The 72,089-nt window shown below is 35.8% G+C and overlaps 2 protein-coding genes across 3 annotated transcripts in view; one reads left to right on the plus strand and one right to left on the minus strand.

Moving 5' to 3' along the window:
• The first annotated feature begins 35,642 nt into the window (after nucleotides 1-35,642).
• Nucleotides 35,643-59,915, plus strand: LOC136232918 (mediator of RNA polymerase II transcription subunit 13). Of its 2 annotated transcripts, none has more exons than XM_066022398.1 (23): nucleotides 35,643-35,844; nucleotides 36,320-36,415; nucleotides 37,039-37,112; nucleotides 37,305-37,444; nucleotides 37,574-37,660; nucleotides 37,879-37,966; nucleotides 38,057-38,137; nucleotides 40,287-40,361; nucleotides 40,455-40,534; nucleotides 45,578-45,656; nucleotides 45,790-46,122; nucleotides 46,473-46,532; nucleotides 49,078-49,324; nucleotides 50,829-51,095; nucleotides 51,802-53,154; nucleotides 53,298-53,553; nucleotides 53,621-53,744; nucleotides 53,989-54,076; nucleotides 54,204-54,282; nucleotides 55,221-55,516; nucleotides 56,294-57,362; nucleotides 57,672-58,040; nucleotides 58,923-59,915. In XM_066022398.1, the coding sequence occupies exons 2-23, from the start codon at nucleotides 36,392-36,394 to the stop codon at nucleotides 59,531-59,533; spliced, it is 5,880 nt and encodes a 1,959-aa protein (XP_065878470.1). In that variant the 5' UTR covers nucleotides 35,643-35,844; nucleotides 36,320-36,391; the 3' UTR covers nucleotides 59,534-59,915. The 2 variants fall into 2 exon arrangements, with proteins under 2 accessions (XP_065878470.1, XP_065878471.1); XM_066022399.1 differs by having other exon boundaries at nucleotides 45,793-46,122.
• Nucleotides 59,916-72,017: 12,102 nt separating this feature from the next.
• The window catches only part of LOC136231824 (arabinogalactan protein 13), a 545-nt gene continuing 473 nt past the window's right edge, over nucleotides 72,018-72,089 (minus strand). Inside the window, exon 1 of the mRNA XM_066020794.1 lies at nucleotides 72,018-72,089. This exon is cut by the window's right edge and continues 473 nt beyond it. The gene's annotated coding sequence lies outside the window, so the exon portion shown is untranslated.

Here is a 72,089-nt window from a genome sequence, read left to right on the forward strand (position 1 = left end):
AGGATTATAGACATTATATGAAACCCTTACGTTTCTAATAAAAATCCGTATTTGACTACTATGAATCAAAGCTTTGAGTCGTTATTAAGAAAAAAAAAACTTCATACAGTGAAGCAGTTCCAGACTTTGAGCTCTAGCTCCGCCACTGTGTATATATGTATCAGAATTATACTTATTTTTCCAAGAATATGAAAGGAAATTACAACATATATTATTGCAAATAAGAAATGGATATTGGGACGATTTAAATAGCAAAATTATGAAATCAAAATGATCAATCCATGGAATCAAAAACTTGGAGCATACAACCCTAATTCATCGATGATCTTCTTCATTATTTCTTCTTGTCCTTTTGAATCCCTAAATGTTGTTGTGAAGGGATAGGGATGGTAACAAGTAGGGTACCCGCGGGTAATGTCATTCCCAAACTTTTACCTTTTTATTTTTTAATTACCCGTATCCGTCCCATTATCCTAACGGGTATATTTTTTTGCATCTCATACCCGTCCCATTTAATTCGCGGGTACCCGCGGGTACCCTTATCCACAAACTATAAATTTAATAAATCATCTATCTAAAAATTGAACAAATTGAACCTTAATTAATAAGAATAAAGTAGCTTAGTGGTATCAATCAATTATTGAAAAATAAAAGGTTGGGGTTCAAATCTCACGTCTTACATCTAAAAAATAATGATATTTATTAATAAAAAAAATTTATGACAGGTAACGGGTACCAGGTACCCTAGAGAGTATTCCCATACCTGTCCCCTAACGGGTAATGGTTTTGATCTCATACCCGTCCGATACCCTTTTATACAGGATACAGATAGTCCTATCAGGGTTGAGTAGTGCCGGGTACCCGCGGATACACTACCCATTGCCATCCCTATGAAGGGATAGATAGAGTTTGCATTTGTGGCCATGCACCTGTAACCCAATACTTCTCCTTTTACCAAAAATTCAATTACATCCTCGTGTCCAAATACTCCTTCTATTTTGGCCTCTAAATACTTGAGTAAATTACATCAAAAGTACCTGAATTATACTCCAATTCACATTTTGTCTCAAAAATATACTCCAAATATGAATAATCGGACAATTTAATAATTTTGACCGGTAATAACCAGTGAATTCGAATTTGATGATAATTTAACCGTTTGGAAGAGTTTGACTATTTTATTTGACAATTTTTAATGGAAAATTTAAAAAATTTACTCTCTCTCCTTTGCATATGTCCCTTTCTTTGTGTCTCTCTTGTCTCTCTTCTCAAATCTGTTTCTCTCTCTTTCTTCTCTTTCTTATTCTCACTCCTCAAATCTGATTTGAGAAGAATCCCAGGACCAAAATGTTGTCTTCTTTATCATCCTGTCTCTCTCGACTCACTTTTTTCATCATTTTCGTTGCCTGGGTTACTTCTTTCGCAATGAGCCTCTCTCAATTTTCGGTTTTCAGTCTTCAGGTCAATGATTTGGTGGTTTCGCTTTTCGCTGTGATGATTTAATGTTGGTTTAGAACGAGCGGTCAATGATTTGGTCTTTCTTACTTCCCTTACAATGGCTTCTTTCATATATCCAGATTTATTTTAAAACTTTTAGGGATAAAGTTTGTTTCTAAATGATCTTGTGGAGGATGATTATCCTTTGCCCCTTCTCCTTTTTCGAGTGCTTTCATGGAATTGGATCTGGAAATTAAAGCTCCCTTCAAAAGTTATTCAATCTGTTTGGTGTATAATTTGGGATTCTCAACAATGGGTTCAATGGATGAAGAACTGGTATTGGTAATTATCGAGAGAAGCTTAAATTATGCAAGGAACCTTTGGGATTTCAATATAGGAAGGGCAAACTGGGTGTTTATTGTAAAATTAAGAAAGATGAATGGACTAGATATTGACAATGGTTATCATTTTTGGTGAGTTGTAGGAGGAAGAGAATGGATGTGTCTTGCTGTTAGGATCTCGACGGTGGTGAGTGGTGGTAGCGAGAATTAGGATATGGGAAACAAAAAGATTATATGATATTATTTAGGCTTAAAGCACTTTTTGGCCCCTGACCTATCCAAAATTTGTGCATTTGGCCTCTAACCTATTATTTGGTCATATTTGGCCCCTAACCTATCAAATTAGATAAAATCCAACCCATATTGAATGAAAAATTAACTGTGTTGGAAAATTAACGGCAGTAACCAATACAAAAATGACACATGACACATAAATAAAATTAATTTTCACTCTATCGGAACACTATAAAAGTGTTTAGGATTTTTTTTACTGTGTAAAAATAGTTAATATTGTCATCTCTAGTTGAAAATTAATTTTATTTATATGTCATGTGTCGTTTTTGTATTGGTGACTGCTGTTAATTTTCTAACAAAGTTAATTTTCCATTCAATATGGGTTGAATTTTATCTAATTTGATAGGTCATGGGCTAAATGTGACCAAATAATAGATCAGGGGCCAAATGCACAAATTTTGGATAGATCAGAGGTCAAAAAGTGCTTTAAGCCTATTATTTATTCTAGTTAAAAGGGCATTATTGTATTTTTTTTTTATGTTAGTTAATTGTATAATGGGTCCCAATCTTTTATTAAAAATGGTCAAACTTGCGTTGACCGGTTAGTGACCTGCAAAACATACTAAATTGTTCGGTCATCATTACTTGAAGTATATTTTTGAGACAAAATGTAATCCAGGTACCAAAGTGTGAATTGGGGTATAATTCAGGTACCTTTGACGTAATTTACTCCAATAAGATTTATTTTTGTTAATATTTTTTTATGTTTTTTTTTAATCAAGAGACTGGTTTAAATGGGTTTTCATGGGGAATACATTTGTATCCTTATGAAAACACCCTTTATAAGCTATCAGAAGAAAAAGTATTCAACTCATTATACTCTGGTTGGTATAACGATTCAGAGAAGTAAATTTCATCAATAGTATATAACATTTGTCTCATTTCACACTTTGGTGTAAAACCTTCAATTTGTCTCACTAATATGTACGAACTTACAGGTGACCCTCATTTTGGTGTACAATAGGTAAAAATGACCGATCAACGTGCCACATCAGTAGTTTGACTGATCAAAATATCAAAATTTGACCACCTAATATAATATTACTTTTATACCCTCTTCCTCCTCCTTCCCCCCTTTCCCATTCTCTCTCTAACTCCTCTCTCTCCTATACTCCCTTCTTTAACTGCCACTCCCACCCCTCTTTCTCAGTCTAAGAACTTACCATTTGGCTATGTTAATTTCACTTCTTCTTTTCCCCATTTCAAATTTCTTTAATTACTTCTTCTCCTGAAGAACATTTTTCAATTATTACTTGAAAATTAGGCCATGCCCATCGCTGAATCCAAGCTGTGTCTGGACGAATCTGAAATCATCATCATTTTCATTCCCTTGGATGATTCCTGGAAACTCTACATACAATACAATTCAGGTTACTTTCTTTATGGCTAAAAAGGTTTCAGCTTTACTCTATTAATTGGTTCTCAATTCTATGCACAAATTCCAAGAAGCCCTTATGAAAACGTAAAAAAAAAGTGAGGATTCAAGTAGACTTGACGATTATCGTGTTTGAGTCGTGTTCGTGTCGTGTCATTTCGGGTTCGTGTCAAAAAGAGTAAATCCAAACCCAACCCAAAAACTTTCGTATCAAAGGCGTGTTAACCTGTTCGGGTTAGTGTCGATTTCGTGTCGTGTTTTTGGGTTACATGTAATTTTGTTATGCATATATATTAATAATAACTCTTAAAAATATAAGAAGATATGGTACTGTTTTTAAACATCTTATATCATTTTTAGATTAGTATGTTAACACTAATTATCGAAAAGTTCGATAATATCATGTTAGAGGGTCATGTAATGTGTTTATAACAATTTAGGAAATTCAAATCAATATTTGCAATTAATAATTATAATTTTATTATCTTTATTAATAAAGTGACATAAAAAATACGAGAGAATATAACAATAATTTTTAATATCTGTGTCATTTCGTGTCGTTTTCGGGTTCACATATCAATACTAACCCAATCCAAAAATTTGCGTATCAGTTTCGTGTCAACCCAAAAATGACCCATTACCTATTAAGCTCAACACTAACACTAAAAATCTGTGCCGTGTTCGTGTCGTGTAATCGGGTCGTGTGTCATTTTGCCACCTCTAGATTCAAGCGATTGAAGATACTCCAAATGGTAATCAGTTGAAACATAATGGATTGATGTGTAATTAGTGAATTTGATGTTGAATTAATAAATATTCCCACCTCGTAAATTACGTCAAAGGTACCTGAATTATACCCCAATTCACACTTTGGTACCTGGATTACATTTTGTCTCAAAAATATACTTCAAGTAATGATGACCGGACAATTTAGTATGTTTTGCAGGTCACTAACCGGTCAACACAAGTTTGACCATTTTTAATAAAAGATTGGGATCCATTATACAATTAACTAACATAAAAAATACAATAATGCCCTTTTAACTAGAATAAATAATATCATATAATCTTTTTGTTTCCCAGATCCTAATTCTCGCTACCACCACTCACCACCGTCGAGATCCTAACAGCAAGACACATCCATTCTCTTCCTCCTCCAACTCACCAAAAATGATAACCATTGTCAATATCTAGTCCATTCATCTTTCTTAATTTTACAGTAAACACCCAGTTTGCCCTTCCTATATTGAAATCCCAAAGGTTCCTTGCATAATTTAAGCTTCTCTCGATAATTACCAATACCAGTTCTTCATCCATTGAACCCATTGTTGAGAATCCCAAATTATACACCAAACAGATTGAATAACTTTTGAAGGGAGCTTTAATTTCCAGATCCAATTCCATGAAAGCACTCGAAAAAGGAGAAGGGGCAAAGGATAATCATCCTCCACAAGATCATTTAGAAACAAACTTTATCCCTAAAAGTTTTAAAATAAATCTGGATATATGAAAGAAGCCATTGTAAGGGAAGTAAGAAAGACCAAATCATTGACCGCTCGTTCTAAACCAACATTAAATCATCACAGCGAAAAGCGAAACCACCAAATCATTGACCTGAAGACTGAAAACCGAAAACTGAGAGAGGCTCATTGCGAAAGAAGTAACCCAGGCAACGAAAATGATGAAAAAAGTGAGTTGAGAGAGAGGATGATAAAGAAGACAACATTTTGGTCCTGGGATTCTTCTCAAATCAGATTTGAGGAGTGAGAATAAGAAAGAGAAGAAAGAGAGAGACACAGATTTGAGAAGAGAGACAAGAGAGACACAAAGAAAGGGACATATTCAAAGGAGAGAGAGTAAATTTTTTAAATTTTCCATTAAAAATTGTTAAATAAAATAGTCAAACTCTTCCAAACGGTTAAATTATCATCAAATTCGAATTCACTGGTTATTACCGGTTAAAATTATTAAATTGTCCGGTTATTCATATTTGGAGTATATTTTTGAGACAAAATGTAATTCAGGTACCAAAGTGTGAATTGGAGTATAATTCAGGTACTTTTGATGTAATTTACTCAATCTTATTGTTTGGGCTATTTTCAAACATAGACTATGTGGTTTAAAAGTTGGCAAACAGGTATCTTGAGGTTGATTCTGTTAGCAAACACATTCCAAATTGACTAACGATTTTAAAAAAGTCAAAAGTTAAAGGGAAAAGAGTTAATTTTGTCCTTATATTTATTTATTTTGTAGATTAATCCCCTTACTATCTAATTATAGTAAACAAACACCAAAATAAAAAATAAAAATCAAATACATCATCTTCTCCATCTCTCTTTAATTTCTTATTCTTCTTCTTTATCTCTCTTCTCTGTTATCCTCTTTGTTAATTTCTCTCTAAAAACAATTGAATTAAAGTATCCAAATTATCCCAAATTAAAATATCTTTTTTAGATAAACCAAATTAAAAATATGGAAAGAACATTTTAGATATCATTTGGCCGTTACTTCCACTGGTTCAACGTCCATTATCTCTCTCCAGCCTATAGAGAAGTGCAGGAAGCGATGAATATTATTAATGATGAAGAACCCTTTAAATATACACAGATAACCACTAAACAGATTGTGGAGATAATTAAGGGATTTCCCTAATATCTCTCAACAGTTATGACTAAGCCAAATATTGACTGAGTATAAGGTAATTACAATTAATTATTTACTAATATTCCCCCGCAAGTTGAACGACTTGTAAAGGAGTTGTAACTTAGAAAGTAGATAATCGAACCGTGAGCGTGGTAGTGGTTTCGTAAGGACATCAGCCAACTGATCAGCAGTGGAGATATAGGAGACACGAAATGTGCCTTGTTGAACTTGCTCCCTTACGAAATGATAGGCGAGTGCAATATGCTTCATTCTTGAGTGAAAAACAGGATTTGCACTAAGGCTTATGGCACCAAGGTTGTCACAGTATATAACAGGTTGTTGTTGAATTTTATGACCAAGTTCATCAAAAAGTGAGAGTATCCACAACAATTCAGCAGCTGTATCGGCAAGTGCTTTATACTCGGCTTCAGTTGAAGACTTTGCTACCAACCGCTGCTTACGGGAACTCCACGAGATAGGTGTGCCACCAAGATAGAAAAGATACCCAATTGTGGATAGATAATTATCCTTATCACCTCCATGATCCGAATCAGAAAACGCATAGAAGACCAGTGGTGATGTTTTGGAGATGATAATGCCATGGAACCTTGTGCCAGCTGGGTAGCATAACAAGTGTTTGAGTGCGAACCAGTGTTCGATTGTAGGTTTTTGCATAAATTGGGAGAGTTTATTAGTGGCAAAAGCAATGTCTGGCCTTGTCAAATTCAGGTATTGAAGGCTGCCAACCATAGTGCGGTATTCAGTGGGAGAAGGTAATAAGGTGCCTCCATCTTGTAGCAGTGGAGTAGATGCAGATAGAGGGGTGGAGGTGGGTTTGGTGTCATTCATGCCAGCTTTGTTTAAGAGATCATTCGCATATTTATGTTGGGATAGGAATATTCCATCTTTGGTAGGCAGAACTTCGACTCCCAAAAAAATAATTAAGGGCACCTAGATCTTTTAATGAGAACTTCATTGCTAGCTGCGTAATCAACTTGCTCAAGGCATCTGACGATGTTCCTGTTATTATTATATCATCAACATAGACTAGCAAGTAAAGTGTGGTTAGTCCATGATGATAGATAAAAAGTGAAGCATCAACAACTGAATTTTTGAAGCCTAGAGACAATAAGAAACTCCGGAGTTCATTGTACCACGCCATTGGGGCCTGCTTTAGACCATATATTGCTTTACGGAGTCGGAAAACATGATCCGAATGAGATTTGTCAACAAAACCAGATGGTTGGACCATAAAGACTTCTTCATTTAAAGCAAGGTTGTAAAAAACGCTAGGGAGTAGTCGGGCGGACATGGCCCTCGAGGATTAATCGGGGATTAGTCGGAGACTAATCGGGGATTAATCGGATTTGTATTTTTGTATTTTTTATTTATTAATCAATAAATTATTATATAAATTCAATTAAAATATGTATTATACTATCTAAATATAATAATATAAAATTATTTAATATAGAAAAACACGTAAATTTATAACATATATCTTTAAAATTATGCAAACATCAATATTTCAACAACAATATCATTGAAATAACTTAAAAGTGAATTATAATAAAGCAAAAAAATTAATTCACAATTAAAAATGCTTTTATTCATTGTCGCTTAGGCGTTACCCAGGCGGTGTCGAGGCGGTCTAGGCGGAGCCTAAGCGGCTAAAAATCGCCTAGAGGGACTAATCATAGAAAATCGGGACATATTCTCGATTTCGAGCGCCTAGGCGGGGCCTAGACGGTCCAGACAGCCTTCGTTTCGAACAGTGATTTAAAGTACCTTGAAGAAAGGCATTGTTTATGTCAAATTGGCGAAGCGACCACCCTCGATGAATTGCAAGAGTCAAAATTACACGAACTATCATTGGTTTAACAACAGGACTGAAAGTCTCATTGTAATCCCACCCAGGACGTTGATGAAATCCTTTGGCAACCAAACGAGCCTTGTAGCGTTCAATATTCCCATTAGGGTGGTGTTTGATACGCCATACCCATCTGCAGCCAACTAGATTTTGATCCGAGGATGGTGGAACAAGATCCCAAGTATGGTTGGCCTGTAGTGCATCAAATTCTTGTTGCATTGTGAAGCGCCAATCCGGGTCATAAAGAGCTTGGGTAATGGTTGTGGGTTCGGTTGGTGTTTGGGCGTGTAGATGGAGATTCATTTTGGTGAGAGGTGTTGTTATGGGATCTTGTGATAACACCCGTGGGAATTGGGGGTTTGAGACGTGGTCGGGTTCTTTGTGTAGGAGGGGTTGAGATTGGTGAGGTCTGTGTTCGAGGTTGAGATGTTGAGGTAGTTGGATATGATGGTGATATAGTGGGAGATACAATGGGATGAGGGTTGGAGATCGGGTGGTTTGTGTGGGGTGAAGTATGTGTTGTATGGGGTTGTCGAGTTGGTAGGTCTAGTTGTTGAAAAATAGGCACAGTGAGGGTAGTTCGTGATGATGACATAGGCGATGTAATCTCCGGACGTATTTCCAGTTTGGAAAAAGGAAATTCTGTTTCAACAAAGCGAACATGGCGAGAGACATAAACTCTTCCTGTTTGAGTATCAAGGCATTGATATGCATATTGATCAGCAGCATAACCTACAAAAACACACATGGTAAACTTTGGAGAAAGCTTATGATTAGTATACGGTTTAAGCTAAGGAAAGCACAAACATCCAAAACTCTTAAGTCGATAATAGTTGGGTTTTTGGTTAAGAAGTTTAGAGTAGGGGGATTCATAGGCAAGGATTGGTGTGGGGAGACAATTTATGAGGTATGTTGCTATTGTCATAGCAAATGGCCAATATTTAAGGGGAATTTTGGAGTGGTGCATTAAGGATAGTCCGGTTTCGACAATGTGTCTATTTCGGCGTTCAGAAATCCTATTGTGTTCGGGTGTATGAGGTGGTGTTGTGTAGTGGGTAATGCCATTGTCAATAAGGTATTTACGTAGGCTAATGTATTCACCTCCGTTATCGGTGTAGAGAATTTTTATGATTTTGGAGAAAAAAATTTCAGTAAGATTCTTAAATTTAGGAAAAATAAATTGCACATCAGATTTTCTTTTCATAGGATAAAGCCAAATATAGCGAATAAAGTGATCAATAAACATGCAATAATATTTAAGACCATCAGTAGATATGACAGGCGAAGTCCATAAATCAGAGAAAATTATTTCCAAAGGATAAGTCGAAACAAGAGTTGATTCATGAAAGGGAAGTTTGTGACTTTTGCTTATTTGACAAGAATAACAATCTGATTGCTGAAATTTTAAATGGCCTAAAGAGAAATTTTTCTGAATAAACTTAAAAATTGAGGAGGATGGATGACCCAATTTGTGGTGCCAACTACTGGATTTTTCAACATGTAGATGATTGACAGATGGAGATGCAGTAGGCCACACATAAACACCATTGCGACATGGCCCTTTAAGTTTCATTTGACCGGTTCGGAGATCCTTCATAACAAAACAGTCCGGGAAAAAGGTTAGGGCAGTGTTTGTTTGAGCTGTGAGTTTAGATACTGACAAAATATTTTGTTTCATGGTAGGCACAAATAAAACATCAGACAACGACATATTATCAAACTTAAGAGTGCCAGAGTGAGAGATGTGCAAACCTGAACCGTCGCCCATGAAAAGCGAGTCTAGACCCGTGTATGGATGATAGAGGGCAAGATTATTTAAATCCGTGGTGACGTGATGTGTTGCACCGCTATCAACAAGATAGGCCGAATCGGAAGGACCTGTATTCATCGTGTTTACTTGTGGATGAAAACTGGGCTGTCTAACCGGAGGTGACAGCAATGGAATGTCGGATGCTGCTGTTTGAAAATTGGACATTGGGGCATGAGATGACCAGGAGTTTTGCACTGTTGGCACTTGCCCAAATAAGGCTGCGGAGTAGAACCACGCTGGTACGGACGGTTGGACGGACACAAAGGGGCATTAGGAGGAATAACTCGAGCCCTTGGTCTTGTGTTTTAGGATTGTGCCATGAGTGCAGTTGCAGGACCTGTTGCGAGGCGATGGTAAGATTTGAGTGTTAGTTCATGATGAATAAGCTTTTCATGAAGCTCATCAAAGACGATAGGATTATCCCTTGCATTCACGCCATCAATAACGGTCTGGAAAGAATCATCGAGCCCACGAAGAACATGATCTGTAACATCCTCAGCAGGGATAGAATGACCAATGGAGGCAAGAAGGTCTATAATAACCTTGATGGAGTTCATGTATTCAGTAATTGAAAAATTGCCTTTTGTTGTTGATCGAAGGCGGTCCTTTAATTGTTTGACATGACCACGAGTGGCACGGGCAAATGTTTTGCATAAGACAGACCATAAGTCAGTAGAGGTTATGGTTTGAGTGACTAAAGAAGCCACGAAATCTGATAGAGTGGGGAGGACAGCACCATAAACAAGGCGATCATGGCGTTTCCATGTGAGAAAAGCCGGATTTGTTCGTGTGACTGGTGGTGTGGCTGTGTTCGTAATGGTTGGTGGAGGAGAGGGATGAGAGCCATCAACAAATTTGAAAAGATCCAGCCCCTCGAGAATTGCTTCAACCTGAAGTTTCCAATTGATGTAATTGGAAGGTGTTAATTTGACAACGTTGCTGAGATTGACGAAAGAAAAGGGTTTTGATGCGTCATGAGGGTTAGGGATTTGGAAAGAGCCATCGTCGGCCATGGTTAGGGTTGGGAACGACGTCCCTGTGGAGAAGATGAAGAAAAAGAAGAAGGATCAGAAATGGCTAACTGATACCATATAGAGAAGTGCAGGAAGCGATGAATATTATTAATGATGAAGAACCCTTTAAATATACACAGATAAACACTAAACAGATTGTGGAGATAATTAAGGGATTTCCCTAATATCTCTCAACAGTTATGACTAAGCCAAATATTGACTGAGTATAAGGTAATTACAATTAATTATTTACTAATACAACCAACCGCCTTCCAAAATGTATGACATATCTCAGTCGTAATTTGAGTTCTTATCTTTCAAACTCTTCATTCCATGGCATCAATTAGATTATACATTTCTTTAGATTCAAAGAAATCCAAATTCTATAAAAAAAAAAACCACTTCAATTCCCCGCTCATACCTCGCCTTTTCCCAGTTCTCGTTTTCTTCCTTCAACTGGATCTTGCACAATCACTACTTCGACTAAATTCAGTCTTGTTAAATAAATTCAAACACGAGAGAGGAGAGAGATAAAGAAGAAGAAAAAACAAGAAATTAAATAGATCAAGAAGATGGTGTATTTGATTTTTATTTTTTATTTTCGTGTTTGTTTGTGATAATTAGATAATAAAAGGGTTAATTTATAACATAGATAAATATAAGGACAAAATTAATTCTTTTCCCTTTGACTTTTGACTTTTTGCAACATTGTTAGTCAATTTGGACTGTGTTTGCTAACAGAATCAATCTCAAGGTACCTGTTTGCCAACTTTTAAACCACATAGTCTATGTTTGAAAATTACTTAAACCACAAAGTTTATTTTTGTACTTTACCAAAGCACTTGGAATAAAAGTGCAGGTAAATTAAATCTAACTAAACTGTGTTTATAATTCCAACTAGAACACTATTTACAGGAGAACAAGAGTAACTCCTATTTACAATAACTTAAATAAAACATTCTTACTTTAATTACATTTATTGCACATGACTACACATAACCCATTTATAACTTTCAAGATTTTATTGGCATCTAATGCTTTCTTCAGTTGCAACATTGATTAATTACTTCATAACATTCAATTTTTAACCTACAAATTCAAATTCAATTAATAAGCATTCAAATAACTAATATATTGACAATTGAATTAAAAAAAGTTAAAGAAAGTTGAAATACAAAGCTAAATGCAATCATAACAAATTAAAAACCATAAAATTAATTCAAATAAATATAATATAAACAATAAAATAAAACTAATTGAAACTTTATCTGATGAATAATTAAATTAACAACTTAAAATCTATTTAATTAAAACTAAAAAAAAAGACAGAAATTAAAGTAAATTAAGCTAATCTCCGCAGCATTCATTTTGGATAGGGGTGCTCTTTACCTCGGCATTCCCAATTCATCCACTTCTTCAGCAATCTCCGCAACATTCATTTTGGCTCTCAAGTGTCGACAATCTGGAATGTTGCCGTTATCACTTGCATCTGGTTAATCTGGCATTGTCGGAATGAAGCAATCTTTAAAGATGTTTCTCCTTCTATTCAACACTCGAAGATCAAACTATTTCGAATGATTCGCGAGTCCTTTGCCTCTTCTAAAGGTTTTTGCTCTTCGCGGAGAGATGCTGTTATCTTATCCCGTCTTCTAGCTCCTCCTAGGCCGCCTCCTGCTCCCAACATTATTCCGGTCCACTGGCTTAAACCTCCTCCGGGCTGGGTTAAAGTAAATGTGGACAACTCTGCTTTTGGCACTCCTGGCGAGAATGGAGCGGGTGGTATTTTTCGCAACTATCGAGGTTTTCCCAAAGGTTGTTTTTCTTTTTATATCCCTCCTTCTTTTGCTTATATGGCTGAATTAAGAGCCGCTATTTTCGCAATTGAACTTGCTTGGGAGAAAAATTGGCATCAGCTTTGGGTTGAGTCGGACTCAATGTACGTTGTTAATCTACTTAGACATCATTCCATGGATGTTCCTTGGAGTATTCGACAAGAATGGTTGCACTGTCTCAATATTTGCTCTAGGATGAACATTCTCTTTTCTCACATCTTTAGGGAAGGAAATAGAGTTACTGATGCTTTGGCAAAATTTGGAGTCTCTTCTTCAATGATCAATTGGTGGCCTTCCGCTCCTGCTTTTTGCCACGGGTTTATCAATGATGACATTTGTAGTATTTCACATTTGCGTTTCTCTTAATTTTCTCTAAACTTTTCTCCTCCCCTCTTCTTTTGTTTGTTCTCCTTCCTCTCTTCTTGTTCAAACATTTATTTTTCCTTTTATTAATATATTGCGGGTTTGACAGTTCTTGGGCCATGGGTGTTCACCCCGCCCTAGTTCTGTCTCGTCCCAATTTCTATCAAAAAAAATACTAGAAAAACACAAAACTGCAATAAACTATATATTAAAACTAAAATGGACATCTAACTTCAAAACTAATAAAAATGGATTAAATTAATCCAAAAGACTCTAAAACGGTATATAAAGATAGGGATAAAGCACCCCTATCATCCTTCTCTCTCTATCTCTCAATATCTTCTTCCTCAATCTGTTGTAGCCACCTCAGTGCATCTTCACCTTCAAACTGTCGACCTCTCGTCTTTCACTACTTATTATTTTATGCCCATTCACCAACATATTAATAGGAAAGAAGAGGAAGAATCAATAGAATGTAAAAGGAGGTTTTGAGGAGCGGTGTTGTTGGAAGAGAAAGCAAGGTCTCTAATTTTATTATGGTATTGAAAGGAGGTAGAGGGGTTGGTATCAGAGTTGATATACTAGTCAGTTTCAAGCATGGATTTGAACGTAGTAGAAAAAGAGGGATTTAATACCCAAATCTTCCTCTTTAGTGTCATTTTTGTCATTATCTCTTCTGGTCCAAGAAGAAACAACATGTTCATATTCTTGTGTTTGAGCTTGAGATTGTGTACAATGGTAGTTTTTCAACTTTACTTAATTTTTTATTTTCATGTTTGAGCTTCAAATGGTGTAACAGTGGTGGGTTTTCAAGTTTCCATAATTTTTATTTCTTGTTTGATTATTGTAGCTCTCAAGTTGGATAAAAATGGTGAAGAAATGTGTTAGAGAGAGAGGGAGGTAGAGGGACATGTGGACGAATGAGAGGATATCCGTGGAATCTAGGGAAAATATTGAACTGGTGGATTTACCTTTGACTATCCTATAAATATGATATAACACCACAATCAAGGTACATACACACATCTATTGCAATTCTATCTAAATTTCTTAAGTACTCTATCATAATCTCCTCTAACTTTAGCATCAGAGTGGGGTCCCCAATCACTAGACTTGCACTGATAATCTTTATATCTTATCTCAAGCACGAAAAATTCATCTCAAACAACGAAATAATACCTCACATATTTTCCCATATCGGTACTTTTTAACATAATTTTTATTTATTTATGATTTATAATATTCATATCAAATTAGTAAAACAAAATATTAATAAATAAGTTTAACTTAAAAATTAAAAAGATAAAAATATTTAGCACCCGTACTTATCCAAAAAAAAAAATCAACTCCCATTGTACTTTGAAAAACTTATATTTGCCTTTCAACTTGCTTAAAGTGACTCATTGACTCTTTGAAAGGTACCTCTTAGCTTATGAACTTTTTTAAAGACATTTATTGGCCCCTAAACTTGCTTAAGGTGTATACATTTCAACTTTTCCAAAATCTTTCCTTACTCTGTCACATGGATTTAAGAGGGTTACTATACCACTTTAAACAAGTCCACGGGGTAAATAGGACATTTTGAAAATATAGGGGAGCAATTTACATTTTTGGACAAGTACATGAGGGATGTATTAGGCCTAATATATATATATATATATATATATATATATATCGTGAAATAATATCAAACACAAAGATATTTAAGTATCTGTATGAATTATCCAGTTGTAAGTAATTTACATCAAGTGGATAAATATAGATTCGAGTTTATCTAATTAAGTAATTAAGATAAATAGGAATCCTATATGACTAAGAGTTATAATTAATAAGGATAAATAATTACAAGGTCCCTATATTTTTACTTAACACATAAATAGGTTCATCATGTTATTATATAGCCCTTAAGTTTTAATTTAATTAACTCTTTAGCCCCTTCATTGGTTTTTGTATATGAAAGTACAAAATTTCCCATAGTCATAAAAAACTTATATATTATATTCAAATTGAATCGAAATAGTTTTAATGAAATTTATATCGTATATATACACAAAAATTTATAGTAGAAAAATATTATTAATTAGTCATTTCAGAAAAAAAAAAACAAGCATTACTAGTATTGTTTTTTTTAGTAGATATATATTTGGGTATATTTTAGGGTATATATTTAGAGTAGATATATATTTGGGTATACAAATATTTGGAATGCAATAAATCCCAAAATGAACAAGACAAAGGGAATGTGAAATATACTGTTACGGATGCATGGAATAGGAGGCGTGAAAAAATTGAGTTAAAACAAAATTAACAATAGGAAAAGAAAAAAAAAATCTAGTAGAAAAGGGAAAGAACCAAAGCTGTTAGAATGAAAATCTTAAAATGAATAAGTCAAAAGAATGTGAAATATATTAGTTCTAGATGCATGGAATGAGAAGCTTGAATTAAAACAAAATTCATAATACAAGAAGAAACAAAATAAATCTAGTAAAAAAGGGAAAGAAAGAAATATTTTAAATGAAATAAATCACAAAATTAACAAATCAAAAGAATGTGAAATATATTGCTATGGATGCATGGAATTGGAATGGTGGAATTGGTTGTAAATTTAAATCTTCTTAAATTGATCTGCGATAAATTGAAATATTGAAAAAAAACTATATAACCCCCCTCCCCCCAAACAACAAATACATTTCCATTTAGTGAGGTCGTTGTAATGGTCGTACTTGTGTTAGCGGTATTCAATACTCTTAAGATGGCGGAAGAGTGTGTTAGCAAAACGATACAAATAATAGTTCCATCATTGGAATCGATGTCGGTGAAATCACCAATAATTATAGTTGCATGTGTTCCTATAATCGTGTATTTTGTAATTACAAAATTAATGTATTTTCTTCATTTGTACTATAATTTCATTGTAAGAGTAGTCCAACAAATTTTACATATAGATCGCTAGATCGATTATATAACAATGTTTTATTTATCATATAATCGATCTAGCGATCTATATGTAAAATTTGTTGGACTACTCTTACAATGAAATTATAGTACAAATGAAGAAAATACATTAATTCTGTAATTACAAAATACACGATTATAGGAACACATGCAACTATAATTATTGGTGATTTCACCGACATCGATTCCAATGCTGGAACTATTATTTGTATTGTTTTGCTAACACACTCTTCCGCCATCTTAAGAGTATTGAATACCGCTAACACAGTACGACCATTACAACGATCTCACTGAATGGAAATGTATTTGTTGTTTAGGGGGAGGGGGAGGGGGAGGGGGGTTATATAGTTTTTTTCAATATTTCAATTTATCGCAGATCAATTTAAGAAAATTTAAATTTATAACTGTTGAAACACCTTTCCACAGGATTTTGATTTGACAAAATTATTTAAGTACAATTAAATATTCTATAACACACTAAGTTTAAATGCTTTGATTTATTGTTACTAATGTGTGTGTTCAATGTTGAGTTTATAATTGTTACAAGACATAAAGATCATAAGGCCCAAACCCTATATGAAAGTCAAAGCCCAAGTCAAACAAGGCCAAGATCACTCAGCCCGCGTATTACAAAACGCTGCCGTTGAGTATTGAAACGCATCTCAGCAATGAAGGATCCAGAAGATCCACGTAGACAACTTCGGTAAGAAGCTGCTGAGCTGTCTCGACAAAACGTACAAGACAGCCGCTGACCACAAAGCAACTTCCAGACCAAGTATTTCCTTTTTTGGTAAAGAACATAAGACGTAGAAAGCTGTCTGTTTGACATTACCAGATTTGGAGGAACATACTGCCACACTGACCGAAGAACAGAAGATGCTAGAATCTGATTAGCTAAGAGAACTGCTGAACAGACTGAGTGAAAACGACATGAAGCCGTTTCCCTCCAACGGTTATTTCGAAATTCGAAATAACCAGAAGCTCTCACAGCTCTCTATAAATAGAGCATTCAGAATCCTTATTCCATACAGAACTTTGAGCAAAAGCCGTTACGCTGACCAAAAGTATACAAAAGTTCTGCATCCAAAAGCAAAGCAAATCTTACACGACAATTTTCACATCTGTGTAAAAGTCTAGAGTGATTGATCCTCAATCATCTAAGGTGTTCTAGCAATTGTTGTTTAGGACAAATCTTAATCATTTCTAGAATTAGAAAGGAGAAGCTGAGTACTCGGTTTTAGTACTTAGTGAATTAGAGTAGAAGTGAGTAAAGGTATAGAGGAAGGTACTCTTGTTATACTCAGCTTCTGATTTGTAAAGGGTTTTTGAGTCTCTACCTTTAAAGAGCTCAGTAGTGAATTGGAAATCTCGGAACGTGTTCCGGGGACAGGACGTAGGCTTAGAAGAAGCCGAACCTGGATAACTCCGCTGAGTGAAGTATTTCTGACCTTTAACTCCTTAATACATTGCTTGCTTAAAACAAACTAAAACTGACCAAGTAAAAGAGGTCAAGCTGAGTTGTGCGCTGCAAACGACTTAGTTCAGGAATAGACTCTAAGTGCTATTTCCTGACTTAAGCAACGAAACTGACCTAATCACCAGTTGACTAAGCCAGTGTCTTGTTGATTGCTCAGCGCCGCTGTCATATACTTTCTTCTTAAGAAAAAGAAGTTTGCCCTAATTATTCAAAAAGGGTAAAATAGTTCCTAACCCCCCCTTGGAACTATCTTTGCAACCTTACAAGGGACCAACAAGTGGTATCAGAGCTTAAAAGCTCAGTACTAAAGGTTTAACAACCTTGAGCTGATCCATACCATGGGTGAAAACAGCACTCGGTTTCTCCCTGGAAACCAGACAACTCAGATATTACCTGAGGGGCTGTCCATTACTAGGCCTCCCCCATTCTTCGGGTCAAACTATACCTTTTGGAAGAATAGGATGAAGAACTTCATTCAAGCTACAAACATGAGTGCCTGGCTATCTATAGTCCAAGGCCCGTTTGTACCTGTGAAAGTTGTTGCTGGCCAGTCAGTTGTTAAAGCTGAGGTTGAATGGACAGAGGATGATCTCAAAAAGCTACAAAATCATGCTTCGGCTATAAATATGCTTCACTGTGCGCTGGATGCTGCAGAATACAACAAAATATCAGGTTGTAAGTCAGCACAAGAGATCTGGAAGAAGCTGGAGGTCACCTACGAAGGAACCAACAAGGTGAAGGAGTCCAAGGTCAACCAGCAGATGAGATTGTATGAGCTGTTCGAAATGAACAATGATGAGGGGATTTCTGAAATGAATGCAAGATTCACCTACATCATAAATGAGCTCAAAAGACTTGGAAAAATCTTCACTGAGGAATAACAAGTCAAGCAGATACTCAGAAGTCTTCCTAAAGACTGGCAAGCCAAGAAGACAGCCGTTAAAGAAGCTCAGGATTTAACCACCTACAAATATGATGAACTCATCGGCTCACTGCTGACTCATGAGATATCTATGAAGAATTTCGAGGTGAAGGAAAAATCCGAAGACAAGAAGCAGAAGTCACTTGTCATGAAAGCTGATTCAACTGATGATGGCTCAACTGACGATGAGGATATGGCAATGTTTACAAGAAAAATGAAGAGACTGTTCAAAAGAAATGACAAATACTCCAAGAAGCCTTATAGAAAATTTGATAAATATAAGGCTGACTCAAGTGACAGCAAATTCAAGAAGGACAGCTCAAAGCCCATTACATGCTTTGAGTGCCATCAAACCGGCCACATCAAGTCAAGCTGCCCAACGCTGAGGAAAGACAAAAAGAATGGCAAGAAGGCAATGGTGGCAACATGGAGTGACAGTGATGATTCTTCGTCAACTGAAGCTGAGGCCACATAGTCAGCGAAGATATGCTTCATGGCTGACGAACTTGCTGAGCCATGCATTTCTGAGCATGCTGACCAATCTGATGAGTCAGATAATGAAGAGCAATCTAATGAGGTAATCTCACTCTCTCAACTCAGAAATAAAATGGGTAATGCCCTGAGTGATCTCTATACACTTGTCAAAAAGTGTAACAAGAAGATTAAAGCACTCAGCCGGCGCTGTGATGAAGTAGAAGAGGTCAAACTGAGTGACCTCAGATACCTTCTTCAGGACAACTCAGTTTTGCATGAAAATATGAAAACCATTCATGAGTCTGTCTCTGAAGTCCAGTCAGTTTCAAAGAAACTGAGGAAGGATGTCACAACCATTCAGAACCAATTAAAGGTTCCAAACAAAAACAATTTTCCTCTGAGAACTCAGTATCAAGGTACTCAGTACCAAGGTACTCAGCAGAGACGAAATCCCCAGCGAAGAGTCCAGTGTGACTTTTGTGGGAAGTTAGGACACACCACTAAGGTGTGCTGGCACGCTCAGTACTGGGGTGCTGACAAGTCAGTAAAGAATCCTAAACAGAAGGTCAGTTGTGACTTCTGTGGAAAAAGTGGCCATACTATCAATATATGTCGCCACAAAATAAAATATGATGCTTTACCTGTTGAACCTAACAAGTCGGGACCCAAAAAGAATTGGGTACCTAAAGGAAACTGATCACAATGCAGGTAAGCCTGAGATGTGCCGAGAAGTAAAAAATGTGGTATATTGACAGCGCATGCTCACGGCATATGACGGGTGATGAAACTCAGTTCATCACGTTTGAACGTAAACGAGGAGGAAGCGTAAGTTTTGGAGACAACAGAAAGGGTAAGATAGTAGGATCAGGCACCGTTGGAGGTAATCCCACTATTGAATCTGTCTCCCTAGTCAGCGGACTCAAATATAACTTACTCAGCGTAGCTCAGCTATGTGATAATAGGAGAAAAGTTATATTTGATGATACTGGATGTAAAATATATGAGGGAAAAACAAATGAGTTAATTTTAACTGCCCCTCGGATAGACAATGTCTTCATGCTGAACCTAGAAAAGAAGTTTTCAAAAACTGTATGCTTAGTCACAAAGGAAGAAAATTCCTGGCTATGGCACAAGAGACTTGGTCATGTAAGCATGGACCTCCTGGCCAAATTAGCAAGAAAGCAATTGGTTGAGGGACTGCCTGAACTTAAATTTCAAAAAGATCAACTATGCCACGCTTGCCAAGCTGGAAAACAAACCAAACAATCTTTTCATAGTAAAAACATTGTCTCAACTAAACGTCCGTTAGAGTTGCTACACTTTGATCTCTTTGGTCCAGTCCAGCCGCTGAGTCTGGGTGGAAGAAGATTTTCTTTGGTCATTGTAGATGACTTCTCTCGGTATACGTGGGTTATCTTACTGACCAGCAAGGATGAGACCTTTGAGACATTTTCAAATTTGGTTAGAAAAATTGAAAATGAAAAAGACCTAAAATTAGCTCATATCCGTAGTGATAACGATGGAGAATTTAAAAACCAAAAGTTTGTTGAATTCTGTGAAGCCAGCGGCATTGACCATAATTTTTCTGCTCCTAGAACACCTCAGCAAAATGGGGTTGTAGAAAGGAAGAACAGAACTCTGGTTGAAAGAGTCAGGACAATGCTGGATGAGCATAGGCTTCCAAAGTATTTTTGGGGAGAAGCTGTTAACACAGCATGCTATATTCTCAATAGGGCTCTAGTTAGACCTATACTTAAGAAAACCCCTTATGAACTTTGGAAAGGACGAAAGCCCAACATTGGATACTTTCGTGCCTTTGGCTGTAGATGTTTCATTTTAAATACCAAAGATAGCTTAGCCAAATTTGATTCAAAAGCTGATGAGGCTATCTTTCTAGGCTACTCAACAAACAGCAAAGCATACAGAGTTTTTAATAAGAGAACCCAAGTATTAGAAGAGTCTATACATGTGCAATTCGATGAAACTGACCCTACAGGAAGATACCAGCCGCTGACAGAAGATGAACCAAACTCAGCACCTGCTGATCAAGAACCAGCTACTGAGTCCTTTACAAAGCGGCTAACCAAGAGTAAGAGTGAACCTAAGATTGCTTTCGCTGACCAATCTACTTTTGCAGAGAATGTTGAAACACGAATAGAACAAGACACAAATCTACCCAAGGAGATAAGAGTCCCAAGAGGGCATTCGGAAAATGCAATTCTTGACTCAGCTGGAAATACCCTGATGACAAGGAATCTACTCAGGAAGTATCTCGGCAATGTAGCCTTTGTCTCAGTTCAGGAGCCGAAGAACTTTGCTGAAGCTGAGCATGACGAATTCTGGATGAATGCCATACAAGAGGAACTCGACCAATTCAGAAGGAATAATGTATGGGAGCTAGTGCCACATCCAAGAAGCCAGAAGACCATTGGAACTAGATGGGTCTTCAGGAACAAGCTGGATGAACAAGGAAACGTAGTCAGAAACAAAGCACGGCTTGTAGCTCAGGGCTACAGTCAGCAAGAAGGTATTGACTATGGTGAGACCTTTGCCCCAGTGGCAAGGCTAGAAGCAATTAGGATTTTATGTGCATATGCATCTTATATGAATTTTAAATTGTTTCAAATGGATGTTAAGAGTGCATTTCTTAATGGAGTAATAAACGAGGAGGTCTATGTTAATCAGCCTCCAGGGTTTGAGGATCCTAAGTTCCCAAACCACGTTTATAAACTCAAAAAGGCTCTGTATGGCCTCAAGCAAGCACCACGTGCTTGGTATGAGAGGCTGACCAACTTCTTACTGACTAGAAACTATGTCAGGGGTCAAGCTGATACAACCTTATTCATTAAGAGAAAGGGTAAAGATACCCTGCTGGCTCAAATATATGTAGATGACATTATATTTGGTGCTACTAATGAATCTATGTGCAAGGAATTTGGTAAGCAAATACAGACTGAGTTCGAGATGTCAATGATGGGAGAACTCAACTTCTTCCTTGGACTTCAAATTAAACAAGGAAAGAATGGCATATTCATCAGTCAAGCTAAATATGCCAAGGAGATATTGAAGAAATATGAACTAGAACATTGTAAGCCAATATCCACTCCTATGGGCACTGACACTGTCCTCTGCGCTGACGAAAATGGTAAGTCAGTAGACAGCAAGTTGTACCGAGGTATGATTGGCTCTCTACTTTACTTAACAGCAAGTAGGCCGGACATTCAGTTCTCAGTATGTTATTGTGCTAGATATCAGGCTAACCCTAAGGAATCCCATTACATTGCTGTAAAAAGGATCCTTAGATATTTGCAAAGCTCAGTAAATGCAGGCTTGTGGTATCCAAATACTCATGACTTTACACTCATCGGATACACTGACGCTGACTATGGACGAGACAAGCTGGAAAGAAAAAGCACCTCTGGAGGATGCCATTTCCTAGGAAGCTGTCTTGTATCTTGGTTCAGCAAGAAGCAGGCGTCAGTAGCCCTGTCCACCACTAAAGCTGAGTACATTGCTGCTGGAAGCTGTGTTGCTCAAGTCCTATGGATTAAGCAACAGCTTGAAGACTATGGTGTACAAACAAAGACAATTGAAGTTAAATGCGACAACAAAAGCGCAATTGACCTCTCAAAGAACCCAATCCAGCACAGCAGGATGAAGCATGTCAGCATAAGACATCACTTCATCAGAGATCATGTACTCAAGGAAGAAATCAAGCTGACCTATGTGCCAACAGATGAGCAGCTCGCTGATATCTTTACAAAGCCTATAGCACGAGAGCAATTCAGCATACTAAGAGAAGCCATTGGTATGTTTAATCCACTGTCTTAAATTCCTAAGTAAAAATGTGATATAATGCATGCTGAATGAATGTTAACATGCTGAGTGTTTTAAAGAATATCTGTCAAAATCACATGCACAGTAACTAATGCACACTGAGTAAGTTATCTCAGACCGAGTAACTAATTACTCCCACTATCCGTTGCACAAAACTGACTACTCAGAATATGAAACGTTTGTACCAACAAATGCTGAGTAAAGGTAATCATTAGCATTCAATGCAAACGCACGTGTAATGACACCTGTACAACGCATGCGCCGAATATGTCATAAAGTATCATAAATGTCAGGGTTTCTGCCGATTGGACAACCCAAGGGCAAAACCGACCTAAATTCAAACGGAAACCTTAATTAAAAATCTATAAATAGTGGGTATTTCCCCACTACCTTCTCTTTACGCGTACTGAACTTTCAAAAGCTTCAGAATTTCCTTAAGAACTTAAGAACTTCAGAACTCCTAAAATGACTAAAGCCTCTTTCAACATCTCCGGTGCCGGTCGTTCCAAGGCCACCACCGATGAACAGACAAACAAAACCTCCACTCAGCCTTCTCCATCCAAAGCTACTGGACATGGAAAAGAAAAAGCCACTCAAGCTCAGGGAAAACTAGCTAAACCTAGACAGTGCATTCGCGTATTCGAGAATGTCCGAGAATGGAAAGTGGAACCTTCTCGCTGGGTATCTCAGACCTTCATTGACTCAGAACAACCATTCTGTGACTGGATAAAGAACAACGGCTGGACTGAGTTGTTCTCCCTACGATTCCCCACCTACCCTGACCTGGTTATGGAATTCTACCATAACCTCAAAGCTGACGCAAAGGACCATGACTACTTAGTCACTGAAGTCAGGGGAAAGACCATTTTCATCAACCCAACGTATTTGGGATCCTTACTCAGCCTCAAGACTGAGGGTGCTGAGTTAAGAAGAAATGGTGATCAGGAGGACATCTACTATGATGAAACCTTCTGTAAGCCTGCTGGGTACATTGGAGAAGTATCCAGCTCATCCATGGGTCAGCATCAAAAGATGGCCCACTTCCTGCTGGTCCAACTGATCTATCAGAAGGTCAACTGCACCAGCTCAGCCTCCCACTTCGAGATGTGCTTTATCTGGCACATGCTGACCTACAAACCGATAAACATGCCAGTGTTTCTAATAGCTGGATTCCTGTGCAGCACGAACAATCTAAGGCTAGGCTCGCTGATCACAAAGATTCTAGTTGACCACAAGGTTGACTTACAAGGAGAAACCTGTGTGAAAGGATCTGAGATCACAGCAGCATCACTGCGTGCTCTCAAATTCAACCAACCTTTGAAGAAGGGAAAATTTATTGAGCAGCCAGAGGAGCAAGCTGAGGAAGTGCTACCTGCTGAGGTGATTGTTCCAGCAAAAGGAAAACGGACTAAAGCTCCAGCCATAAGAAAAAGGAAGCCCACTGGTACTCCATCTAAGGAAGCTGAGCTTAAGTCCAAAAAGACCAAATCAGCTACTGAGTCAAACCAAGACAAAACTCAGTCAGCTGAAAAGCACAGCAGGCAAGATGAGCCTGCAACTGAGGATACAACTGATCCTCCTCAGAAGAAGCAGAAGACTTCTACTCTTTCACCCATCAACGTCCTTCCACTTGACTTCGTAGTCACTTCGGACTCACAATATGCTCAGCATCATGCTAAAGAAACTGAGCAACAAGAAGATGAGGTGGACCTAGACGAACATTTCGTCACTCAGCTCGAGGAAGAGCTTGAGAATGAAGACACTGAGGATGAAGGACATGCACAGGAGCAAGAGAAGGAAGCTGACTCTAAAAGGACAGCTAGTGACCATGATCAAGCTGACCAAGCTCACACTGAGTCAGCTGATGGAGTTGAACAACATCACGAGCCAACTGACCAGCACACTGCTGATCAGAATGTAGACGACTCTCCATCTCAAGCTGATGTAAATCAAGCTGACCCTCCTCCTGTACAAAAGACCAGAAGAAGACTGGTAAAGGCCAGCATCTTAGACCAACCAGTCAGCGCACCAATGCATGATCCATCCAAGGTCAAGATGACCTTCTTCCGGAAGCAAATTCCTTCTGCACCATCTCCTCAACCTTCACAAGCAGCAGAAAAACAAGCCTATGTCTCTACTCAGGAACAAGCCGAACAACTTAACTCTGCAAACCCACCAATCCAAACCGAGCAAAATCTCAAAGAAAATATAGCACCAGTCAGCTCTGAACCCATCCAACCTGACTGTTCCACTGAGGTTGAACCTGCTAACCCAACAACTATCCAATCAACACTTGGGCAGAACCCAACAATAACCCCAGTCCCTGACCCAGCAACCTCTTCTCTATCTGGTCAAACTGCCATCTCTCAGGCCACAATCAATGTTACTGAGTCTAGTCAAAGAATCATTGACTCAGTGCAGGCTCTGATTAGAGATATTTAGCATTCAACTCCTCCTGCTGCTGCCATTTCCCATATAGAAACTACTCAGCCTTCTCAAGTAACTCAACTTCTCAATGAAGTTAAGGAACTCAAAGACCTGCTGAGTATTCTACTATCTTCACAAACACAGCAAGCTAGGCAGGATTCGATTGCTAAGTTGGCTGAGATCCAGCTGACAACAGTACAGTGTCTCACTTCTTTATCTTCCCAGATCCAGAACTTGTCAGCTGCGAACCCAAATCTCGCCACTTCCTCTGAGTTAAAGATGTTGTTTGCTCAGCTCCATACTGAACAAAACAAGACTAATGCACAGCTTGCAAACACATCTCAATGCTCAATGGAGCAACTCAGTGAGGCAGTTCGTCTACTTAATCTCCACAAGGAAGAAATGGACACCGACCAACTCAAACAGGATCAAATACTGACCAATTCCCAGAAGATATTCGACCATGTTAGACACACGAATCTTCAGCGTGAGCACTATGATACTTCACTTCTCAAAACCTTCCACAACTCCTTTGCTGCGCTGACAGACATAATTACATGGCTGGGAAAAGGACAAGCTTATGTACTCAGTATGCTCAATGTTGCTGATATCTGTATTAGTCCTGAGGTCCTCAGCAACGGTGCTCCTATCTTTGATGGCATAGACGAAAGTGCTGATCGTTTGAAGACCTTCTCTGCTGAGCTCTCCAGAGCTGTTCTTTTGGATTCCTTCAAGTTGCCTCCACCCGGTGCTGGCAAAACGGGGGAGAAGAAAGATCAGCGCAGAACTCAAGCTGAAGGCAGTCAGCAAAAGAAGAAGAAATAGATAAAAAAAAACTTAGTTTACACTTAGCTTATTTCTTCCTTCTTGTAACATGTATTATGTATGCTGACTATCCTATGTTATTTAATACAATACCTGCATGCATTGTCGACTCAACTTGTGTTATTTATCCTTTCATGCTAAGTATTATGAATGCATCTTCTAAGTACAAATTGAACTCAGTAAACGAGTAAAATACATGCTGAATGTATGCTGCGTAAAAATTAATGTTTGAACTTGTCTAAAATCAACCATTGAACAAATTAATTACTCAGCGCTCTTTTACTATACTACACTTCCGCTAAAACTGAGTAAAATAGAATATATCCCACAAGCTGACCTATACTTGAAAACTGATCTTAGACTTATTCAATTAAACCTTAAAATGTTTAGAATAAAACTAAGTCAGTAGCTCAACCCTGATGGGGGAGTTTACTTAGTCAAATAGGTCAACTATCATGGGGGAGCTCAATGTTGAGTTCCTTGCTGAATAGTTTTGCCAACATCAAAATGGGGGAGTTTGTTGAAACACCTTTCCACAGGATTTTGATTTGACAAAATTATTCAAGTACAATTAAATATTCTATAACACACTAAGTTTAAATGCTTTGATTTATTGTTACTAATGTGTGTGTTCAATGTTGAGTTTATAATTGTTACAAGACATAAAGATCATAAGGCCCAAGCCCTATATGAAAGTCAAAGCCCAAGTCAAACAAGGCCAAGATCACTCAGCCCGCGTATTACAAAACGCTGCCGTTGAGTATTGAAACGCAGCTCAGCAATGAAGGATCCAGAAGATCCACGTAGACAACTTCGGTAAGAAGCTGCTGAGCTGTCTCGACAAAACGTACAAGACAGCCGCTGACCACAAAGCAACTTCCAGACCAAGTATTTCCTTTTTTGGTAAAGAACAGAAGACGCAGGAAGCTGTCTGTTTGACATTACCAGATTTGGAGGAACATACTGCCACACTGACCGAAGAACAGAAGACGCTAGAATCTGATTAGCTAAGAGAACTGCTGAACAGACTGAGTGAAAACGACATGAAGCCGTTTCCCTCCAACGGTTATTTCGAAATTCGAAATAACCAGAAGCTCTCACAGCTCTCTATAAATAGAGCATTCAGAATCCTTATTCCATACAGAACTTTGAGCAAAAGCCGTTACGCTGACCAAAAGTATACAAAAGTTCTGCATCCAAAAGCAAAGCAAATCTTACACGACAATTTTCACATCTGTGTAAAAGTCTAGAGTGATTGATCCTCAATCATCTAAGGTGTTCTAGCAATTGTTGTTTAGGACAAATCTTAATCATTTCTAGAATTAGAAAGGAGAAGCTGAGTACTCGGTTTTAGTACTTAGTGAATTAGAGTAGAAGTGAGTAAAGGTATAGAGGAAGGTACTCTTGTTATACTCAGCTTCTGATTTGTAAAGGGTTTTTGAGTCTCTACCTTTAAAGAGCTCAGTAGTGAATTGGAAATCTCGGAACGTGTTCCGGGGACAGGACGTAGGCTTAGAAGAAGCCGAACCTGGATAACTCCGCTGAGTGAAGTATTTCTGACCCTTAACTCCTTAATACATTGCTTGCTTAAAACAAACTAAAACTGACCAAGTAAAAGAGGTCAAGCTGAGTTGTGCGCTGCAAACGACTTAGTTCAGGAATAGACTCTAAGTGCTATTTCCTGACTTAAGCAACGAAACTGACCTAGTCACCAGTTGACTAAGCCAGTGTCTTGCTGATTGCTCAGCGCCGCTGTCATATACTTTCTTCTTAAGAAAAAGAAGTTTGCCCTAATTATTCAAAAAGGGTAAAATAGTTCCTAACCCCCCCTTGGAACTATCTTTGCAACCTTACAAGGGACCAACAATAACCAATTCCACCATTCCCATTCCATGCATCCATAGCAACATATTTCACATTCTTTTGATTTGTTAATTTTGTGATTTATGTCATTTAAAATATTTCTTTCTTTCCCTTTTTTACTAGATTTATTTTGTTTCTTCTAGTATTGTGAATTTTGTTTTAATTCACGCTTCCCATTCCATGTATCTAGAACTAATATATTTCACATTCTTTTGACTTATTCATTTTAAGATTTATTTCATTCTAACAGCTTTGGTTCTTTCCCTTTTCTACTAGATTTTTTTTTTGTTTCTTTTCATATTGTTAATTTTGTTTTAACTCAATTTTTTCACGCCTCCCATTTCATGCATCCGTAACAGTATATTTCACATTTTTTTTGTCTTGTTCATTTTGGGATTTATTGCATTCCAAATATTTGTATACCCAAATATATATCTACTCTAAATATATACCCTAAAATATACCCAAATATATATCTACTAAAAAAACAATACTAGTAATGCTTATTTTTTGTATTGTTTTGCTAACACACTCCTCCACCATCTTAGGAGTACTAATTGCCGCTAACACAAGTAAGATCATTACAATGACCTCACCGAATGAAGCGAGCGTTTGGTGTTTGGGGTGGAGGGGGTTATATAGTAATTTTCAATTTTTCAATTTAGAAAACTACACACTTGATAAGTCATAAGTTTACGTGTTTTCGTATGCATATTCACGTTTATAGTTATACATTTAGCTTAGTTTAGTATTTGTTTTGGAAAGATTTCATTTGTTTATCCATGATTTGTATAGAGATAGGTTTGAAACAGATAAAAACTCAATGTTAAGGAATATCAGCAAGAAACGGACAAAAGACATGAAAAAGAAGCATCCATCTCTGGCAACCTTTTCGGTGAAAACCTCCATTTAAACACCTAATTTCTATCTCAAATCAACCCCAAACACTCTAATCATCACAGTTGCCTTAGACAAGGAGTCCTTTTATCCTTTACTTTCTGCTTTAGTGTTAGTCTTTATTTCGTATTTCGGGACTAAATGCTACACTAATGGGGCATGGGAGTTATTTTTATTTTTTGTTATTTTCTTACTTTTGTCTCGTAAATACAGTCATGTGACGTACGTTTAATTTTTAATATTGTGTTATTTTGCACTTTTATTTTTACTATTTTTTTTATCTTTATTTAGCTTTTAAATAAATATTTTTGTTAAATATTTTTGAATAAAAGCCGAATTCTAAAGTTTTGCTTTAATCAAACAAGAAAATAAAATAAAGATTCTCTAGAATAAATGTTAAATTTTGATAGGATGAAATTTTATTTAAAAATCTTAAATTTTGTAACCGAATTTTGGACTATTTTGAATACGTAAATTTTTTTTTATTACACTCAGTATTTAACAAATCGACATTTACATTTTGAGGAATAAAATTGAGTTAATTGGCATATGTTACCATTCCTAAGTGAGTTTTTGAGCCTAATTTAAAAGAACATTCCCTAATGCTCCATTTTTTTTCTCACGAGTATTCCATAATTACACGAAACTTGAGAATTTGCATCAAATACCGGTCAAAACCTCATGCGTCTAGCTCAAAACACGACATGATTAAGGCCTCCCTTGTTTTACCCCCACATTTCAAACTCGAGATAGTAGCCCACCTTAAACACATTCTCCGTCGTTCACCCCTTCGAGCCTAGACATTTCATTCATTTCACCACGTTACAAACCGTATTTCCTTCATAAATACCATTTTTGTGCCCCCTATTACGAGTAATTAGTAACCAATATACTTGTTAATTGCAAGAGATGATGATTTACAATGGATATAAAATTCAGACAAATACTTATACTGGTATATAGCGGTTATATCTTTTTATTTTCATATATTTCATACTTTCTATATATATATAAGAGATTTCTGTTACAAAAATTCTGTATTGTCAAAAGACGAAATCTCTTTTGTGTCAAATAATTACCCGTGAATTTATTTACCCACAAAATCTCTCATTCTCCATACCTTTACCTTCAACCAACGTTACAACCCGTTAAAGACCTTTTGATCGTGTTTATAGTCGGTCGTGTTTGGTAAAGTTTTGGATGACCATGCAAATTTTTAATAGTTAGTGTTTTTATCGGATTTGAGCAAAAATTTAATGCCCTAAACACTTGAGCGTAAGAGTGACTTCCATGCGAGGTGTTTAAATTGGTTCAATTTTATTCAACACAATAAAAATGTCCGTTTGGGAAATAAGAGTGTAAAAACAAATCATTTTATCCAAAGAAATAGTCCGAGATTTGAATATAAAATTTTCGTTCATTTTCGATTAAAATAATTCATGTCTTTACGTTAACTTATTCGATGATATAAATTTTATTTTCGGCTTTTCTTTGCTTGAGGACAAGCAAAGCTTAAGTTTAGGGGTGTTGTTATCGTCGTAATTTATAGCATTTTTAGTATCTAATTACTAGTTATTGTGTAGCATTTTAATAAATTTTAATAATGGTTTTTGTATATTTTCTTCATTTTACGTATCTAAGCCACTTTGTGTGTTTTCTAGGGACTTTCGCAAGGTTTTCGGCACAAATAACCAAGTCGGGGCTTAAGGAAACAACTTGAGAGTAAGAGAGACCAGAAAAAAGGAGTTTTAGTGACACCCAGCATGCACCTCATCGTGGATGGGTGCTGTAAGATAAAAGTCCAATTGTTCACACTAGGACAGATTTGATACATTTTCGTATTTTCTACGTATCTCCCTCATACGGACTCAGATTGAGGCGATTCAAAATGCATTGGAAAGCTAAGAGAAAGGTGCACAAATGAATAATAATAATCATATCCAAATTCGAAGTGTATCAGGCCCATAAAATTATCCAAAGTTGATGAACATGTTGAAGCCTATGATTCATTTCCCACCTTTACACATTTCAACTCCTAAATTGTCAAAGTCTCCCACCACCCTCTCTTAAAGGCTGAATTCAGAAAATTAGGGAGTGGGAGGCCATAAGGAGACCTGGTCTTTGGAATTATGTGTGTCATTTTACTATAAAAGGAGACCTTGGGAGCCATTTGAAGACACACCAAGCTTAGGCTTAATTCCTCCCTCTATAATGTCATTTTGCTGATTTTTCTCTAAAAAAAAATCAGTTGTAATTGTTGTTGTGCTCAAGTTGTTGTTTATGCAAAAGTTCATCTAATAAAAGTAAGTTTTAAGTTACTGAAGAAGTTCGTTCGACAATCGTCATTACAGTTTCTTCTAAACTTTAATCTCTTTTATTACTATGAACTCTATTATCTATCTTTCTAAGGTGTGTTTTAATCTAATTATGGGCTAAAACCCCCTTAACTAAGGCTAAAAGCGGACCTTAATCTTAATTATGTGGTAATTACGTTTAACTTATTTAAGCTATGTTTATCCTTTTTAGAACTAACTTATAATACTTAATGCTTGTAGGAGATGGGCCCAATTCCTACTTGAATATAATTAATCGTTTATATTAACCATGATTAAATTGATTAATCGAAATTCATAAGTTGGACCTAATGACCATTTCGTGTGGCTTATTGGTTTTCCAAGGTTTTTCATGAATCTTATTACAAATCTTAGATTTATTACTTGAGCTGGACCAAGGGAAAGTAATAAATCGAAGGTTTGGAACTAAGAAAACTTAATGCTTCTTTGGATTAATTACTTGAGTCGAACCAATGGAAAGTAATTAATCGAAAGTTTAGGATAGGGCAGATTGCAATACAATATTTTGAATCGGTTTTCTCTGAAAGTAACAGTGAATGGAGTGAAGTGGTTGATTTGATGCAGCCACGCATCACTGATCGAGATAATGAGCAATTACTATGACCACTTACAAAACATGAATTCAAGAGAGCTTTATTTGATATACATCCTGATAAGGCTCCAAGACCTGATGGATTTAATCCAGGATTTTATCAAAAAATTTGGGACATAATTGGAGATGATATCTTCATTGTTGGGTCAACATGATTTGATCAAGGTATGTTCCCCTCTGAGCTTAATAATACTATCATTACTCTCATTCCAAAGTGTGAGAATCCTGTTATTATGACTGAACTTCATCCAATAGCACTGTGTAATGTTATACTCAGACTTTTCTCCAAAGTCTTAGCAAATAGATTGAAAATCCTTTTGCCTGAGATTATCTCTGAAAATCAATCTCCTTTTATTAAAGGGAGGTCTATTCATGATAACGTTTTGATTGCATTGAACTTATTCATAGCATTAATAATAACGTTGCTAAGAAAATAGGTAATGTGGCACTAAAGGTTGATATGAGTAAAGCATATGACAGGGTGGATTGGAATTATCTAAGAGAATTGATGCTAAAGTTGGGTTTTGCTGATAAATGGGTGAATTTGATAATGCATTGTGTATTTTCTGTGCAATATATGGTTAGAATAAATGATCAGTTGGTTGGTCTTGCTTGTCCAAAAAGAGGGCTCCGCCAAGGTGATCCACTATCATCGTATTTATTTCTGCTGTGTGTTGAACGGTTGACGTCATTATTGGTGGCAGCTGAGAATAGGGGGTTATTGCATGGGTGCCGAGTTAAGCGAGGGGCGCCGACGATTTCACATTTGCTCTTTGCTGATGATGCATTCTTATTTTGCCAGGCTACCATATATGAAGCTAGAGTGTTAAAAAAATTACTCAGATCATATGAATTAGATTTGGGGCAAGCTATAAATTATTAAAAATCTGGAATCATGTTTAGCAGAAATGTGGCAAATGACCCGGCTATAGAAATTTCTAGCATTTTGGGTATTACTAGTCCGTTGAATACGGGAAGGTATCTGGGCCTTCCATCATTGGTGGGCAGAACGAAACGAGCAATCTTTGCACACTTCAGAGACAGATTATGGCAGCGGCTACATCGCTGGAGAGGGAAAGGAATATCAAAAGCTGGTAAGGCTACACTTATTCAAGCAGCAGGGCAAGCCATCCCGATCTATTTCATGAGTGTATTCTTGCTCCCTATATCGACGGCTGAGGAATTACAACGAATGTTGAATTCATTTTGGTGGGGTAATAAAAAGTTGGGTGAGAGAGGACTAAATTGGATGGCATATGGGACAGATTATGTGCTCCAAAATTGATGGGAGGACTAAGTTTCCAAAATTTCACAGCCTTTAATCTTGCTATGTTGGGAAAACAGGGATAGCAGTTATTTACCAATCCATCTTCGCTTGTTAGTAAAGTTTTGAAAGTTAAATATTATCCAAGAGGGGATTTTATGGGGGCCTCATTGGGGGCATTCACCAAGTTTTATATGGCGAAGTATCTGGAGTTCTCAACTAATCATTATAAAAGGAATTAGATGGAAAGTTGGAAACGGTCAATCAATAAATGTGTGGGGTGAGAGATGATTACGTAATGAGGATAATGGCTATATACGAACCCCTATGTTGGAAGGGTTGGAGTATTTGAAAGTTAATGATTTGTTTATCCATAATTCCAGGGATTGGGATGAAGAGCTGTTGGAGGAAATTTAGCATAGAGATATTACAGAAATTCATAAACTGACCGTTGGTACGTTGAGTAGTGAGGATCGATTAATATGGAAATTCCATTCTTCGGGACGTTACACAGTGAAAAGTGCTTACCGATTGGCTACAACGATGGAAGCAGGTGAAAGATTTCATGTTCAGGGAGCCTGGAAAAAATTATGGTATGCTGAAATTCCACAAAAGGTCCGACATTTTGGTTGGCAATTAGCATGCAACTGTCTCCCAACGCGTGTGAATCTACAATTTCGTGGGTTACAGGTATGTAGTACTTGTGCGATATGTAACGAACCTTGGGAGGATGGATGCCATCTTTTTATTGAATGTGCAGGAGCTATAAGAGTGTGGCAGAAGGCGGGATTTCTGGAACGAATTAATACGGAGGCGGCGGTGGCTGAGAACCTGATATCATGATTTCATAATATGATTAGAGCAGCACCGGAACAAATTGTAAAAACATTTTTGATGCACCTCTGGAGTTTATGGCAGGCTAGAAATACCCGTCTTTGACAGTATGAGATTTGCACAACAGATCAAATAGTGGCGCAAGCTTGCACAGTACTTAATGATTGGTCAGAAGCAAATGCCTTGAGGAATTGGACTGGTACGAGAGAACAGTGGATCAAAATTACAGTAGCAGGAAATATTTCATCTGCTGGTTGCACGGCTTGGCACCCGCCATCAGAAGGATTTCTCTCGTGTTGTGTTGATGTTGCATGCTTTAACGCTAATGGTCGTGCATGGATGGAAGCAGCAGTACGAGATGCAAATGGACAGTTTGTAATGGGGAGATGTGCGGGTTTGTTATGTTGTTCAACAACACGAGAATGTGAGGCCGAAGCTCTATTACATGCTATGCAATGGCTAGAAGCTGGTGGAATAAGGAATGTGGTTTTCGAATCTGATGCTAAACAGGTGATTGATGCAATAAATTCTAGCTCTGTTGATCATTCTGAATTTGGGGATAGAATTATTCAAATACGATCGATTCTAACATCAAATGACTCTTACTCAGTCAAATGGATACGACGGTAAGCAAATGGGATGACACATGTGTTAGCACAGTCTTCTCGTGTATCCATTTGCCCTTCTTTTTTTAATTTATTACTGAGTTATGTTTCTGATTCATTGTTACAATTTTGCCATGATTTGGCTCATTATTCCATTGTTTTTTTATTTAAAAAAAGTTTGTAGATCTAACTTTTTAATACTCAATGAATCGGAAAATAACATAAATATATAGAAGTATTATTGTATTCACTAAATTTTTTAATATCACAATTAAATATATGTAGTAAAATTATATGTATCCTACAAACATAATATAAAATTTACATCGACGTAATTGGTTTGATACAATTATAACACAATATTTATTAGATTAAATTAGAATTAACTCATTTTATATTAGAGACAAAATCGATCCCTAAATTTTCCACTCCACGGCTCCATTTATTTAAAGAAAAACATTGTGTTTTGATTTTTTTTTTTTTTCTGTTGGAAAACAATTTTTTTTCAAGGTTTGATTACAACATCGAAATACAGAAAAAAATGGTGGATAAGTACTTTTCAAGAAGATAAATTATTTTCATTCATTTTCATTCTATATATTTTTATTAACAAACCTAAAATCATTGATGGACTAATGTAAAATTATCGATCAACTTATTTTACTAATGAGGATGGTAACGGGTAGGGTACCCGCGGATAGTGCCAATCCCAAACCTTTATTCTTTTGTTTTTTTAATTATCCGTACCCTTCCCATTACCCTAACGGGTATATGTTTTGCATCCCATACCCTTCCTATTTAATTCACGGGTACCCGTGGGTACTCTTACCTGTTAAGAATCAATAAATAAAATAAAAAATGTTACAAATTTAACAAAAGTATAAATTTAATAAATCATCGATTTAAAAATTGAACAAATTGAACCTTAAACAATAAAAATAAAATAATTTAGTGGTATCACTTAATGGTCAAAATGTTAGTATTCAAATCTCACATTTTACATCTAAAACACAATAATATTTTTTAATATATAAAAGATTTATGACGGGTAACAGGTACCGGTACCCTGGGGGGTCTTACCATACCCGTCCCATTACCCTAACGGGTAATGGTTTTAATCTCATACACGTCCCATACCCTTTTATACAGGGTACAAGTAATCCCATTAGGGTCGGGTAGTGCCGGGTACCCGCGGATAGAGTACCCGTTGTCATCCCTATTTACTTACTAAGCACATAACACCGAAAAATCAATAATTTTTTTTTTATTTTCAACATTTTTGGACAAACGAAGTGCAATTTTTTTATTTATTTTATTTTATGGTAACCATACCAAGTTACAACCCCTAGGGCCTCCGTTCCGGATCAAACTCGGCCGGCTAGGTGGAGTCCTAAACCGATCCATAACACACAGCGCCTGGTGAGTGAGAACCATTTCTCCAATCGCGCCACTCGAACCTTAAAAATCCTTCAACTTCGAAACACTGAAGAAGAAAGGCTCTGCAACTTCCTCAATTTACCTCCTATTGCTCTCAATTAAGGTATTAATCATCTTTGTCCTTCGTTTTATTTTATGTTTTTTCCCGACAAAGTTATGGGAGCTGAAAAAATAAGAGCTCGAAACAGTTTTAAGGGACTTCTAACATTCAATTCAATTGCAGCATGTTTGCAAGAATTTCTCGTTAATTTCATATCTAAAATAGCAAAATAATGGTTAGTTAGGGTTTTTGTTCAATCAGATGGTGTGTTTTCCTTTGACATTTAAATTCTTCTCTAGGATGATTTTTTTTTTCCTTTCTCTTGTTTGGTTCTCCAGCTTTGATTTGCCAATTAAAATCTGTGAACTCCACATTTTCACATTATCTTTTTTTTTTAGGAGTTGTAATATTGTTTCTGATGAAGAACGGACTTAAAAGGCTCCGTTGGTTCATATATCTGGTTTAATTGTGCACTTTGCTGAATATATCTTTTTCCCTTGCTCTGATGAGTTAATTTGACCTAATGGTTTATTTGCAGGAGCTATGCTTTGACTGGTTTGTGGAGAGTGCCGAGGAGCTCTCAAGAAGGCAGCATTAATAAATTAAAGTGATGTGGACTAATATTTTTAGAATTGTAAGTGGTTTGGCTTCCATTGTAAGTGCTTTCACTGCTACATTGGAACCTCTAATAGGGGAGATTTAGGATCCCATTTTTTGACAGCTAGTATGTTAAACCTGCTGTTGCGAACAAGATTGAATCTTAGACTAGTCTTCTGACAACGTCTTGTAATCTCATTCATTTTTATACCCATTCTGAGTTTTTACCTTTCCTGTCATACTGCTGTGTATTCACTGTTTCTTTCCTTATCCTTTTTCTGGAAAGTTCTTTTTGTTTTCTAAGTTCCATTGGATATCTGAAGATTCTGGATAATTTGCAGCTAATATATTAATTTTGAATTGATACTGTTGTTTTGCTTGATTGGAAACGCTAGCTGTTGGTTGCAATCACTCATGATGTAATAGGCATTTCTACTGGAAGCCTTCTGCAACTAAAGTTTCCAATGATATTTTGGAAAGGAAATTGGTTGTACCTGTTCTTTGCTTGTGAAACTTGATAATTTTATGCATACCATCATTGATTATAGTTTTATTGAACACTTGACCCCCTTTCTAAAAAATAAAAATAAAGAATCAATAGACACTTTCATATATCATTATGCATTATTCTTGTATCTTATGCTTCATGTATATCTTCAGGGAGGTCTTCATCACGTAACTTGGTTCCAGTTTCTTCCCAATGAATCTGATTTGAACTCTCTGCCGGATAAGAGGTCAAATCATCACTATTTTTATGATCTTTCTATTCTATAAAAGCAAAACCTAATCTAAATAAAGTTACTTCCCATGTGTAAAACTGGTTCTTTGGGTTGGTGCTTTAATATCCATATTTTCATAAAACAAAGTTACTTCCCATTGCATGCTTAAAATTACTGATAAAGTTCACATCTTTGGAGGTTGTACAGTGTAAAATTGGAGCAGAAGGATGCTGCTACATGGCTTGTTCTTTGGTCTCATCTGCAGTTGCAGAAAGATGGATTTCTCAGTACATGGACCAATTCCTTTGTTGGACCTTGGGATCCATCTCAGGGGTTGCACAATCCAGGTAAGAATTAAAACAACTATCTACAACGATTGATCATCAATTCCATTAAAAAGGCGAAGGAAAAGAACAGTAAATTTCTTATGTTTAGCTTTGTTATGCATCTGACATGAGTGGATGACTTTGTGACAGATGAGAAAATCAAACTCTGGCTTTTTCTTCCTGGGCGGCATTCCTCTGTTCTTGAAAGTGCTCAAGCTGCAGTTTCTAGATTAAGGGGTAGAATTTTTTCCATTTTCTTAGGCTCAATCTCTCTCTTAATCTCTTCAAATGTTTTTATGATTGTTGGGTCTGGTTGCTAATGGAATTTCATTCTGCTCCTTTAGGGTTTAGCAATATTGTTGCCCATTTTTTTTTTTGTCTTGTTTTCTTATGGTATTTGCTCTTGTGTGAATGATCATATTGCTAATAGTTTAAATTTCTGTGCATAATTTAAGTTGTTGCATCTGGAGTTTGGGTGGCTCCTGGGGACTCTGAAGAAGTTGCTGCAGCCCTTTCTCAGTCTCTAAGGAATTGTATAGAAAAGTACAAGCTTTTTTCATTTTCTAGATGTCCAATTAGTAAATGTTGTGCATCATAATCTTTTATTGAGTAATTCTGTATTGAATTTTTCAGAGCACTTCTTGGACTTTCTTACATGAGATACGGAGATGTGTTTTCAAAGTATCACCCATCTCAAAGTGAAGGACTCTTCAGGTTTGATATAATTAGTTGCTTATGGATCATAGTATACATAGTTATTTATAAGTTATTTACTTGATCGATCGTCTTTACAAAATTAATGATGTCAATAGACAAATGATAATATTTCAAGTCCTAATTTTTTTGGCCATCTTCATTGAAAGAAAATATTATTGTTAAATGTAATCCAAATATTCCAAAATGTATTTTTATCCATACAATCAAATTATGCAACATAAATGATTTTCCTAGAATATATTTTCCATGGCCTAGTTATTTTGTGCAACACAAGGAGATCCATAAGTCTTATCAAAGTCTGTCGGTCAGATTAATAGCTCTAATGTTAGGTTTTACAGTCTCAAACTGTGGTCTTCTGCCTTGCGAATACTTTTGCCCCATATGCATGTTGAGTGTTGATGTTTTGTTTTGCCTAGTTGGAGATATTGAGTGTATATTGAGTGTCCTATTGGAGTTTGAATAGATGATTAGTTGTAAGGTCATCGCAGTTTATGCATTAAAAGTTCTCCTTCAAGAAAAAAACAACAACACGAAGGTGACTTCAGCATATTGTTTTACTGTATGATGTATGTATTTCTTCTATAAATTTGCTCTAAATTTATTGTATGGTTTGTTTGTTTTTTTCTACTCCTATTTAAAATACTTAATTTGACATTTTTGTATTCAATACACTGAGTTAATAAATGGTTAGCAACAACTTTAAGTATTATTAATTGTAGCTTTCATTATTTTCTCTGATTGGATGCGAGTAAAACTTTTGATCATTGGCTGCAACTTTGCTGATTAATCAACATTTTTCTGAATTGACCTGCTCATTTAAAATATAATAATTATTTCATAATGTATATTGCTATTGCAAAATAAATCTAAGGATTGCAATATATATATATATTTTCAAACATAATCATGTACACCAACTTTAACATATTTTATTAATTGTGCCTAGCACCAGAGAACCCTTGCCTCAATGCATCTACATCGGCAAAACATTTTGAATATGCTGGACTTGCACCTGTGTGTTTTTTTCCTGCAATAACCCTACCTATCTGTGAACCATTTGTGTTGTCCTTTTCACAATCACCTTTCTTCGCAGTCCACTTTCATCTCCCTATGCTTCATTTGTAGTGGTCATACATTTGAACCAACTTCACCAAATACCTTTTGTTTCATTTCTGCTTGCAGCTTAAAACCAATTTCATTTGTGGATTATGTCATGTAGTAAGGCTAATGACAATTGGCATAAATATGTAAATGTTTGAATATGGTTAAAATAATTCAAATGAAAAAGTTGGCCGTAACCCGAATTTGATGTCTTGAATTTGTTTGGTCTTACAGCCCTATGCTTATCAAGAGAGTGCCTAGACAATGTTTTCGGATAGGGTTATTCCTGATTCAATTCCCTGAATACATTCTTTTTTCAATATTAATAAAATGAGCCCAACATTCACCGTCTTTTCACTCTTCTTAGAGCGTGGATAATATGTATATCATTTCAGTAGGTTGAGAAAGGGTTGGAGTGCATATAAACGAAGTGGAGTGGGAGATAATGGAGAGTTGTTCATGTAGCTTCCTTTTGATCATTAGACAGGAGATTTCTGATAGTATTATGTTATATTATATTTAACAACCTAGAGCACATATGGTATTTATCTTCTGTTGTATGGTCCTCTAATAAAAGAACTTGGTGCCTGCCACTGTGTGTAAAGAGATTTTTAGTGTTTCAACTTGTAGCTTAATTTTTAAATTTTTTTTTTTTTTGTGACATCCCATCTTTCATTTCCTACGATTACTTAGTGAAACTTGAGAGATTTTGTATGCAGACAGCTTCAAATCTTAAATTCCAATAATTGTGCTCTTCTATATTCTTCTAAAATTCCTGGATTTGTTATATGATTATATTATACGTTTGATATGAAGTTAACAAAAATCTGTGGTGTATATCGAGGATCTGGATCTTGGAACAAATAAGTATTATATCATATATGCTGAGGCATTAATTGTGTTTTAGTTAGCATGACGCTGTAGATCCCCTCTTATGAAGTTCACGACTTTTTTTTTCTATCCTGCTCCAGTTTTTTTCTTAGCACTAAGTTTGGCTTCATGTAGGGAGTCTTGTCCTAACAATTATTTGTCGGGATTTTGGCAGGAGACAGCCTACAATAGAGTTCATCTTTGCTGCCACTGAAGACGCAATCTATGTGCATGTTTTAATATCTGCAAAGTTAGTATATATTTATACCTTGGTTTTTTGTTCCTGATATTTTCTGTAGTATGATGCACAGTAAACTTATTGATCTCGTTTATATGTTTTTAGGCATATCCGAGCACTTTCAAGTAGTGACATAGAAAGGCTGCTAAGGAATTCCACTAATGGTTCTGGTTACAGACTTCCAGGTTGGTGAACTATGTTGGATTCCACTTCCACTTATAATATGTTTCTGATGCAATAGAAACAATATATTTTGCATACAATTGTATTTTTTTCCCCCCAATTTTTGCTTAAGTAAATTTGGAAAAAGGGGACCATGAGAGGGTGAAGGGGTGTATCAAAAAACCATTTAACCCAAAAGGTTCAGCTGATAGATAAGATTCCAAGAATTGTTCTTATTATCTCTATTATACCCCTGAATGTGAAGGCTCTTTGAGCCTGAAGCGAGTACAAACACAAGCCCGTTTTATCTTGCGCTGAAATTTTATTTCATAAATTGAAATTGATAGGATTGGAAGTCTAGACCTTTTGGTCTAAGAGGTTCAATGCCATGTTAAAGAACCATTTAACCCAAAAGCTTAAGCTGATTGCTAAGGTTTCAAGGTTAGTTTTTATTATCTCTTATAGGACGTGAATTCATGGGATTGGCATGTGTTGAATCCCTGTTTGGTGTGGGTGTAGCGGGCGATTCTTCACATGGTTTCATATTGTACTAAACTGCTAAGTACTAGCAATAGTTATCTCCCCTATATAGATTTTTGTGTGTCTATTGCATTAGATCTACTACATGTACTTTTTGTTTGGTTAATAAATAAACAATAAGATTTTTTTTTTTCTTTTTCTTTTATGTATATATTTGTTGTTTGTTTGACTAAAATGTGAATAATTTTTTACTATTAGATGGATACCTGTATAAGGAAAATTATGTTCAATTAAGCTGCAGTAAAAACAAATTGGGTATGTAAAGAGAAAGTACAAAGTCCCACTAAAAGAAATATACTGGTAGAGAAAGAAGAACGATATAATATTGGCATGATTGTGCCTGGCATCCATTTTTGGGGATTTTTTGAAAACCAGACCTGAGATCAGATAAAAATTACCAGTTTGTTTGTGGTTCAACAGTTCCAACAGTTTTCTGGTGTCTTCAAAAATCAGAGAACACTGTTAGAATTTGATGACATTTCAATTCTCAAATAACTTTTGGCAGGTTCAATCTAGAATTCTTGTTACCCAACAAAATCCAACTCAGGAGATCTAATTTTTAATGAAATAAAATCCAGACGTTTCTTGAACCCTCGGAATTCTTGAAATCAAGTGGTGCCGCATGAACAGAGTGGGGCCCTGGAAACAAAAGAGTGAGTGGAAAACTAGGATAAGGCGGGTGACTGAGATATCTTACTCCCTTTTAGGCCTTTATGGTCACCAGTTTTTCTTTAATAGTTTCTCAATGTAATTCATTCCTCAAAGAGCTCTCTTTTTTGTCCTGTCCTTATTTAATTATTTAAAATTTCAGAAATTGAAGGGGTTGCATGAAAACTCAGTTTCTTTTGTGGAGAGAAAAGTAAACAACAACAACAACAACAACAAAGCCTTAGTCCCGAAATGATTCGGGGTCGGCTAACATGAACCATCATATAAAACCGTGAAAATCAAGTCGTGTCAGCGACACAGATTCGCTCCCTCCACTCCGTCTTATCCACTACCATATTTTCCTCAATTCCCAATAAACTCATATCACTCTCGATCACCCTCCTCCAAGTTTGCTTAGGTCTTCCCCTACCCCTCACCACTACATCCCTTTGCCACTCTTCGGTTCTCCTAACCGGCGCATCAAGCGCTCTACGTCTCACATGGCCAAACCACCTTAGTCGGTTTTCTCTCATTTTATTCTCAATAGATGTGACCCCTACTTTTGTCCTAATTATTTCATTACGCACCCGGTCCTTTCTCGTGTAACCACACATCCATCTCAACATACGCATCTCCGCCACCGACATCTTATGGATGTGGCAGTGTTTCACTGCCCAACACTCCGTACCATATAACAATGCTGGTCTAATTGCCGTCCGGTAGAATTTTCCCTTCAATCTATTAGGCATGCCGAGATCACAAAGGAAACCCGTAGCACTCTTCCACTTCGACCAACCAGCTTTAATCCTATGAGCAACATCTCCATCTACTTCTCCATCCGTTTGGATAATAGATCCTAAATACCGGAAGCAATCCGAGGCCTGAACAACTCTCCCATCTAGGATGATTGTCCCTGCCTCCCTACTCCTACGGCCGCTAAACTTACACTCCAAATATTCTATCTTACTTCGACTCAACTTAAAGCCTCTAGATTCTAGAGTTTGCCTCCATAGTTCCAACTTCATCTCCACTCCTTCTTTCGTCTCCTCAACCAACACAATATCATCTGCAAACAGCATGCACCATGGTATACCATCTTGAAGTGAACTTGTTAGTTCATCCATAACGATGGCAAAAAGAAATGGGCTTAGTGCGGAACCTTGATGCACTCCAATCGTAATAGGAAACTCTTCAGTCTTCCCAACACTAGTACGTACACTCGTGCATACTCCCTCATACATGTCCTTTATGATGTCAATATATTTCCGCGAAATGCCTTTCCTTATCAAGGCCCACCAAAGTACTTCCCTTGGTACCTTATCATATGCTTTCTCCAAGTCAATGAAAACCATATGCAAGTCTTTCTTCTTATTTCGATAGTGCTCCATTAATTGTCTCATTAGATGGATGGCTTCCATAGTTGATCTTCCCGGCATAAAGCCAAACTGGTTTTCCGAGATCTTCACCGTCCTCCTTAGCCTTTGTTCAATCACTCGCTCCCAAAGTTTCATAGTGTGACTCATTAATTTGATTCCCCGATAGTTGGCACAATCTTGGACATCGCCTTTGTTCTTATACAAAGGGATTAAGGTACTTTTCCTCCATTCTGATGGCATCTTATTGTTTCTCCAAATTTTGTTGAAGAACGTCGTCAACCATTCGATTCCTCTTTCTCCCAAACATCTCCAAATCTCAATAGGGATGCCATCAGGTCCTACTGCTTTCTTCAACTTCATCTTACTTAATGCCATTTTGACTTCACCCTTTTGAATTCTCCGCAGGCATTCATGATTTATCATATCGTGATGGATACTTATATCTCCAACATCTTGTTGGCGATCTCCATTAAATAAGTCATCAAAATAGGACCTCCATCGTTCCTTGATATCCTTATCTCCAACTAGGACTTTCTGGTCCACATCCTTCACACATTTAACTTTTCCGAGATCTCGCGTCTTCCTATCTCTCATCCGAGCAATTCTATATATGTCTCTTTCCCCTTCTTTCGTATCCAATCTTGTATACAGATCCCGATTCACCTTTGCTCTAGCATCTCGTATGACCTTCTTTACTTCCCTTTTAGCCTCTTTGTATTTTTCGTAGTTCTCGTCACTCCTACATTTCCCCAATAGTTTATAGGATTCTCTCTTACTCTTTACTGCTTGTCGTACTTCTTCTGTCCACCAAGATGTGTCCTTACCCGGTGGCATGCTACCTTTAGATTCCCCTAGAACTTCCTTCGCTACTTCCCTTATACTATGCTCCATCTTATTCCATATCGAATCTATATCTGAATCCATATTGCAAGTCCAAATATCTTTTTTGGTCATCTCATCCACAAATTTTTGTTGATTCTCCCCTTGCAATTTCCACCACTTAATCTTAGTCTCTACTTGAGGTGTTTGTTTTCTTATACATTTCCTACTTCGAAAATCTAGCACCACTACTCTATGTTGGGTTGTCGTACTCTCACCAGGGATCACCTTACAATCAATATAACTCTTTCTCCAAGCACTCCTTACTAAGAAGAAGTCAATTTGGCTCGCATTACCGCCACTCCGATAAGTCACTAAGTGGGATGTTCTCTTCATAAACCACGTGTTCATGATACTCAAGTCATAGGCTGATGCGAATTCCAAAATATCATTTCCTGCTTCATTCTTATCTCCAAAACCATACCCTCCATGAACACTCTCAAACCCATCTCGCCTAGAACCCACGTGTCCATTGAGATCACCCCCTAGTACCATTTTTTCATCCCTAGGAACCTGTTGCACCACTTCCTCTAAGTCATCCCAAAAAGCTTGTCTTATAGACACATCTAATCCTATTTGTGGCGCATATGCACTAATGACATTCACAACCTCATCCCCTATCACTAGCTTAACACTCATAATTCTATCGCTCTTCCTAGACACCGCTACTACCTCATCAATATACTCCCTATCAATAAGAATACCTACTCCATTTCTACCCTTATCCTTTCCTGAGTACCAAAGCTTATAACCCCAAGGAGCTATCTCTCTAGCCTTAGCTCCAACCCACTTGGTTTCTTGTAGGCATAATATATTTATTCTCCTCCTCTTCATAACATCTACAATTTCAGCTAATCTTCATGTCAAAGAACCTATGTTCCATGTCCCAAAGCGTAACCTACTACCCTTACCCCTACCCCTACCATTACCGTGGACTAGCTTATTTACCCGCAACCCTTGCATATTTGACACCACCCCCGGGTCCTGGGGTGGCGCGCCGCTTCGGGGCGACGACCTAGCAACCCTTGCACATTTATCACTACACCCGGGTCTAGGAAGTGCAGCGCGTCGTTGAGTAGGGAACGCCCCAACGGTATTTATATTATGGTTCATGTCATAAGATGTGACTAAGTTTTACGCTGGCCGCCACAAACCTACCGCAACCCTCCTCCTTTGTCCGGGCTTGGGACCGGCTGTAAAGGCCACCAAGTGACCCTCACAGGCGGAGTTTGGAGAGAAAAGTAAACATGAAGCTAAAATAAATGAAAGCTTCATACATTTTTTTTATGTTGATTTAGGAGGAAAAAAGAGCAAGGGCTACAATACACCAAAATCAAACCTTAAATTTGAGTAATAATAACTTAAAATCATTCATCCTTGGTCCTTAAGGAAACATACCCTTGTGACACAATTCCAATTAATTTGCATTTCTATTGGAAGTGGCTCTTGTTTTCTTTACTTGTTTTCATTTCTCATTGCTAAGGTTGTTCAAGGGCTGCTTTTCTTCCCCTTACTCTTCCTTATTCAGTAGCACCTTATACAAGATAAACCTTGTTTGGCAAAGGCCAGTGATTCCACCTTTCTGCCTGGCTCCCCTTACATTGTCGTATATTTGTCTTGCAGTGATTGTTTCTCCACATGGTATGCGGGGCTGGCTAACAGGATGTTGTCCAAATGATCTTGTCAAGCAAATATATTTAGGGTTGGTTATCTGATTGTTTATTAATCTGTGTATTCTCTCTCTTACCTGTTTTTGTGGGTGTGTTTGTGGCAACTAATGCTAGATATGATTATCTTTTTATTAATATTATTACATGATTTTTGTTCCTCTTCAGCAGTTCTGGGAAGAGTAGGACACCAAATGGCTTTATAGGTCTTCCATATCATGTTCCTCAAGGGCCTGGTTCCCATCTGAGGAAACAAAATTGCTATGTTGAGGTGACAATTGGTTGTCATAGGTCAGAAAGCGAGAAGGGATTGTGCTCAAACTCAAATTCAATAAAGAATTCACGAAATAATCATATTGTAGACTCTCCTGCTGTTGGAAAAGGTGATCACAGGGGATCACTAGATCAGATATCATTACATGAGAAAACATTTGTGTATCCAGCTGAGGCAGTTGTTGTTCCAGTCTTGCAAGCATCATATGCTAGATCATCTCTGAAAAGGTAGATTCCGAGAGTTCATTATTTATTGTCCATTTTGATTGAGTTTCTCTAGTTGGAGTATTGAAATAATCTAGCCTATTGAATTTCTTTTTGACTTGTATATAGCACGTATTTTAGGAGTTTGAAAAGCAAGTTGGTGTTTTATATTCTAGAATAAGTGGTTTCTGTTATGGCAGTTTTCTTTTTTCATGCCCTGCTTCATCGTATCTGCATATCCATTAATGTATTTAACTGCATTGCTCGAGATCTATCTGAGTGCATTCCATGTTATGTTTCTGGCTTACATCTAATACTGTTTGATTAAGTGTTATTGTATGTGACTTGAATCAAGATTGGTGCTATTCCTGCAGATTTTGGCTCCAAAATTGGACAGGACCATCATTACCGGGTTCATCTTTCTTTATGCATTGGTTAGTGCTTTTCTTCTTGTCTGAAATTCCAAATTCAACTCTTAAGATGTTCCAATCATCAAGAAGGGCTGTCTGGTCCATTAACAGTTCATGAATCAAAATGGGTGATCTTCACTCCCTTTTTTTTCCCAAAAAAAAATATAGGGAATGAAATTCTTGGTCTGTATGGTTGGTTGAACTAATAAATATGAACATGCAATTTAAAATTCAAATTGTTGTATTAAAAAATAAACGGATGAAGTATTTGAAAATAAATTTTGACCACTTATTATATGTTGACATTATGGAAATTAAGTTGTTGAAAATGAAATGTAGTTGTAAAACCAATAAAATAAAATTATGAATTATCTGTATCTCTTAGATGAGCTTCATACATGACAACAACAACAAACCCTTAGTCCCGAAATGATTCGGGCTCAGCTAACATAAACCGTCATACAAAACCGTGAAATCAAGTCATGTCAGCGACATAAATTCTCTCCCTCCACTCCGTCCTATCCACTACCATATTTTCCTCAATGTGTTTAAAAGAAGAGATGCTGGAGATAAAACTAATATTTCAAATAAAGTTCCAATAATATTAATTCATGAAATATGAGAAGTAAACTTCGAGGATTTAATTTAGCTCTTGAAAGTTAGCTGACAGCAGGCTATTTGCAAAATAAAGAAAATGAGCTGTTTTTTGTTCAAAGAACTGCTAATATAAAAGCCCCATTTTTGTAAATTTTCCTAATACTTGATAACTGGTTTGATTTGCTTTTATATTTGGATTAAGTTGACGTAATAACAAATTTGTAAATCTGTTCCACAACTGATTAGTTAATGAAATTATTAAACATAATATGTAATGGTAAAAATATTACTCCCTTCATTCCAAAATATAAGTCATTCTAGGTTGTTTCACACAAATTAAGAAATACAATTAATATAGAGTGAAATTAATGAATTTACATTGGTTAACTACAAAAAAATTCTCTCTCATGTAATGGTTGGTGAATAAGTCTTGTAATTTTGAAAAACACATGGACCAAGACAAAAAGTTTAATGCTTGGACCGGAGAACTATACTAAATGTTTTTGGAAAACTAGAAGGACTTGTATTTTGGAAAAAAAACTCAATGGCTAGAATGACTTATAAAAAGGAATATTTAAATTTGATTTTTTTTTATGAGAGAAGTTTTTTTTTTACTGTTATTATTCACACAAAAATTGATTATAGTTTATTTAATATTTTCACTCATTCGACTGGTATAACTAATAAAATTAGAATATAGTAAAGAACCATGTAAAAAGAGTAACAGCTTGCAAAGTTTTTCCAAGTGGTTTTTCCTTATTGACAGTGAACTGCAATAATCTTTCATCAATAACTGAGCCAAATAGGTCCTTATCTATTTAACATTATAAGAATTTCAAATACATGCGATCACAGTTCAATTATATGCTTTCACAATATAGTTATGGAAATATCACAGTATATGTGATTTATGTGAATATGGATTTTGGTGGTAACAGTATTTTGTCCCAGTCACTTGTATAAGTGTGTTCTATATTTTGTAAGGTTTTTAAATTTTATAACTACTGAACAGCTCCATGAGGAATTACATTCTGATTTTGTGGCAAGCAAGAAATCCTCATTTTTTATTTTATTTTTCCTGATTCCTTTCGATTCAATTCAAATTCTGGAATTTAACTAAACAGCCACAGAAAGATTGGTTGAGACTAATTCACCATTCAACATGTGTGCTCAAGTGTCAAGAATAATCAAAGTAACTGAGAGTTGTGTTAAAGACCATAGGAGCTTCACAAATTTCCAATTGCAACATATGGTGGCATATGCCTACTGCAAATTTATGACTGACTAAATTTTTATAAGGTGGCTCTCAGTTTCTTTATTTTAAACACTTGAGTATGCATGTTGACTGGTGAATTTATCTCAATAACTGATCTTTCCTCAGCTGTTCAGTTAAACTCTGGAATGTGAACTGGATCTAAGTCGAATCCGAAACAAAAATGAGTTTTTCTTGCTTCACCACAAAATCAGAATGTAATTCCTCATGTAGCTGTTCAGTTGCTGTAAAGTTATAACTGTAAGAAATATAGAACATATAATGTGAATAAATCAGTTATCTTGAACAGGGTATCAATCTCTGACTAGGTTTGCAAACAAAGTTCAAAATGATAGTTTTTTTTTCTTACAAGTGGGATTCAGGAGCAAGCTTAAGTTTATGCACAGAGGAAGATATCTAATTGTAGCTGATTGTGTTAGTTGTCATTAGTTTTATGCACTAAATTATGCTAATTAACTCATTTCATTTAAAACAATTAAGTGGGTTGAAAAATATTATGTCATGTGTTATATGTTTGTCTACATAATAACCTTGGCATAATTTATCCCGTATTATCAATATATCTCTTACTTCCCCTTTTTATTCTTCTGTGTCATGGCTGCCCTTTTTTTTTTAATCTAGTGCGAATTATGTAAATGTTAAAGGGTAGGTCTTGATCTTGAAACCTCATTGCATTCTCAAATATTCTTTTTGCTTCAGTGGCGGTGATGTAGACAATATGGAGGGATCTTGGATTGAATCTAATGGAATGCGTATACAGCATAGGTATAACAGTAGTAGCAATAGTAATAGTAGCAGCATTGGGTCCATAAGCAGCAGCTCGAGTGACAGTGATAACAAAATGACCACAGAAACTGGTGACCTTGAAGCAGATGCAGATTCATTGTCTTGTAGGCAATCTGGTTTATCCTCTAATGATCAGCTGGAAAATGATGGCCCCAAATTGGTAATGTATTTTTTGTATTTTAATAATGTGGACCTTTACTATCTACATTTGCATCGGGTGCTGTACTTATTTGGCCAATTTTGTCAAGGCAACTTTTGCTGTGGCATGAATTTTTTGATCCACTTTGGCCCAAATGATTTTCTGAAACTGACGTTGGGTGATGTCAAATTGAAACAATAAGCAGATCATTGAGATCGTTGAAAGTGCAAGTTTTGAAAATGATATGTTGCCATTTGTTTCTATTGGTGTTGTTAAAAACTGCAAGAGGTACTTAGTTAGGCGCCCAGGAGAGCAAGGCAGGGCAGTAGCGTCTCCAAACACCTTGGGCGGGGTGCTTTCTATAATGTGCTGCCTAGGTGAGCACCTCAGTCCAAGTGCTAGACCAAAAAAGGCATGCCTAGGGTATATTTTGATTTTTTTTGGAACCTTTAATGCTCTTTTGAGAAGAAAACATCAGTAATGAAGGACTGTTAGAAAGGGAAGATTCATGTTATTATGAGGTGCTGCCTAGGTGAGCACCTCAGTCCAAGCAAGCGCTAGATCAAAAAAGGCGAGCATAGGGATAGGGTGTATGTCATAATGCCTTGAATCTGTATTACACACTAGTATTGGCTTTCAGTTTTCTACTTGGAAGCGACACCGTGGGGACATCGTGGGGTCCAAGTCGGTTTAGGTTAGATTGAGTACTATAAATACTCTATTATGTAAACCCTAATTTGTATCCTTAATAAAAGCTATTCTCCTTCTGCCCATGGATTAGTCAACAAAACGTTGGTGAACCAACCACGTAAAATCTGTGTTTCGCTTTTCCGTTTATTTATCTTTCGCTAAATCCGCACAACAGTGTGTGTGTGTGTGTGTGTATATATATAGGGAAGTTTAGATGCGGTTTTGAGAATAAAACATCAGTAATTAAAGGTGTGTTAGAAAGGGAAGATTCAGTTTATTTTGTACAAGTCTTTACAGCTAAAGTATATGTTGTTGGGATATGCTGTTATGTCGAAATGTTCAACATCCCAACAGTTGATGGGAGTGCTTTGTACATTTGGAAGCATGTTTTCTAGTCTTGAAATATTTATATCTTGGAATGTTTGACATCCTACTTTGACTTGCGTTATTCTGTATGTGTTCTAATTGGTTTTGATATTGCTCAATCTGCATGCTTGAAACATTGAATATTTTTCTTCTTAATGATACCATGCAAAATTAGTTTAACAAGTCAATATATTATTATTATGTCTTACTGAATATTAATGCATGTATTTTTTTTTTCTTTATGCAGTTTGCATTTTGTTTGTGGTTAACAGTGGAAGAAGCCTAGAAGTTATTTATTTATTCTTTTTGCATGTAGTTGGAGTTGATTGTTGAGGGCATACTTATGTGGATGGTGATTGTCAATATTGCTAAAATTTGTCTTTTCCGTTTAGATGCCTGCTATTTTTTACTTCATGTGAGAAACTTAATTAGGTCAGAGAAAAAGAAAAGTTGACGTAATTCTTTGCAGGGTTCTAAACGTTCTCGTACAGGGATGATAGAGTCATACGGTCAAATGACAGTAAAAACTGCCACTATGCAAGACACTTATAAGTCTGATTTTGGCTCTCTTGAAGTTAGTAATTCAGCCATCACAGGAGTTGGAAATGATCAGATTGGATCTTATCTAGACTGGGATGACGATGACAGAGGCATGGGGATCAATATCCAAGCCCTTCTATCTGAATTCGGCGATTTTGATGATTTCTTTGAGAATGATGCGTTGCCTTTTGGAGAGGTAACTTTTTATAATTGGAAGCCAGCAACACGTGCATACAAATTGCTTTTCGTTCTTATGGGGAAAGTATTAATAGTGAAATGTCCTTACATTTATCCATAGAGTTAGATTATGGCACTTGGAAACAACATCCATTGGCAAACTTGTATTTTCGCTTTTTTACCATTAGAAGCTTTTAAATAGCATAAATTCTCAATTGGAAATATTTTTTGCCCATTTGATTTCCTGATTTATATGTAAGCATTAAGCTTTTCCATTTGCTTACTCTTTTTCGCTCTGAAGTTTGCCCCTTATCCAAGTACAGCATTTTCTTTCTTTAAATCAACTTTTGAAAATGAACTTTTAGAATTGCTTCAATTATAGGCTTTACTCAGATTGTGGTGAAATTCTGTTAATGAAAGTAAAAGTCTGAATTGACATCCATAGGGATTGGGTTGAACCAGCCTAGATATGCCTCAAGAGCTATTTCGTCCCTTTTTATTCTCATTAACAAATCCTTCTCATCAATAACAAAATCCATCCAACTTAATTGATTTTGCACTCTCCTGGAATCAATGTGCTCCTTTATAGACAAAACCTCACACAATATATATTTTCTGCTTTCATCCACATCTATATGTATTCACGATGGTGCCCAAAAAGCTGAAATTCTTGTGAATTCTACTGAATCTAATCATGTTCTCTTTTATCCTCTTCTGCTGCGAAGCCCCCTGGGACAGCAGAGTCACAGGCTCTTATGTTTTCTGCTCCAGATTGTGGAGAAGTTGTTAGCAGTCCTATTGGGGTAATGGATGTGGGAGATCAGATGCTTTTGTCTGTAGGTTTTCCATCCTTTGAGAGCTTCAATCCACCCCCATCAGTAGCCATGGATGAGTGCATCAGCAAAAATCAAGAAATCTTGCTTGACACTTCAACATCAGCTCCAGTCAACCACACTCCTCCGTCTTCTACAAGTGAGTTTGACCATTTAATCAAAGCTGAAGCTCTGATGTCTTTCGCTCCAGAATATGGGGCAGTTGAAACTCCCTCGAGTGAGTTCTCTTCATCAATTTTCAGAAGCCCATATTTGCCGAAGTCTTGTAAAGTTGAGAGCTCAAATTCGAGTCCAAACAATTACACATATGGTGCGACACCGCCATCTTCACCATGTGTTGATGGACCAGATGAAAAGACTAGCATGCCTGTGAATTCAAAAACAGGTGCTGCCATGCAAGACAAAAAGAAATATTACACTCTTGTGGAGAGAGGAAAAGAGCAACTTGATAGGAAACCATTGACGCATAGCAGCCTTGCTTCGAGTGAGGGGATTACACAATCTTCTTTTTCTACCTTCAATTCTATTAATGCTGTCAATTCTGTCCAGAGGAAAATGACTGAAACCACTGTGGGATCTGAAAACTTTCTACTTTCCATGAAGACTGTATTAGCAACAGAAGTTGAATGTCTTATGTTCCAAGCTTCTATGTGTAGGGTACGACACACACTTTTGTCTTCTTCTAACCCTGCACCTGTAAGCTTGAGTAGGTTAGGCAGCAGCTCTGTTTTGAGTGAAATGCCTGGTGATGGTAGTACCTTGACGGACAACATATCTGGAAGGTTTGACACGAAGAAGAAAGAATCTATACCTGTTAGAATAGCTGGTGATATTGAAGGAGGACTTCTAGATAGTCATCTGCATGCACCTGTTGGTGTCTGGCGTTCTGTTGCAGTTCCTAAAGTAAGCAAATCTAGTATTTCCCCGAGCATTGAAGTCAGTCCTTCCTTACCCCATCATTCATTGAATGAGGAAAGAATGCTTTCATATAAGCATAGGCAACCTTTGCAAGAGCTTCTCGATGGCATGACATTACTTGTCCAGCAAGCCACCTCTTTTGTTGATGTGACTCTTGATTCAGATTGTGGTGATGGTCCATATGGTTGGCTTGCATTACAAGAACATTGGAGGCGTGGATTTTCTTGTGGACCTTCCATGGTCCATGCAGGCTGTGGTGGGACTTTGGCTTCATGCCATTCCTTGGATATTGCTGGCATGCAGTTGGTGGATCCACTTTCTTCTGATGTAAGATGTTCCGCTTATAAATTTATCCATCTTTTTTAGATGATGTCAATCAGATACTGTCTTGCATGAATGTTCCATATACAATTATTAGGTTATCATGCTTTTTTATATGTTTTTTTTTTCCTATTATTTTTTGGAACCAGATTCGTGCCTCGTCTGTGATAAGCATGCTTCAATCTGAAGTCAAAACAGCTTTAAAATCTGCTTTTGGAAATTTGGATGGTCCATTATCTGTCACTGATTGGTGTAGAGGTCGCAGTCAGTCAAGTGATGGAGGTACGGCATTTGATGGATCTTTTGCTGAGTCTGCTTTGAGTGAGTGCAAAGATTCTTCAAGCACGGTTGGAGAACCAATGAGCCCTGCTCAGTCTTCTGCTGGTGCATCTTCGTGCCATAAAGGTATGTTGATTGTTTATCTCTCGTGTTTTGGAAAGTTCAGCGGACTTACAGTTTTTCTATACTACAGCGGATGGAGCTAAAGCAGATGATGCTGGCCAAAGGAGATTGAGCCAAGAAGCTGAGTCGGAGCAGCTATCATGCCCGCGAAGGCCTACGCTTTCTGTTCTTCCTTCTCCTGCAATACTTGTTGGGTACTAATCTTGTCCATAGCTTTTTAAAAATCAACACTTTTTACTGGGTTAAATATATATTTGAGTGTTACTTAAGAATGCTGAGCTTATTGATTTGGGTAATGCTGAGTTGTATGCAAAGGCCAGAGTGCCAGACATATCTTATAATATGTCAATGAGATTAGGACAAAATACACGAATCTACTGTTTTCCCCTTATTTTGGAGATTTTTTTTAAATGTGCTAATCAACTGCATTGACGATAGGTATCAGGATGATTGGCTGAAGACATCAGCAAGTTCTTTACAATTATGGGAAAAGGCTCCTTTTGAACCATATGCTTCACCAAAACCTGTAAGATTCTTGAAATATATTGCACGGCTTATAAATTTTGCATTCCGTGATTTAGTTATAGTAGAGCTTTGGATGTGTCTTTGATTGTCAATGATACTGCAACTTTGCTGTTCATTAATTGTTGCAGATTACTTATTGTGTTATATGTCCAGACATTGATCCTCTTACTACTGCTGCTGCTGATTTTTTTCAACAACTTGGAACTGGTGAGTGGTGTTTTAAATTTGGTCTAGTGGTCGAAGAAATCAAAGCTATTGTTTGCGTTCTGATCCAGTCATTTTAGTTCTGATAGTGCTTCAATTATTCAAATTGAGTTCATGGAAATAATGTTTTGTTGCTTTGTAGATTTTTTTTTAATTATAAAAAAGAAGAAAATAGAATACAATTGTCTTCTCCGCCCTCTCCCATCTCTCTTTCCTTTTCATTTTCCCTCTTTGGCTTTCTATTTCCTCTCTCCCTTTTCTTCAATCTTTTTGATTTGGTATTAGGGGAAAGCATTTTTATTAAAGCCTCAAATGGTGTCTGAAGACTAAGAAGGAATCTCTTTGTTTTTCTTGGGATACTCATTCGTAATGAGGTTTTGTTCTAATTAGCAAGAAAAAATTTCTTCTCTTGTTTTTTTTTTTCCTTTTTTTCCCCTTCTTTCAGTTTTGATCTATTGGATAAAGTTACAACTGGCTGGAGCTGTTAGGGTGATATCACCAAAATTAGAACTATTGGAGGGTTAAATTCACAAAGAAATTCTTTTTTCCTTGGTATTATATATATATAATATAACCTTTCACCATTCTAGTGCATTTCGTTTCTCAAATATGCTTCCCCACCCCACACCCCACAAAGGAAGACTTCATATCTTGTTTTATTCAGGAGGAAACCATATACTCTCATGTTTTTTTCTAGTAATTGTAAGCACCCGATTGACTTAGTAAATATATATTTTGGTATGTCATTTAGGGAGGTGAATATATTTCTTGATTTAAAATTTTGCTGCCTCCAAAGGAGTGGATCTTCACTATCAGGACATTGTTGTTCATCCTCAATTTGAGTTCATTGCATTTGTTTTTCCATTTTTTTAGTTCAATTGCCTGTCATTACAATAATGCTTCAAGTATTGGTTGGTCTTACTATGACTTCTCTCCTTCAGTATATGAGATGTGCAAACTGGGAACTCATCAACCCCAAGTTTTAGGAAACCAGATGGATATAGACACAGGAAAATTGTCGTCTTCTGGTTTTGTGCTGCTTGACTGCCCTCAATCAATGAAGATAGAAAGCAACAATACATCTCTTGTAGGTTCCATAAGTGATTATTTTCTTTCCCTCTCTAATGGTTGGGATTTGACAAGCTATCTCAAGTCCCTTTCCAAGGCTATTAAAACTTTGAAAATTGGTCCCTGCTTATCAACAAACCAAAAGGAAGGAAACAGTGGTTCTTGTATGGTGAGTTTCATTCATTCCAGTACATTAAATTATACTCTGATAACTTATGATTCTCATTATTATTAGCTCTAGGATTTTCTTGCTTTAATAGCGACTATTCTCTACAAATGATGGGAGGTGCTCCTATCTTTTGAATTTATTTTTCAGGTGTTTATATGGGTGAAATTTACAGCATGAAATGTTTGTCTTTATGTGCTTCCTCAAATCTACGTCTAGTTCTTATAATAATTTTCATGCGCAACAATCTGTATCGGACAACGAACTTATCTCGAGTCTGTGCTCCTTGTCATGTTGATCATTAACTTTGTTTTAGTTAGTGCATGTGGTCACCTTTGAAATTCTGTTTAATGGAATCCATATGCCTATTCTGTATGTTAGGAATCTTAGGATGCCTCAAGTTAGGTGGAATTCAACATATTATTTTTTTCTCCTTTACTGCTTGACAAACGGAGGAATTAGATAGAATTAAGAAGAAAAGCATAAGATGCTTATTTCATAATAGTCCAATTTAATGAATTGGTGAAAATTTTGTCAAAAAACAATTTTCTTCAAATCTGGTGATATTCAAAACTAGGCAACTTTTAATCCTACCTTTCTTTATGTTTTTTTTTTTTGTAAATCGTTTGAATTTTCATTTTAAATTAATTGTTCTACTGATCAACTGGCAAAGAGAATGTTGATGGAAAAACCATGCAGATACATTGCATGTATTAGCTTTTGTCCATAATTGTAAAAATCTGATTCAAGTTTGTTGTAATTATCTATTTCTTCACCCAGGTTATGTACGTGGTCTGTCCCTTTCCTGAGCCTATTGCTGTTCTACAAACAGTTATTGAATCTTCTGTTTCTGTTGGATCAACATTTCTCTCTTCAGATAGAGAGAGGAGGCCAATTTTAATGAGTCAGGTTGCGAAGGCACTAAGTTCCTCAGCAGTTGTGGATGAAGCATCACCATCAAATGTTCTAGTACTCTCAGGGTTTAATGTTCCCAAATTGGTATTACAAATTGTGACAGTTGATGCCATTTTTAGGGTTGCAAGTCCCTCTCTTAATGAGCTTGTCATTCTTAAAGAGACGGCTTTCACTGTATACAACAAGGCTCGGCGAATTTCAAAAGGATCCTCAAATGATGTTCAGTCATCAACACTGTTTAGTAGATCTCAGTCAGTCATGCCACAGATGGCATCCATTCCAACAATGTGGAAGGATTGTGTTGGTCCTCGACTTGGAGGATCACTTCCAAGAGAGGGTGATATTGATGCTGGCTTGAGATCTGGTACTTGGGATAACACCTGGCAAAATACAAGGACTGGAGGAATGAACATTGATCCAAATAGGAATGGGAATTTATTTTTTCAGGATGATATCCGCTACATGTTTGAGCCACTATTTATTCTCTCAGAACCTGGTTCTTTGGAGCATGCAGCTGCACCTGAATCTTCAAAGCTTGACGATAATAATGGAGGCTTCATGCAAAGCACCAGCTCAGCAATAGGTGCAGATAATGTATCAAGCTCTCAACATGATGGATCAGAGTCAGATGGTTTGGGAGGTAATTACCAGAAGACAGTTCCTAGCCTACATTGTTGCTATGGATGGACAGAGGATTGGCGTTGGCTAGTGTCCATCTGGACAGATGCAAGGGGAGAATTACTTGACAGCCATATATTCCCTTTTGGTGGGATCAGCAGTCGACAGGACACAAAGGGCTTGCAATGCCTTTTTGTGCAAGTATTGCAACAAGGTTGTCAAATACTGCAGGCTTGTTCTTCTGATTTAGGAGCTGCAAAGCCTAGAGATTTTGTGATCACCCGCATTGGAAGTTTCTTTGAACTTGAGTACCTAGGTATGAATTTTTGAATGCTATATCTTCTATCACATTCATTTTCAGGTTACATCTCGGCTTTGATCATTTGTAGCAGGTGCTTAAAAACTTCAGTATTAGAAAAGGAAAAGCTATATTCTATATACCTCACTAATTAATTATGACGTCTTTTTGTTTTCTTTTAATTGGATAAAATTTAGAGATCACTATGAAGTTTCTGTGCTATAATTTTTTTCGTTCACTTGTTTTATTATTATTATCAGATTAGCCTGTTAGATTACTTTTTCGGTCGTCTTTTTAATGTTTCTGTCTTCTATCATATAATTACAGAATGGCAAAAAGCTATTTATTCAGTTGGGGGCTCCGAGGTGAAGAAATGGCCTCTGCAACTGCGAAGATCTATGCCTGATGGGATGCCTGCAAGCAGTAACGGAGCCACTTTGCAGCAACAGGACATGAGTTTAATGCAAGACAGAACCCTTCCTTCGTCACCTAGTCTACTGTACCCCCACTCAAAAGGTTCTGGTTTTATAAAGGGTGGCTTAGGACAACCCTCTGGAAGAAAACAGCTAATGGGTGTACATACAGTTGTCGACAACTCGAGGGGAATGTTTCAGTGGGTGCAAAGCATTAGTTTTGCCACAATTTCAGTTGATCATTCTTTGAATCTGGTTCTTCAAGCAGATTCAGCATCTCCTGGTAAGCTAAGCCTCTCCTATTGTGGATGCAAGTTCAGCATTACTTGATACTCCTTTAAAAGATGATATATATGTTTCTTTATCCATAGTATCTTCAGCTTATCGAATCACCTGCTAAATCGTTAGGTTATTGCTTCTAGTTCTAGGATTGAGAAGCATCTTTTACTTGTTCTTTGATTTCGATTTAATCCCATTATATCTGTATGTGCAATTAGTTAGTTCACGAGAATATGCATTTGTAGCTATTATTTGGTGAAATGAGCGTGGAAGAAAGTAAGCCATGTTCCTCGGGTCATCCTAACCTCTTGTATGGTCTTAAATATTAATCCAGTATTTTGAAGTATATCATGTCACATAGTGTACTGCTATCTATATAAATTTAAAAGGTGATATTTAATTTGTCCTTGTATTAAGTCTTAAATTACTACAAAAAGAAAATTCGGAAGACCCTTTTACATGAGATCTGTTGAACCATCAGGTCATCGGGGTTTTTAGCAGATTTCTAAAGTAGGAGGGTTTTGAGCATTACAGGGACTGGTTTAGGTTTCAGTTGAACTCAGTAGATCACTGGCCGAGTTTGATGTTTTTAATTATAAATTGATGCACAATAACTAAGATTTCAGGTCTTTACTATTTATTTTATCGGTATTTTTGTACTAAAACAACTCGGTCTGGTTCTGCGAGACATGTATAACCCTTGTGCATATATGTTTGTCCAAGTAGTTTCTAGTCAACTATCTAGAGTGGGCAACAATTGGTAAGAGCATCCCTCTAGACGGGCTTTATGCACTTTGTGCGGGACATTAATCTTTTCGTTTTTTCAAAATTTGGACTTCCAATCTAGTAAATAGTTAATCAAGAATTAACTGGAAATGTTTTGCAGGAGGAGTTCAGGGTAGTAGTGGCATTGGTGCATCCAACTATTTAGAGGGTTTCACTCCTGTTAAGTCTCTCGGTTCTACGTCTGCATCGTACATTCTAATTCCATCACCGAGCATGCGCTTTCTTCCTCCAGCACCTCTTCATCACCCAACTTGTCTCACTGCTGAATCACCACCTCTCGCACACCTCCTTCACAGTAAGGGCTCCGCAATCCCCCTTTCAACTGGGTTTGTGGTTTCCAAAGCCGTTCCTTCGATGAGGAAGGACCACAGAAGCAACTCGAAAGAAGAATGGCCTTCAGTTCTTTCGGTGAGTCTCATAGATTATTACGGAGGTAACAACATTAACCAAGAAAAAATCTCTAGAGGAATTATAAAGCAAGGAGGAAGAAGTTTGAACTCGGAAGTTCGAGATTTTGAAATTGAGATCCACTTGATTCTTGAATCTATAGCAGCCGAGCTTCACGCCTTGTCATGGATGACTGTGAGTCCGGCATATCTTGAGAGACGAACTGCGTTACCATTTCACTGTGACATGGTTTTGAGGCTGCGAAGATTGCTCCATTTTGCTGACAAGGAGCTCTCTTCCCAACCAGACAAGTCTCAAATGTAAAACATCAATTCGCTTGGTTTCCGTGCACTATTCCGCGGAAGCCAAGTTGTCCTGGCCGAGCTGCGGACTGATATTCTCAGGTCTGTCTGGATGCTTTGTTGTAGAATAAGTTATAACATGCAATTTGTATATTTATCGGTGAGGTTCCCAGAAAGAAATGGAAAAGGAGTCTGGGAAGAAATAGTTAGATCTAACAAAATTGTAAATGAATAGGACAGTCCATTACAGGTCTCAGCATGATTAGCAATCAGATTAATATTTAATGCTAAAAATCAGCCATTGTAGAAGATTTCTTTGTAAAATAGGTTCATTTATTGTCGTATGCAACTCGAAATTATTTTATTCCCGGAGGAAAAAAATGCATCATAGTTGTGTTATGATATCTTTATGTTCCATATATGATTATATACGATATAAATGTAAGAAAGATAATGATCATGTCTGGTGTTGTATCAGTCTGATTATTTCTGTAAATCGTGCTATCGTGTTTGGAAATTGCATTTTTACCTAACATATGGAATTTTGATTGTGTGTCGAATTGCTACCAATTGCCTGTGACATGAAGATGGAATTTCGTCTTAAGCTGACGTATTTGTTTATTTTCAGGAATTATTGGTAAATTATATGTAATAATAGATTGGCTTAATATATCACGAGTCTCTTCAATGTGGCTGAAAAAGTATATTGTTCTTTGAATTTATAGAATGTGTCGGTGTTTTAAATTTGTTTAAAGTGATATATTGACCATTGATCTATTGGTATCTTGAAGTTGTATAAAATGATATATTCATTGTTTGAATTTGCATAAAGTGGTATATTTTTCAATTTGTCAAAATTTTATTTTTGTTCTGTCATGTGATTATAAGAAGTTAATCATGTCATGCTTTTTAGGTTAGTTGAGAGAGCTTCTGATATATTATCTTAATAGATTCAAATTCAACGACACGTTGTGTTTTGTTTAGTCTTTTTATATTTTAAGTATAAATCAATACTCTTTCCTTTTTATAATATCTTTCATTTTTGTAGTTTTAACTAGGTTTAAGGAGCAATTAATTTGTTTTGAATTTAAAATGATTTATTAGAAAAACTTAAAATTATTAATGTATGTCGGTTGAAGACGTTTGATATCAAATGCGGGGATGACATGATAGAGAGAGAAAATTTAACAAAGATGAGAGAAAAGAGAGAAAGAAGAAAAAAAAACAAAAAATTAAAAATAGATAGAGAAAATGGTGTAATTGATTTTTATTTTTTATTTTAGGGTTTGTTTGTGATAATTAGATAATATAAAATTACCTCTTTTTCTTTTGATTTTTACACCGTTAGTCAATTTGACATGTGTTTGCTAACGGAATGAATTTCAAGGTACCAGTTTGTAAATTTTTAAATTATAAAAGTGTCAATTGAAAATAGATGTAATCACAAGGTTTATTTTTGGATTTTTTTCCTTTAGATTATAGTTAAAAGTGATATTATGGAATTAAGGGAGTATATTAAATCCAAAATCAATTGGTTGGAACTTGTGACTAATTATGAAATGAGTTTTGCTATACGTCGCTCCTATTTTACTTACCGTTGCTTCCTATTTGATATTTTTGCCATTTTCATTTTTCATTCAAAAAAGTGAAATTCTCTCAACCCCGAAGAATCATGCCTCCAAAACAAGGAAAAATGTTTACAGTGGAATTTACAGATCACCTACCAATGAAGGCTAAATTTTGACGGAGTGGGGAATCGAACCTCAAACCTGTCAAGCAGAAGTTCAATGCCTTACCACTCGGACCAACCCTCATTGGAGTTTTAGAACGTAAATTTAATTATACGTAAATTATGTATTGACTGGATAGAAAAAACGTATATATAAATTATTGATTGGAAATAAAAAAAAAATACGTATTAACGCGTGCAATTAATTTTTATTTGTTAATTTATATTTATTTATCTTTTAGAACGTAAATTTAATTATTGATAAATTATGTATTGATTGGATAGAAAAAACGTATAGATAAATTGGAAATAAAAAATACGTATTGAAGCGTCCAATCAATTTTTAATATTTATTATAATTAAAATAAATGAATAAATAAACTCATTTTCCCTAAAGGAAAACGGGTAGGCTAACCCGTTTTTACCTAGGTAAAAACGGGTAGTTCATACTACTGGTCCATGGACCGGACCGTATGGGCTACCTGTTTAGAGCAAATTCAACGGAAAAAAAAATTCGTTTCAAGTTAAATTCGTTAAATTTCAGATTATTGGTAAATACGAAACATAGATGTTCAAGTATTTTTCCTTGTTTTGGAGGCATGATTTTTCTTCGTTTTGTTCTTCGGGGTTGAGAGAATTTCACTTTTTTAAATGAAAAATGAAAATGGCAAAAATGGCAAACAAGAGGCGAAGGTAAATAAAATAGGGACGACGTATAGCAATCCACTTATGAATATGAACAAGATAATTGGTGAAACCGTAGTTTTTGGTGTAAAATTGCATTAACAGTTACTGAAATTTAACCGTAGGTTTCAAAAACTTCGTTAAACTTCATTTTTTATTATTATTTTTTTCACCAATTCAGACAGAAAAAGGTAACAGAATAATGATAGAAAAAGGTAACTGAATAATGATGAGGAAGAAGAATTCTAACATGATAATGATAATTATATATAACATCTTCACTATTTCAAAAAGAAATGACCTTATTGAAATAGAGAAAAAAAATACAATATTTATTGAAATAAAAATAAATTTTTTATTGATCCTTTTTAAATTCACTATTTCAAAAAAAAAAAAAAACTCTAAATTTGAGTGACTATCGTAGATCTCTTCATGGGTTTGGATACTTGCTCAGTCCATGTCCTTTGGTATGGATTGGGATAATAGAAGTTTAGACCTAGTTCGATGTAGGTCTATTAAAGCCCTTCTATTTTTTAGATGGGTTTGGAATTGATAAAAATAGCACGGATTGTTCAACCTATCTTATTAATATTAATTAGTAAAATTATATATTTATAATTAAATATTTATTTTTAAATATAAATTTTATTTTTTATAATGGAAAATTATGTATGGGTTTTTTAGGTCGGTTTATGTGCTGGATTTGAGGTTAAGTCTGAATCCAGTTCGGTTCGAATCGGCTAGATTTGAGATAAGCATTTTTACATAAACGTCATTAACCCAGCCCGAACTCGGCCCAACCCAGTCCTACCTAGGTCTATCTGTCATGGAATGGGATGCCATTTTAATGCCTGTACTTTAATGTTTCACCTGAAAAATTCTAAAACACGTGTCAATGTAAGGTAAAAATATGGTTTAATACATGTTTCTTGTAGTTGGCATAAAATTTCAATTATCTTCCTAAACTTTTAAAAATTCCAAATACTATTATTATCTAATTACGTTCAATAATTTTATATTTTTGTCCAATTTCATTTAATAACCCCTTTATTCTTGTCAAATTGCATTCAATAATCTTTTATTCTTATTCAATTGCATTCAATAATGCTAAAACTTGAACTATCATGTGATGTTTCAAAAGTTTCTAATTATTTGTCGAACATTTTGGTTTTGTACGTGGGTAGCAATTTGACACGTGAAGGAGCATGTCCCTTAGTTTCTGCATCCAACTATTTTATTGAAAAATATGAGGTTATTGAATGCAATTAGATAAAAATAAAAGATCACTTAAAACTTTTAAAAGTTCAGAGTGTCGGTTAAAGTTTTAGCCTAAATACAAGATGTAACATATTTAAGAATATATACTTAATAAAAAGCACTTTTCCGGTTTTTTTTGTAACATGATTAACTCTTTGTTACTATATGATATTATAAAAAGAGATTTAGATAAATTCCAATGTGTATCATTTTAATCAAGTTTAACCGGTCAAAAGGTTACTTTATGCAAATTCAAAAAGATAATATGTCATTTTATAAGTTTAAAAGTTAACGAGACATTTCTAAAGTTCAAAAGATGAATTGGTTTTTTTTATCCAACTACAAGGACTCACAGTGTATTTAGCATTGCATTTTTTTATACGGAATGCAATAGCTATAATTAAATAGCACTAATTAAATAGTGCTATGCATTGGTTTGATAAAATTATATCAACTTAAGTTTTGAGTATATTTTATAAGGTTTTGATTAAATCCCTTTATAAAGGTATATATGTAGCTATGTTAAATAAAGTTGGTTTTTATAGCTGATAGTTTCTTACTGAGATTTTTGTCTCACGTTTTTAAATGTTTTAATGTTTTTAGGTGAAAAAGTACAGGATATAGAGAAAGTTACCGACCGTTTAGGCGGGGTTTGGAAGTTGGCTGCGTATTGTGTGGTTAGAACTTTGGTAGTTCAATTGTAATATAATGGCGTTGGATAATTTGGAGACTTCTAAATATTGATTATGATCTTTCTATTTCACGCCCGATGCCGATTGAGATCGTCTAGGGTCGGGTGTGACAATCACTCTGGAAATTACTCTTATATATAACAGCAAATTATTAGATGCACCCGGTAAGGGATGACAACGGGTAGAGTAATGTCATTCCCAAACCCTTACCCTTTTGTTTTTTAATTACCCGTACCCGTCCCATTACCCTAACGGGCATACTTTTTGCATCCCATACCCTTCCCATTTAATTCGCGAGTACCCGCGGGTACTCTTACCCGTTAAGAATCAATAAATAAAAAATATTACAAATTTAACAAACTATAAATTTAATAAATCATCAATCTAAAAATTGAATAAATGGAACCTTAATTAATAAGAATAAAGTAGCTTAGTGGTATCACTCAATTGTTGAAAAATAAATGGTTAGGGTTTAAATTTCACGTCTTAAATCTAAAAAAACAATGATATTTATTAATATAATTTTTTTTTTATGACGGTAATGGGAACTGGGTACCCTAGGGGGTATTCCCATACCCGTCCCATTACCCTAACGGGTAATGGTTTGATCCCATACCCGTCCCATACCCTTTTATACAGGGTACGGGTAGTCCCATTAGGGTCAGGTAGTGCCGGGTACCCGTTGTCATCCCTATACCCGGTTCTCCATGTCAAATGGAGGACCTCCCATACATATTTTGACACGTGTAATATGGAACCACCCATATTATAAGAGGCCTCATTATTTTAATTATTACGTGGGGGCATAATATACGTGTTCAAATGTGAATTGGAGGTCCTCCGAGTGATATGAAAGACTCGGTACTTAATATAAGAACTCTATATATAACATGAGAGCCACACAGACAGACAACAACAAAAATTAATATTATTTATTTATTTAATTCAACAGCTTCAAACTATCATGTCACAACGAAAAAATTATTATTTTTATTTTATTTTATTGACTATCATGTGGCATACACCTTATTGCTACATGATTGTCAAGTTATATGTAAAAAAAAAAAAAAAAATTAATACATTTTCATGAACTTGTCTAAAAAGTTTGATTGACCCATGAATTTATATGGTTTTTTGTTAGCCTCCTAAACTTGCTTAAAATAACGCATTAGCTAGATGGGTTTATTTAAAATGGCCTATTGACCCTCCAAAATTGCTTCTAGTTTTCCATTTGCCTCCGAACTTGTTTAAAGTGATATGCATTTCAATTTGTCTAAATTTGTAAAACAATTCAAAACTTAAAAATTAAAGGCCTAATTCGTGATTCTAAATCTTTAAAACAAATTAATTTTTTGTTTTGTATATGTTTATAGTGTTTTTTTTTTATAGATTTAGAGATTTAATCATAACACTTTAAGTAAGTTTAGGGGACAAACAAGGCACCATGTAAGTTCAGAAACTAGTTAACCTTTTTGGACAAATTTAGTGGACAACTGATATATTAAGCCTATAAAAAATCTTTCCAATATGGTTGTCTGTCCTGAATAGGGCTGTAAATGGGGCGGGTCGGGGCGGGGATTGCATTAACCATCCCCAATCACTTGTCTATCGGGGATTCTCCGTCCCCGCCCCGAATAACATATGGGAAAATTTTTGGCTACCATCCCCGTCCCGCGGGGAATCCCCATCCCCGTTTAATTTTTTAATTTCTTTACTTTTTTTTAAGGTTTTCAAGGTTTTGATTATCTAAGATTTTCATCCTCGTGGGGAATCTCTATCCCCAGTGCATGCATTACTTATTAGCTTTCAATTTTTTTATTTTATAATTTCTACTATTAATTTTATAGGTTCCGTTTTAATTTTAAACCAATCTAAGAGCTCTTACATAATCTATCTTAATTTATTTTTAGAATATATTCCGTTTTAAAGCAACCGGGTTACAACTCAATCTTTTTAGTTTATTTTTTTTAGTTTATCTAAATCACATATATATTTTTTTAGTTTATTTTTTTTTGATATTCGGGTATGTAGTCGGGGATCCCCGTTGGGGACATTCGGGGACAGGGACAGGGATGGAACACTTATAACCATACCCGTCCCGTCCCCAACTATCGGAGACAAAATAAAAACCATCCCTGCTCCATGGGGATCACAAACAGGGATTCTCCGTTCTCAACGGGCCGGGTCTTCAATAGAGATGAGAAATACCCAACTAATTGACAGCCCTAGTCCTGAACAAATATCTTTTTCTGTCTAAATTAGTTAGAATAATCACTGAGGAAATTTCAGCGATTTTATTAAAATAAAATGAAATTCAAACTTCAAAAACTATTAATACAATTTGCCCCAAAAAGACATATATAAAATTGAACTTTATAAATATTAGTTGGCCAACTTTTTGAAACTTAGGATGATTGTGTTGTAGGTGGGAATAAGAATATTGGTAAAAGGAATATGAATATAGTTCTTAGCATCTCTATTTGACTTTTCATATTTTGAATTTTTCAAAATGAAAATATCTATGAGAAGTGTATACATCACAAGTTTGAGATATGTGGAGCCTAAATGATTTAGAGCTACAAATTTCAAAATAAAATATTGGTAAAATAATATTAGTTGTCAATTTGTCATCATAGTTTTTTGTTTATTTATAATAATGATTAATCATTTTATTAGATGATAGGGTAAATTACACCCATGGCCACTGAACTTTATCCATTTTCATATTATGGCCACTGAACTTCATTTCTTCCTGGTATAACCACTGAACTTTACACTTTTTAACACCGGTGGCCACTCAACGCCTCAAAACGACCGTTGGCGGCTAAAAATAAAAATACAAAGCGTTAATAATAGTCTAAGGAACTTTAATTCTTGAAATTTTTTGTTTTGAGGTTATTTAGGTGTTGTTTGGTTAGGAGAGAGAAAGTGAATTTTTAGAGAGAGAAAGCTCTAAAAAATGTGATTTTCGAAAATAAAAAATGTGGGTTCATGGTAAATGTTGTCCTGAACAACTTTAATTCTTGAATATTTTCATTTTGAGGTCGTTAACGATCGTTAACGGTCATTTTGAGAAGTTAGTTAAAATTAAGTGGCCACTGGTGTTAAAAAGTGTAATATTCAGTAGCCATACTGTGAAGAAATGAAGTTCAATGACTATAACGTGAAAATTGGGAAAGTTCAGTGGCCATGGGTGTTATTTACCCTTAGATGATGAAATACAAGTACATCATCAAAATAGTAAGGGATAAAACCTTACACAAGTACTGACTAATGTCTAATACAAGGTCTATAAAGAAAATACAAAAACTACAAAGAGCAAAAATAACCATAAAAGGTACAACAAAAACAACAAGACGACAAATCTCATACTTCTCACGAATCCAACTCTGCATGAAAGCAACTGCAAACCAATCGTTATCATTTAGTTTCTTTCGGCCACTCGGATCCGAGTCCTTTCTACTGGTGCAACCCCGTAGATCCGTAGATCTACGTATAGGATAATACGTTTCCGCTCTTGCTAAACCCGAAAAAAGAGTAAACGAAAGAGTTATAGCTGACAAGTGCGAATCAGACGGAGAAAATTCGATGAAAGGTATGGATTTCAACCGAAAGAAAAGGAAAACACTGACAAAACTAAAAAAACAGAAATAAAGCCATAGATGGAAGGAGGGAGAAGGAAGGCTCCTCTGAATAGATCCAGATACTTTGTACTTGGTTAAGCTTCAAAAGAATCAATGTTTGGAAGAAAATAGAAAGAAGAAGTAAGAAGAAGGAAGTAAGAAATGGGCGGTGAATTTGTCCAAAAATGTTGATTGACCTTCTAATTTTTTAAAGTATCTCGATAACCCTCTCAACTTATATAAAATATTCAGTTAGTTCCGTTAACTTACATAACATATAATCAATTAATCATTTGGTTGTGATATCATGCTAAATGATGTCACGCGCATGACGTCATCACCATCCTCATTACGCCTAAGTCCAAACGTAATGAAGGTCCAAACAATGTCTAAAGACTGCCTATGACCCACTTTAACAACCCGACTATGTCTACTGCAGTCCAAGGCCACCAAATAACAGCCCAAAGGATTCCTCAAAACACAAAGGAATCTTCCAGAATACTATGTGACAAAGGATTCTTCCAAGGATTTGGACTCTTTAAGTGATTAGAAATGCTAGTTCCATAAGGACTCCTAAGGGTGACAACTTTAAACCTAATCGAACACTATAAATAGACATGTATAGATACAAGGTTCGGTACGTTAACTACTGTTTCAAACTAGTTCATACCCTTCCATTCAGTCCTAATCATAAACTGACTTAGGCATTAGAGAGAGTTTACCGGACTCCAGTCACGTCTGACCTGCATACTGTTTTGTAGGATCACTATGATATCAGATCATCATCAAGACTTGGACACGTAAGCCAAATCAGGTAACAAGTTATCAGGTTGCAAAAAGGTAAACTGTAAAGATGTGTTGCACGCGCTTAAAGTGTTATTGCATAATTCACCTAATAGATTAAAAAGGAAATTCTTACTTGTTCAACTGTAAAAACTTGTCTTTCTCTAATATTAGAACCGTATATCTCGATTTTGGTTGTTTTACGTTTTTTTTAAGATGCGTGCACTACATATTTCGCATTTAACTTATTTTTTTACAACCGAGTGATTTTTTTTTATAAAAGTTGTGCGCAATGCACTTACATTAAACAAAGAAAAATTACATCAAAGATGAAGAAAAACCCTTAACCCACCCACCCGAATGTGATTCGAACCCATGACCTCTAGAGTCATAGGTAAGCTCTCAACCAACAGGCTAAGAGCTTCACTACTAAAAAATGGATCTCAATTTGAAAGTTAATTGGATATTTTATGCAAGTTTAAGGAGTTATCGGGATATTTTGAAAGTTTAAGGGATCAATCAAGCTTTTTTTTTTTTTTTATCAGTAACAAACGATGTATTAAGCCACTATTTAATAAACAATGTTTTTGGTTGGTTAATTCATTGAAGTGGTTGTTGAAAAAATAAAAAAAGTCATCTTGGTTAAATCAGTTGCTTTTTCTTTAATTTGGTTATTTTTTCTTGAATTGAAGAAATAATATCAAAATTTATTACTATCGTAAATATAGTCCTAACATATGAAATGATGTAATTTGATTTTTAAGTTACCAAACGAAATGAATTTTATCCGTATCTAATAGAAAATTGGCTTAATACACAAATAACCCCCTAAACTTGTCCAAATGTTGCAACTGCCCCCTCCAACTTTCAATTGTAACAACTTACCCCTCAAACTTGTCCAATTGTAACAACTTACCCCTTAAACTTGTCCAATTGTAAAACACAACCCCAAATTGCTGACATGGACTGCAATTGAAGAAACACGTGAAATGCAAAATCTGCAACGCTCGTAGAGTATGATAATCAGATCTTTGGCGTGATACGAATCCGGAGAAATTTTTTTTACGGTTGCTTCAAATACGGGGTAAAAGAATTCCCAATTTGGGGTTATGTTTTACAATTGGACAAGTTTAAGGGGTAAGTTGTTACAATTGAAAGTTGAGGGGGGCAGTTGCAACATTTGGACAAGTTCAGGAGGTTATTTGTGTATTAGGCCTAGAAAATTTAAACAAACTTATTTGATATTCGGCTACCATATTTAGAAATTACGAATGTCAAAATTTAAACAGACTCGATTAATGTAATACCTATGAATTATGATTAATATATTATTTTATATCAAATATACTAATATTTTATAAATTATATTTGCCTAATTGTGTTATATGGTAAAAATTTAAATTTCACTAAATAGCATTTTAGAATTTGAAAATGGAAAATGGAGATCTCCACGAATGGAGACAGTTTTTTTTTATCTGTTGTTTGATGTTACAGTTTATTGTTTGCTGTTGAAAAATGGTGATTTTCTAAAAAAACAAAGATTCACTACTTTTATAAAAAAACTACTTTTCAGCTATAAAATGTAAATAGAGGTGTCTAACTAAATATCTAAAACTCCCATTTTAAAAGTGAAAAGACAAACATGAGCAGAAAAAACAGTAACTTAACACCCTCTTCGTTTGATAAACGAAAATAGAAATGGAAATTTTTCATCTAGACAAAGTTGGAGGATGAAATAGTCTTCACCCCCAACCCGCTCCACTTGCAACCATAATTTTGTTCTATTTGAATCTGTAGTGTTCATATGGCCCCTTAGTGTCCAAATGAATTTAGTCATTCCTTAGAATGTCTTAAATCTCTATCCTAAGATTCTAATAAAATTAGATCTAACCATAAATAATAAAATTCAATTGGTTAATCAGGATCGTCTACTGATAATTGTATACATACTAATTTTATATTATAAGTATATTACGACCATAATATTATTGGGCTAGACCTTTAGAAGAGTCATGGTATCCCACGGTTCTTAGAAATCATCTTGTAGTGATATTTATAAAGAATGTCCTTAAACACTTGGGTGTGCCTCAAAGGGTATCCATTTTTGTAAAAGAGTGAAGACCTACTTAATGACCACCACACGTGCACGCCGTCACCACCTTCCGATTCGTACTGTGTAATACAAACTCGTATTACAAGTGGACTGTTTTATCCTGTAGGGACCAGAATTTAATCTGCTTGCACTTTTTGACAGTTCCATGAATATCTTAAAGAAAGCGATATACTCCGCAACTCTGCTCATTACTTTGTTCGGTAATTCTTGTAATTTCCCAGTTCATGTTCTAATACTAATTATACAAAATAAATATATATATTATGAGTTTGGTTTAATCAAAGTGTTATTATTAGAAGGTGTTTGTGATTAAAATAGCTAAATTAAAATGTTAATTGAACTTATTTGGGGGGAAAAAAAAAAGCTAAAATGTACATTACCCCTAAAGCTAATGACATAACTCATTCCTAAAAGTCCACCGAGTGAAATTGTCACTCGATAACACGATTTATAAGACATTTCAACAGATACAATTGATGTTATTATCATTTTTCTTCTCGATAACACAATTTATAAGACATTTCCACAATATTATACGGACATTTTTTAGGGTAAATTCAAAAACAAAAGGAAAAAAATTTTCTGTCCCGAATTCCCTGTCCCCTTCCCTGTCTCCCATTCAATTTTTGACACGTGTCCCTTTAACTACACTTTAACCAAAGTTAAGTATATCTAACTATAGTTAGTAGCAATAAAGTAAGATAAAAGGGACACGTGTCAAAAATTGAATGGGAGACAGGGAAGGGGACAGGGAATTCGGGACAGAAGATTTTTTTCCAAAACAAAAAAAACTTTGTGATTACATTTTTTTTAGCGACATGATTGAGTTTTTCTGCTTTGCTAAAAACAAAGATTTTTGAGGTTGGTAATGGGGATAAAGGGAATGTTTAGAAAGAAAATTATAAAAATAATATTTTTGAAAAATAAAAAATTTGATTTTAGAGTAAAAGTGATACTAAACCACTTATAATTCTTCTTAAATTTAAACATTATGATGTATTTAATCTATACCGTAAGATTCTAATAAACCCAAATCGAAATGATCAAATTCATTTTGATCATGGTACAAATAAGAACTATTGTACCAAACTAAACAATCTTCGTTTATAGTAAAGCGAAAATCTCATTATCCATTTGAAAAAATAATAGATACAATTGACAAACAAAAAGTGTAAATTTACCCCTCCATTTCGTTATATAAGGCATTTTAGTGAAATTTTTTCAAAATATAAATCGTTTTACTTTTTCAATAATTTCTGGTTTGATTTTTTTGATCTAAACATTATATTTTTATCTTAGTTTTCAATATATCCATATTTTTTCCTAAGAGATTTTTTTTAAAAAAAAAAAAAAAAACTCTAGAATGGCCGTATTTTTTTAATATGATAATCCAAAATTGTCTGTATTGTTTGAAATAGACCAGTTTCGTTCAATTTAATTTCTATGTAATTTTCAATTCTCATCATTTGATTTTTAACAAAATAATTGAATAATTTTCTTCATTCAAACACAAGATTTGATGAGATAGAATTCAATCAAGTCTTCCTTTGCAAAATTAACCAAACAACAAGAATAAATTAATCAAGTAGAAGATTCATCGCTAAAATAAATCAGAAAATACAAAATCAATAAATCAAACTCATCTTATTAATTCTCTAATCACACCAACAAATTCAATTTTCCAAAAGAAAACCCCC

This window comes from Euphorbia lathyris, chromosome 6 (assembly GCF_963576675.1).
Source record: "Euphorbia lathyris chromosome 6, ddEupLath1.1, whole genome shotgun sequence".
NCBI classification, from domain to species: Eukaryota; Viridiplantae; Streptophyta; class Magnoliopsida; order Malpighiales; family Euphorbiaceae; genus Euphorbia; species Euphorbia lathyris.

What these genes read in the sequence shown, in the direction of transcription:
- LOC136232918 (XM_066022398.1), top strand. Translation starts at nt 36,392, where the DNA reads ATGTGGACTAATATTTTTAGAATT. An exon ending in CATGTTTTAATATCTGCAAA is followed by an intron (nt 40,362 to 40,454) that starts GTTAGTATATAT and finishes ATATGTTTTTAG; the next exon opens with GCATATCCGAGCACTTTCAA. An exon ending in TCTCCTGCAATACTTGTTGG is followed by an intron (nt 53,745 to 53,988) that starts GTACTAATCTTG and finishes CATTGACGATAG; the next exon opens with GTATCAGGATGATTGGCTGA.